The 72,089-nt window shown below is 41.8% G+C and overlaps 1 protein-coding gene across 1 annotated transcript; it reads left to right on the forward strand.

Annotated features, from left to right (window-relative positions):
- Positions 1-23,513: 23,513 nt before the first annotated feature.
- Positions 23,514-41,400, forward strand: SDR16C5 (short chain dehydrogenase/reductase family 16C member 5). Its single transcript, XM_072734701.1, has 7 exons — positions 23,514-23,744; positions 28,116-28,462; positions 33,264-33,395; positions 35,935-36,034; positions 37,773-37,917; positions 38,530-38,655; positions 41,080-41,400. The coding sequence occupies exons 2-7, from the start codon at positions 28,130-28,132 to the stop codon at positions 41,171-41,173; spliced, it is 930 nt and encodes a 309-aa protein (XP_072590802.1). The 5' UTR covers positions 23,514-23,744; positions 28,116-28,129; the 3' UTR covers positions 41,174-41,400.
- The last annotated feature ends 30,689 nt before the right edge of the window (positions 41,401-72,089 follow it).

Raw genomic sequence — 72,089 nt, forward strand, 5'->3', positions numbered from 1 at the left:
GTTAAGTCCTGCTCTTGCTGGATGATCATAACAAGGTCCATAGTGGGACTGAATCTGCTTATTCGATAAAATAAATTTATAATTCATCACTTTAGTTTGCATCTGGGTGTGCCAAACAATTCCTAAGTACTTTACTCCATAAGGAAAAAAATATATACTTGATGGCTATTATATACTACCAATTTGAAAAGGAAACTTATCTTCATAATTAAGTCAATAAGATAATCTCAACACTGATGTATTTGAATACACAATATAAACTCCCTTTTTAAAAAGTCTATACTGACTTGCATGTGCAGCACACATGCTTGCCATTTAGTGAATATTTTTAACATCTTCTGGGTGTGGAATGGTTCTTGATTCATAATCACTAAACATCAATCTAGCTTTGCCTATACCAGGTTCAAGAGCTGGGGAGTCATGTTCAAACCAAAACATGATATTTCAAATACATTAAAGTATATATTCTGGGGATCCCTGGGTGGTGCAGCGGTTTAGCTCCTGCCTTTGGCCCAGGGCGTGATCCTGGAGCCTCGGGATCGAATCCCATGTCGGGCTCCCGGTGCATGGGGCCTGCTTCTCCCTCTGCCTATGTCTCTGCCTCTCTCTCTCTCACTGTGTGCCTATCATAAATAAAAAAAATAAAAAATAAAAAATAAATTAAAAAAAAGTATATATTCTGTTAATCAAAGAGGGAGCATGCAATAGATAAGATTTATCCCATTATGTGAGAACTATAATTTCTACATTTATATAAAGGAAGCAGTTTAACATGGTATGAACAAACTAGAGAAAAATTCTGCCACTAACAAAGGAATAAAGAATTCCAAAATGCAATATTTTTAGAAAAACAAATTATCTTTTAACTATCTTTAACTTATAATTATCTCTTAGTTATCTTTTAAAATTTTGACACCTCTCTGCCTTCTCAAACCAAGTATTCAAAGGATTATTCAACCTTGCCTTAATGCCTCAGGAGCATTCACACATTTTTGTCTAGCTGGGTTGACATCTAGCAATGGCTTTTGAAGGGCCATTTATCTCCAAGTAAAGTGGTCCACACCTCCTCACTGTGATATCAGAAGACCTGTCCTGTCAGCTTTGACTTGATTGAGCCAAGAATATATCCTTCTGCTTCTAAGTTGGGCCTAAATAGAGTCTTTTATTTACTCACTTATGCATTCACTGAACTGAACACATATTTCCTGTGTAGCTACTATGTATGGCACTAGAAATAGTGAATAAGATAGTCACCAAATAAGGTACAAGACCTTGGTGACAGCTATTAGCCACACAGAGGCTTTGGTTTGGATTAGATTTTGCCTCCTTCCTGGTTAATATTGTTGGAAGTTCACTCTGCTCCTTATCTATGAGATTTATAATATTTAGGAACTGCATAGTCCGCTCCTCTGTTATCTTTCAGTTGTATTTAGGTATCATGGATAAAAGGTTAACAAAACCTTTTACTTTTCTGCAAGAGAATTTCTTCTTAGGTTAACTTCCTAGCTCTGTTCCCCTAGTAACTTGGTAAAAACTGAATGTTGGGCAACCTGGGTGGCTCAACGGTTTGGCGCTGCCTTCAGCCCAGGGCCTGATCTTGGGGTCCCGGGATCAAGTCCCACATCGGGCTCTCTGCATGGAGCCTGCTTCTCCCTCTGCCTGTGTCTCTCCCTCTCTCTCTCTTTCTCTCTCATGAATAAATAAATAAAATCTTTTAAAAAAAACAAACAAACAAAAACCAAATGTCAAATATGTTCCTAAACAACATTGCTTAGAATAAAAAGGATCACCAGTTGGTAACTTGCATCAGACCAAGAGAAATTGTAAATGGTTTATAGATACTTGACGGGGAGGGACACTATTCTTTGGGCTTCCTGGAGTTGGGGATCCTGATACCAGGGTTCACAGAGTCTATGCCCATGAAGTTGTGGGTCTTTGGAGCATGAGGCTATAATGCCTGGGCAAATCCTACACTTGCCCTATCTGATTCTCCTTGCATCATTTCTGGCATCTGAGGAGAAGTTTCCTGGGCATGTGTGTTGAATGCTGAAAGGCCTTACCCCTCATGCAAACAAGAGGAGTGCCTGCCACTGCCCATTGGCACCTGAAGCTTCTCTCATACTCCTGCCCATGGCTATCTTCTGAATCTGAATGTTGAGTTGAACCTACAAAGACTCCCTAGTGCACATTGCACTTTTCCTTCCTATTTCAGTAAGTTGGAACTTTTAAAATATATAATAGCTGTCCATGTGACTCTTTCATATCTTCACATATACTCATGAAATCTGCCCAATAAAAGCTACAGAACTAAACTGACTGTGTCTAAAATTTAGTCATGTCTATTCTTTTCTTCCACCAAGTTTTCAAAAAGCAGCCCAGTTGCTATAACACTTTCCATGTGAGGTCTCATCTTGTGTGATTACGGTACTTAAAGCACTTCATAGGCATGTCATTTTGGTGAAGTGGAGATTCATTGGGCCTGTCGGTCTTTAGAAATGAAGATTGATTTTTGCACCAGAATAATATTATAATGGATGGTTACTCTCCTCCTACAGGTTTTCATAATCTAATGCAATAAAAAATAGTCAAAATATTAATATGTGGAGATGGTATTTAATAATAAATTAACCATTTTTATCTTTTTAAGATTTTATTCATTTATTCATGAGAGACACACAGAGAGAGGCAGAGGGAGAATCAGGCTCCTCACAGGGAGCCTGATGCGGGACTTGATTCCAGGACCCCGGAATCATGCCCCTAGCCAAAGGCAGACGGCTCAACTGCTGAGCCACCCAGGCACCCTGAATTAGCCATTTTTAAACCAAATACTTGAAAAACATTTAAAGGCTGAGGAGATAGGAGAAGTTTTTGATGACTCTGAAATAGATGACTAGAATCTTCCACAGGCTTTAGGAAAAAAAGAGCACTTTCTCTTACAAAAGTCATTTTCTAAAGTAAGCCTTTCCTTTCCTTTCCTTGATACTGGAAAAGATGCAAATTTTGGCTTAACATAATAAAGAACTTTCTAATATTAACAGCTTCCTTAGACCAAGTGACTCTTGAGTTTGACTCTTGAAAATTGACTTTTCCATTTCTGAAAATCAAGGGTTATTGACTAAATTATTTGAATCCCTTCCTATGCTGAAAATCTCTATTGAGAGCTCATTCTTGCAATAAATCTTTATTGAAGACCTATGTAGGAAATGTATAAATATTTGTGAAATTACTGAATGTACTTGTGACTCACAAACAGAACTCAGGAAGAGAAAAAGGAAATAGGAGAGTCAGGTAACTGCAGAATTTGACAGAACAATAAAAAGTAAGTGGAAAATCCAAAAAGAAAAAAAAAAAAGAATATTCTTTTTTTTTGGAAGAATTATACCTTAGGATGGAACATGCTTTTTCTGGAAGGCATATTAGAAACTTTTTTTTTTTGGACACTTCTTAAAATGAGGAATGAGCCCCATCCACCCCCATGAACCAAGAGGCAGGAGAACAGCAGGTTCTTCAAGCAAGGCTCCCTACTCGCCGTTGAGTCACTTGGGTATGCAAGCTTTGGTTTAGGTCTGAATTGTCTAGGACATTTGGGTTCTTGAGAAATGATGAAGAGAAAGAAAATTGTGATATGCTAACTGGAGAGCAGTGGAACTTTCAGGGTGAGAACAAACTCCTGAAATGGACGATTTTATTGTGTTTCTTTTGTATGTTATGTGATAAGGATTATCTTTCCCATCCATTCACACCATGCTTCACTTAGTCCCCACAGAGCTGGATCTGTCTTAGCTAATGCTGTTAACATAAAATGCTAAGTATGGCCTTCAAGTGCATTCAGGATGGAAGCAGAGTTGGTTCAGGAAAGTCTGCCATACTTGGGTTACAAGGATGATAAGAAAAAGAATTGTATATATATAATGTATAAACGGTGAATCAAAGAAAAGTGAGGAAAATACACCATTCCCTCTTAAAATGAAAAGATTTCTCCAGCAATTATCCCAGACTCAAGAGCAGAAAGTTGGCTCCTGGATTGCTATGGTCCGAGTAGCTTCTTGGCGCTTCAGTGAAGAGGGTTCCAAGTGTGAAGAACGGCTGTGCAAGGCTGGAACAGAAGGTGCAAGGCCCAGTGCAAGATAAAAATGTGAGGCTTTCTGTTCAAAAAAACAGGAGGAAATGATAATTCTGATAAATGTACAATCTTACAAAAGTTTTGTAATAAATAATAAATATTATATTATTATGTTTATTATATAATATTTTATTAATAATATTACCTTGTTATGATAACTTAATTGATCATAAGATTTTCCCAACTCACTTTTTGTCTGATTCATTTCTTAAACCTTCACAATCCATACTGTTTGCAACTTAATTTTCAATCAGCATAATTGAAAGTGACATCTGTTTGTTACTCTAGGCAAGTAAAAGACTGCAGATAATAATATTTTTTAACTTTGAAAAGGAAATTTCTGCTGATGCAATTGTTCCTGGAGCTTATAAGAATATTTTAGAGACTATAACAAAACTACAATACATTTCTTTTTTTTTTTTCGTTAGGCTATATTTCTGATAAATTATTTTGAAACATACATTTTATTATATCTAGAGCTGATAAATCTCAAGGAACAATGTTTCTAAAAATATTAACTCCTGATATAATCCAGATGCGTGTAAGTCTATATTTAATTTTAAATGTAAATGTGTACAATGGCATTTTAATGTTTTCTCTGGCATCTTGTGGATGTTGTACAAGAAACTAAGATGTGCTTCATGATTTGTTCATAATTCAAAATGCCTGTTGATCCATTCTCTCAGTGTATCTTCAATTACAAGGGAAAAATTAATTTTTAAGTTGTTTTCCTTACTAATAATTGGTTCACGTGAAACTTCAACCGAAACGTGTTTTTTTCCATCCAATGCAACAATCCTTAAACTTTACATTTTTTTAATAAAGTTTAATCTTTAAACTTTAAATCTTTAATTTCTACTTCTAAGCCTGTGAATCTTTGCTTTGCAACATACAGCAGTTTTCACAACCAGAAATTCTAAATCTTTGAGGAATTCTAATACCTCTTTGATGCACTTTATTACAGTGTCACAGACTTTTATTTTCTAATGATATGCCCACTAAGCATACTGCCTGAGAACTGGCCATTTCTGTTCTGGTGCTCAGATGGGAGATTTAATATTCGTACAGAGGGGGATCCCTGGGTGGCGCAGTGGTTTAGCGCCTGCCTTTGGCCCAGGGCGCGATCCTGGAGACCCGGGATCGAATCCCACGTTGGGCTCCCGGTGCATGGAGCCTGCTTCTCCCTTTCCCTCTGCCTGTGTCTCTGCCTCTCTCTCTCTTTCTCTCTCTCTCTGTGTGACTATCATAAATAAATGAAAATTTAAAAAAAAATATTCGTACAGAGGTGTCAGGGCCAGGCTGTGGGGAAAATGAGCAAGTCAGCCTTCCACTCCTGGTCTTGACACTGCCCCCCATGTGGGACGTCCTGTCCCACCGCCTCTGCCAACTTCCACTTCTGCTGCTGCCGCTAATCTGGGCACAGTTTCAGGCCTAGCCACCTCCTGGGAACTTTGTGGTACCCCCCAAGCCCCAAGGCATGCACATGTATGCAGAGCCAACTGTTATATGTGCACTGTCCACTCTGTAGGTGGGCCCCTGCTGGACCACACATCCATGTTCACATGGCAATGCACTTTACTGTCTGGATTCTCTCACATGCTACATTGTGCTGTCCAACTCCATTTACAAAAGCCAAGTTCAAAGACAAATGGTGACAAATTCTAAGATAGCAAAGGCAGACACTACACTGAGTATAAGGCCCTCCTGAGCACAGGACCTTGAGCAGCCCCACTTATCGAAGGTCTTTAAAGTGGGCCCTGCCCTACGTGTCACTCACCATGCTGGATCTCCTGCAAGAGAGACCACATAATGGCCGGTTCAAATTCAGCTGCCAAAGTAAGAACTAGCTGACCTTCACCAAGGTTGCTCAGCCCTGGTTTTCTAACATGTAAAATGAGAGTAATAACATGCCACAACTCAGAGGAGTAAGGACATGATGGACATGGGGTGGGATTAGTGGCAAGGGGGGACTGCTTTACAATGAGTCATGTAAAGCTCTTAACATGGTGCCTGGCATAGAGTAAATGCTCAATAAATTAGCGTTCTCGCCATTTTATGGCCCATCATGAGAAGCAGGATGCACTGGGGCCCATCATGAGAAGCAGGATAGCACTGGGGTCGCCATTTTATGGCCCATCATGAGAAGCAGGATAGCACTGGGGTCCTGACTAGAATCCAGTCCTGGCGCCACCCATTGCCAACTGTGACTCTGGGCAAGTCCATAGGTCTGTGCTTCAGGTGTCTCATCTGTAATAAAACTCACCGATGAATGCAGGTAAAGAATTTAGGAAAATGCCTGGCACCTTGCAAGTACTTGGTACTGGCTATTCCTATTTGTCACTATCACAATTTATTCACACAACAACCAGAACACGTGTGTGTTGTGACACTCACTTTACATATAAGAAACCAGAGCTCTGAAAATTCAAGTGTCTGTCACACAGACAATAAGGGGTAGCACCAGCTCTCAAACACAGGCTACTCCACCACAGCCCTAGAGCCTAGATTCATAACCACTCGCTATTCCCCAAAATAGACATTCAAAGCAGAACCGGTGCAGTTGACTGGACAATGAGGATCTCACATTGCCCGAGTTACTTCTGCAAAACCTCAGAAAATATCTGGGTTGAAAATATCTGGGTTTAACAGATCTCCAAAACCCTTGCTGCTCTAACATCCTATAAACCCAAATCAGAATCAGATCACATCACCTTTTGACTTTTCTACATATGAATTTCACTCACCTGCAGCCTCCACAGTATACGCTGATAAACCTGAACTACCCTTGACAGATGGAGGAGGTCAACAGACAAACGATGACCACATACTGTTACCACCGGATTGTACGAACTCTGACTGCAAGCCAGCTGCTCAGTTACCTCCTGGGTTTCTGCTGAGCCAGGGTCCAGTGCAATTTTTATCACATTTCCCCATCCATCCCTGGAGCCCCTCTCTTTAGGCACAGTCCTGTTACACACAGGCCACCTTGGCTTCCCTCCTTATCCAGGAGGGGTCCTAGGCTGGGAGCCGAGAAAGGACAAGGGAAGGCCCTACAGAATAGGAGAGAAGTCTGCTACTGCAAAGGCTGATCCTCACAGGGGGACAGGCATGTGTCCCTCCCAGGGAAAGGCAAACCCAAAGAGCTGCTTATCCAGCAGGTTTTACTAGGGCCACTTTTCAAACCGTAAAGATAAAATCATGGCATAGAATGTGCAGAAACCCATCATTAGGAATTGGGCAATATGGAAGCTCTTTCTGAATTAATCTCTTAAAGAATATGAATCTACCATTAAACTTTTTTTAAGGTTTTATGTATTTATTTGAAAGAGAGAGAGAGGGAATCCCTGGGTGGCTCAGTGGTTTAGCACCTGCTTTCAGCCCAGGGTGTGATCCTGGAGACCCAGGATCGAGTCCCACGTCAGACTCCCTGCACGGAGCCTGCTTCTCCCTCTGCCTGTATCTCTGCCTCTGTGTGTGTGTGTCTCTCATGAATAAATGGATAAAATCTTCAAAAGAGAGAGAGAAAGAGCAGAAGCAGGGGGAACCACAGAAGAAAAGGGAGAAGGAGACTCCCCACTAAGCAGGGAGCCCCAGGCAGGGCTGGTTCCAGGACCCCGGGATCATGACCAGTGCCCCCCCCCCCCCCCCCCATGCATTCCTACTGTTAAACTTTTGAGGAATCCAAAAGAGACTGCCTGGCTTCAGGCAGGAGGCTCCTGCTGCATGTACAGGGTTCACCTGCAAGCACTGCAAGGGTGGGTGCGGTGGGTGGAAGGATGTGTGGGGGTAGGCAGTAGTACTGCACTGTATGAATAGGCCACAAATTATCTGGACATCTGGGCCGTTATAAATAATGCTAAAATAAGTATTTTGTATATGTCATTAGAATGAGATTAACCTAAATCACCAAAGGGCTCTTTCAATTCAAAACTAAATTCTACCCCTAGCAATTTATATTTGATAATTGGACATACTGCTTACTCTATTCCATTATTTCTGGCTACATGAAGCAAGTTTTAAAAGTTGTACAAATAACTAACTATTAATTACAAAATCTATTACTAACATGATAGTATTTTACTAAAATGGTCATTTTGTAAAGGCAATACAAAAATATTAAAGAAAGAAAACTTGGTATATGTCAATAGTCTTCAAACTTATTTGAAGAGCCCCTAAAACAACTTTTGAAATCATAAATCTCACACATTTTTAATTTGGCATCTGTAATTTTTTAATATTTTTAACACTTATAAATGTAAGTCATTGAAAAGATGGAATTTCTTAGGTACTGTATATTTTATGTACTTAGAGTATATTTTCCATGATAACCTTTTATATCTGCCATGTAAATGACAGAGCCAGTCCTCGGTGTGAAACTAATGCAAAGCAAAATGACACTTGCTTAACTATTGGGGAGGTATCTAACTTTGATTTGAAAAATTCTGGGTAAAAAATTGTTTTAATTGTTCAAAATCATCAGTTCAGAAAAGTAGCCAGGTAATAAAGTAAAATTCCTGAGGGTTAAGCCTATGTTGTGCTGGTGCTTGTCAAGAGATGGGGAAGAGGAATATATCTGTCTATGCTGGGGGACCCCTATAATGGGGAGAAGAGACAAAACCATGAAGTTTCTAAAAGGCAATACAATTGGCTGGGAACCATCCACATGTGCCCAGAATTCCAGAAAGGTTACACTGCCCAGGCTGTTGAACTGCGGAGGGAGGGGGGACGCCCTAGAGACAGTGTTTCGGGACCAGAACTTATACCATGTGTGTTACACCCACTCCCCAGTAAATCTAGCCAAATAGTGGGTTTAAAGTGCTCCTAACAGAATATATTGGGGTGACGGAACGCACCCTAATAATGAACAACTACGTAAATTTATTAAAACTAAACAGCACCTTGGAAATAAGTGAACTTTCTAATATGCCAATTACACCTCAATAAAACTTCATAGGGTGGGGATTACAGAGGGGGGCAGATTTCCTGTCTTGCTCCACCTGTCATCTATCCATCCACAAGCAACCTTTTCTAGAGCTAATAATGCTCTGGAAACTAATTATTTAATTAATTAATAGGCAATTAATGATTTTCATAGTAGTATTTCCACCGATGAAAGAGAATCAAAAGCGAAAAGAAGCTCAAGAAGACAAAAGCAAAATAAAAAGAGGAAAAGCCTTATCTGTGCCAGGAGACACTGGCTCTGTTTGAATTGCCCTCCAGCGTGATTACACATCCTAGGAAGAACAAACCAGGTCAAACCTGCCGAAATTCATTACCGTAAATTCATGGTTGCTCAGAAATTTTTTTTTTTAAAGCTTGTTAGTAGTGATAATGATCTTGGAAGAAATAAAGGAGCAAAAGTAAACTTATAACACCACTTCCTTTTGTACGTTTCCAGGACTGGGAGAATAATAGGGAATTTGGCTGCGGGTGGCCTGGGGAAGCCTAATGCCCTGGGAGTCCCAGTCACATGCCCCTCCCGGCACCACCTTCCCTGAACCTTAGCTTTCTGACTCTTCTTAGTTTCTTTGGAATATGGTTACTTTCCCAATAAGGTGGCAGTACAAGTGTCCCCTGCCTCTACTAATTCTTGGATTACTTATTCCTAGGTGTTGGTTTTCTAATCTTTGGCGTGAGTCAAATGTACCTGTGTCCTCCTTCCTGTCCAGTTTCCACTGCTTTCTTCTTGTCATAGAAAATACAGATCTACCTTTAAGCTAATTCTGTGCTTTCCTGAAAATTTTTAGAATCTCCTTCTACCAAAATCAAGACAGTATCCCCAAATAATACATTTTAGTAACACTACTATATTTTGAACATGTCATCTGGAGGCAAGATCTCTTCCGCTACTTTGCAAAGTAATCCCCAAAGACAGTATGTCCTTAACATAGAGCCCTGGGGCCCCTGGGCGGCTCAGTCGGTAACCGTGTGCCCTTCGGCTCAGGTCATGATGTCAGGGTCCTGGGATGGAGCCCTGCATCCCACACCCTGCTCAGCAGGGAGTCTGCTTCTCTCTCTCCCTCTGCCTGCTGCTCCCCTACTTGTAATCTCTCTTTCTCTCTCTCTGTCAAATAAATAAAATCTTTAAAAAAAAAAAAAAGAGTCCTTTTTAAACAGAAAGTATGTACATCTTAATCATTATTTTGATTTTTGATATTATAAAATAATGCGTGACATTTGTAAAAAATGTAATAATAAAGAAACTCACATCATAACAAAAGAAACCTCCCTTCATGCCTCTCAATTCTGTTTCTTGCTGGGGTAACCATTGGGAATGGCTCCATCTGTATTTATACATGTACGTGGTTCACATGGCCACACACCCACAATGTACCCATAAATTTAACTTCAACGGAGTAATTTTGTACTTTCTTGTTCACTTAACACACCGTGGAGATCTTTTCCTGCCAGTAAATATAGTTCTCAGTTCATTCTCTTTTTGTCTACTTCTGGGAATTATATTATGTGACTACCCATGATTAATGAAATAGATGGGCATTTGAGTAGTTTCTAATTTTTTGCTATTGTAAACAAGTTTCAGTGACTCTTACACTTGGAGGAGAAGCATCACAAGGCATGATGGTTACTGCCCAGTTGCCTTCCATAAAGGATGTGCCAGTTTATACCTCCACACACAATACCTTAGAATGCCTGTGTTCTCGTGTGCTCAGCATTCCCAGATTTTGATCTAACTTTTCAATGTCATGATATTGATGGATAAATCAAAGAATATTCCTCTTCAATTCGCATTTTCCTGAATATCAGGGAAATTTAGGATGTTTTCAGAAGTTTTCAGTCATTTGTATTTATCTGCCTATGCATTGCCTATATATTTCATTTTTAAGTTTTAATTTTAATTTCAGTAATTAACATATAGTGTAATGTTAGTTTCAGGTGTACAATATAGTAATTCAACAATTCCATATACCACTTGGTACGCATGACAAAAAGTGTCCTCTTTAATTCCCATCACCTACTTAGCCCATCCTCCCACTCATCTCCCCTCTGGTAACCATCTGTTTGCTCTCTACAGTTAAGAATCTGGGGTTCCTGGGTGGCTCAGTCAGTTGAGCTCCTAACTCTTTATTTTGTCTTAGGTTATGATCTCAGGGTCATGAGATCAAGCCCTGCATTGGGCTCCATGCTTGGAAAGGCGTCTGCTTGAGGTTTTCTCTCCCCACCTCCACCCCTCCCCCCAGCCATGCACATGCTCCGTAAATAAATGAATAAATAAAATCTTTTTTTTTTAAGAATCTGTTTCTTTATTTGTCTCTCCCTCTTTTTCCCCCCTCTGCTCATTTGTATTGTTTCTTAAATTCCACATATGAGTGAAATCACATGGTACTTGTCTTTTTTCGACTGACTTACTTCACTTAGCATTATACTCCCTAGATCCATCCAGGTCATTGCCAATGGCCAGATTTCATTCTTTTTTTATAGATGAATAATATTCCATTGTGTATATTGCCTCTGCATTTTTTTACTCCTTTCTGTTACTTCTTGACTCACATGGGTTTATAGAAATTCTATAAAGTCGGCCTCTTAATCAATTCTTTAGGTGAAAATATTTTCTCCTATAGTGTGTCATTTTACTTTGCTATACAATTTGCAGGGTTTTTTTTTAAATTTTTTAATTTAAATTCAATTTGCCAACATATAGTATAACGCCCAGTGCTCATCCCATTAAGTGCCCTCCTCAGTGTCCATCACCCAGTTACCCTATGCCCCCCCCATCCACCTCCCCTTCCACAACCCTTTGTTTCCTGGAGTTAGGAGTCTCTCATGGGTTGTCTCCCTCTCTAATATTTCCCACTCAGTTCCCTTCCTTTCCCTTATAATTCCTTTCACTATTTCTTATATTCCCCATATGAGTGAAACCATATGATGATTGTCCTTCTCTGATTGACTTACTTCACTCAGCATAATACCCTCCAGTTCCATCCACGTCGAAGCAAGTAGTGGGTATTCATCTCTTCTTATGGCTGAGTAATATTCCATTGTATATATAAACCACGTCTTCTTTACCCATTCATCTTTCAATGGACACCGAGGCTCCTTCCACATTTTTGCTATTGTGGACATTGCTGCTATAAACATTGGGGTGCAGGTATTCCACCGCTTCACTACATCATCTCTTTGGGGTAAATCCCCAGTAGTGCAATTGCTGGGATATAGGGTAGCTCTATTTTTAACTCTTTGAGGAACCTCCACACAGTTTTCCAGAGTGGTTGTACCAGTTCACATTCCCACCAACAGTGCAAGAGGGTTCCCCTTTCTCCACATTCTCTCCAACATTTGTCACTTCCTGTCTTGTTAATGTTCCCCATTCTCACTGGTGTGAGGTGGGATCTCATTGTGGTTTGGATTTGTATTTCCCTGATGGCAAGTGATGTGGACCATTTTCTCATGTGCTTGTTGGTCTTGCATAGGTCTTCTTCAAAGAAATGTCTGTTCATGTCTTCTGCCCACTTCGTGATTGGATTGTTTGTTTCTTGGGTGTTGAGTTTAAGAAGTTCTTTATAGATATTGGATACTAGGTCCTTTATCTGATATGTCATTTGCAAATATCTTCTCCCATTCTGTTGGTTGTCTTTTAGTTTTATTGACTGTTTCTTTTGCTGTGCAGAAGCTTTTTATCTTGATGAAGTCCCAATAATTCATTTTTGCTTTTGTTTCCCTTGCCTTCATAGATATATCTTGCAAGAAGTTGCTGTGGCCAAGTTCAACAAGGGTGTTGCCTGCGTTCTCCTCTAGGATTTTGATGTAATCTTGTCTCACATTTAGATCTTTCATCCATTTTGAGTTTATCTTTGTGTATGGTGAAAGAGAGTGGTCTAGTTTCATTCTTCTGCACGTGGCTGTCCAATTTTCCCAGCACCATTTATTGAAGAGACGGTCCTTTTCCCAGTGGATATCCTTTCCTGCTTTCTCGAATATCAGTTGACCACAGAGTTGAGGGCCCATTTGCGGATTCTCTATTCTGTTCCATTGACCTATGTGTCTGTTTTTGTGCCAGTACCACACTGTCTTGATGATCACAGCTTTGTAGTACGGTTTGAATTCAGGCATTGTGATTCCCCTGGCATTTTTTTTTTTCAATATTCCTCGAGCTATTCAGGGTCTTCTCTGATGCCACACAAATCTTGAGATTATTTGTCTCAACTCTGTAAAGAAAGTCCATGGTATTTTGATAGCAATAGTACTGAAAATGCAAATTGCCCTGGGTAGCATAGACATTTTCACAATATTTATTCTTCCAATCCATGAGCATGGAATGTTTTTCCATCTCTTTGTGTCTTCCTCAATTTCTTTCAGAAGTGATCTGTAGTTTTTAGGGTATAGATCCTTTACCTCTTTGGTTAGGTTTATTCCTAGATATCTTATCCTTTTGGGTGCAATTGTAAATGGGATTGATTCCTAAATTTCTCTTTCTTCAGTCTCATTGTTAGTGTATAGAAATGCCACTGATTTATGTGCATTGGTTTTCTATCCTGCCACATTGCTGAATTGCTGTATGAGCTCTAGCAATCTTGAGATGGAGTCTTTTGGGTTTTCTACATACAATATCATGTTGTCTGCAAAGAGAGAGAGTTTGACTTCTTCTTGGCCAATCTGAATGCCTTTTATTTCTTTAGGTTTTCTGATTGCTGAGGCAAGAACTTCCAGTACTATGCTGAATAATAGTGGTGAGAGTGGACATTCCTGTTGAGTTTTTCCCCATTGAGAATGAGATTCACTGTGGGCTTTTCATAAATGGCTTTTAAGATATTGAAGAATGTTCCCTCTATCCCTACCCTTTGAAGAGTTTTAATCAGGAATGGATGCTGTATTTTGTCAAATGCTTTCTCTGCATCTATTGAGAGAATCCTATGGTTCTTGTTTCTTCTTTTGTTGATGTGATCTATCACGTTGATTGTTTTACAAGTGTTGAACCACCCTTGCATTCCAGGGATAAATCCCACTTGGTCATGGTGCATAATCCTCTTAATGTACTGTTGGATCCTATTGGCTAGTATCTTAGTGAAAATTTTTGCATCCGTGTTCATCAGGGATATTGGTCTATAATTATTTTTGATGGGGTCTTTGTCTGGTTTTGGAATCAAGGGAATGCTGGCCTCATAAAACAAGTTTGGAAATATTCACTCCCTTTCTATCCTTCAAAACAGCTTTAGTAGAATAGGCATAATTTCTTCTTTAAATATTTGATAGAATTCCCCTGGGAAGCCATTTGGCCCTGGACTTCTGTGTCTTGAGAGGGTTTGAATGACTACTTCAATTTACTCACGGGTTATTAGCCTGTTCGGGTTTCCTATTTCTTCCTGTTCCAGTTTTGGTAATTTTAAGTTTTCCAGAAATGCATCCATTTCTTCTAGATTGCCTAATTTGTTGGCATATAGTTGCTCATAAGATGTTTTTAAGATCATTTTTATTTCCTTGGTATTGGTTGTGATCTCTCCTCTTTCATTTTTGATTTTACTAATTTGAGTCTTTTCTCTTTTCTTTTCAATAAGGCTGGCTAGGGGTTTATCTACCTTATTAGTTCTTTCAAAGAACCAGCTCCTGGTTTTGTTGATCTGTTCTACAGTTTGTCTGGTCTCTATTTCATCGAGTTCTGCTCTAATCTTTATTATCTCTCTTCTGCTTGGTTTAGGCTTTATTTGCTGTTCTTTCTCCAGTTCCTTTAGGTGCAAGGTTAGCTTGTGTGTTTAAGTTTTTTCCAATTTTTTGAGGGAGGCTTGTATTGTGACGTATTTCCCTCTTAGGACCACTTTTGCTCTATCCCAAAGACTTTGAATGGTTTTATTTCATTTTCATTAGTTTCCATGAATCTTTTTAATTATTCTCTAATTTCCTGGTTGACCCATTCATTTTTTAGTAGGATGCTCTTTAACTTCCATGTGTTTGAGTTTCTTTCAAATTTCTTCTTGGGATTGAGTTCTAGTTATAAAGCACTGTGGTCTGAAAATATGCAGGAGACAATTCCAATCTTTTGGTATCAGTTGAGACCTGATTTGTGACCCAGTATGCAGTCTATTCTGGAGAAAGTTCCATGTGCACTTGAGAAGAATGTGTATTCAGTTGTGTATATATCCATGAAATCTGTTTGGTCCAGTGTATATTCAAGGCCCCTGTTGTTTTGATTATGTTCTGCTTAGAAGATCTATCTGACATTTGCTGAGAGTGCTATGTTGAAGTCTCCTACTATTAGTGTATTATCTAAGTATCTCTTTACTTTGTTTATTAATTGAGTGATATACTTGGCAGCTCCCATATTAGAGGCATAAATATTCATGATTGTTAGGTCCTCTTGTTGGATAGACCCTTTGAGTATGATATAGTGTCCCTCTTCATCTCTTACTAGTCCTTGGTATAAACTCTAACTGATATGAGTATTGCTACCCTAGCTTTCTTTTGAGGACCATTTGATTGGTAAATGGTTCTCTGCCCCTTCATTTTCAGGCTGTAGATGTCCTTAGGTCTAAAATGAGTCTCTTGTAGACAGCACATAGATGGGTCTTGCTTTTTTATCCAGTCCAATACACTGTGTCTTTTGATGAGATCATTTAGCCCGTTCATGTTCAGAGTACCAGTTGAAAGATATGAATATGGTGTTATCAAATTACCTATACAGTTCCTGTTTTGTGAATTGCTCCCTCTTTCTTTTACAGGGTCTCCCTTAATATTTCTTGCAGAGTCAGTTTGGTGGTCACATATTCCTTCAGTTTCTGCCTATCTTAGAAGTTCTTTATCTCTCCTTCTATGCTGAATAACAACCTTGTTGGGTAAAGTATTCTTGGGTGCATGTTCTTCTCATTTAGGACCCTGAATATATCCTTCCAGCTCTTTCTGGCCTGCCAGGTCTCTGTGGAGAGGTCTGCTGTTAATCTGATATTTCTCCCCATATAAATTAGGGGTCTCTTGTCTCTTACTGCCTTAAGGATCTTCTCTTTATCTTTGGAATTTGCAAGTTTCACTATTATATGTCAGGATGTTGAATGTTTTTATTGATTTGGGGGGGGGGTGGTAAACCTCTCTACCTCTTGGATCTGAATGCCTGTTTCCTTCCTCACATTAGGGAAATTCTCAGCCATGATTTGTTCAAATATACTTTGTGGTCCTCTCTCTTTCTCAGCTTCTTCTGGAATCCCAATTAGATGTATATTCTTCCTTCTCAAGCTATCATTTATTTCTCTAAGCCTTTCCTTGTGGGTTCTTAATTGTTTTTCTTTTTTTTTTTTTTTTCTCAGCTTCCTTTCTTTCCATCAACTTGTATTCTATGTCACTCACTCTGTCTTCCACCTCATTAACCCTAGCATTTAGAGCATCCAGTTTGGATTTCAGCTCAAAAAATTTTTAATTTCGGCCTCATTAAATCTCAATTATGCAGTAACGAAGTCTCTAGAGTCCTTTACGTTTTTTCCAGAGCCACCAGTAATTTTACAATTTTCTTCTGAATTGAATTTCTGATATCATATTTAAATCTACATTCCATAACTCTGTGGCAGAGAGTATTGCTTCCGGTTCTTTCTTTTGTGGTGAATTCTTCCTTCTAGTCATTTTGACCAGTGCAAAGTGGCTATATGAGTGAGCTGAGTCAAAAATATCAACCATGACCTAAATAAAATACACCCTAGATGATTCTGAAGAGGTCAGAGACCAGAAAATAAAAGAAAAAGAACAGGGACGCCTTGGTGGCTCAGCAGATGGGCAGCTGCCTTCAGCTCAGGTCGTGATCCTGAGATCCGGGACCAAGTCCCACATCAGCCTCCTGCAAGGGGCCTGCTTCTTCCTCTGCCTATGTCTCTGCCTCTCTCTCTCTCTCTCTCTCATGAACAAATAAATAAATATTTTTAAAAAGAAAGAAAAAGAAGAAAAGAACAAAGTAAAACAAAAGGACCACTAAAGTGAAAAACAAATTTTAAAACAAAGTAGTAAAAATAAAAAGCCAAAAACCAAAAACAAAGAAGGAAAAAAAAAGAGAAGAAAAGAATAGTTGGGGGGAGAATGGTAGTGGTGAGGAAGTGGTAGTGGAGGAAGAATGTAGTCTCCATGAGGGGACCTAGAGGGTGATCTTGTTGGTTCTGAGTGTATTTTGTTCTGTATGTTAGAAGATGCTCAATTCCAAATTTATATAAACCAGCAATACTTATATATAAAGACCCAACATCGACCACAAAAACATAAACAAGATAAGGGGGGGGGGGCAGAATGGAAAGGAAGAGAGAATATAATCTCACAGAATGAATCAATACAGTGTTCCACCTGGTTCTGGGTGTATATTGATCGTATGTTAGAAGGTACTAACTTCCACCATTGCAAAACAAAATGAGACAGAGAAAACAAAAAGCAAAAATCCATATCTTGTATATCTACCAAAATTAAACTGAATACGTTGAAGGAAATCCAGAAGTGAAAAATATATCTAAGACACGTAGAGGATGTAGGGGCTGAGTGGCTCCCTGAGTGGCTCAGCAGTGTAGCGCCTGCCTTCGATCCAGGGCATGATCCTGGAGTCCTGGGATCGAGTCCTGCATCAGGCTCCCTGCATAGAGCCTGCTTCTCCCTCTGCCTGTGTTTCTGCCTCTCTCTCTCTCTCTCTCTCGCTCTGTGTGTGTGTGTCTCACAAATAAATAAATAAAATCTTTAAAAAAAAGACATGTAACTGTAGAAATATGAAAATCAAAAAGGAAAAAACTTAAAAATGAAGAGTTGGTAAAATATTGTAGTTTAGGTGGGAAAAGAGAAAAAAATATTGGAAATTTTTAACCTGATATAAAAATGAGTTATAATGAAAAGGGGAAAAAAGGGACCCTCTAGTTCTAAATACTATTTCCCCTCAGTCCTGGAGCTTTCCAGCACTGCTTGGTCAAGAACTTGCTCTTCCCTGTCCTTCCAGCTGGGCTTCTGGGGGAGGGGCCTGCTGTGCTGATTCTCAGGTGTGTGCACCTGGGGAAGCTGCCCGTCCCCTGCCAGGTGCACAGCTCAGTGGGAGCTGTTTACCCGGGGAGGCCTCTGTTCCCTGGCGGCCCTGCTCCTTCCAGGCACAGAGTGACACCAAGAGGGACAACACCACTGGTGGCGGCCAGTCTCCAGCCCTGGAGTCAGCTCCCAGTGCACACTGGCCTGGATGCTCCAGGGGCGGGGAGTGCTGATCTGCACAGCTTGGGGGTACCCGGCGGCAGGACTGTCCTCGCTGTCCTGTGCCCTCCCCACCTCCGCCTGTCCCGGGGGGAGCACAGGATCTGCAGCTGTGTCTGCCCTGTGCCCTGGGATCCGGGCCCTTTGGACCCGCGCTCCCGGGGACCACTGCTCGGTAAGAACCGAGGACAGCCGCCTCTGGCCCTTAGCAGCCTCTGGGGTAAAGGACAGACGCCTCTGGCCCATCCCCTTTCGCCTGCTAGTCATGGGGCTCCTCCCCCACTTTATTTCTTTTTCTTTTCCTTTTTTTCTTTTTCTGCCTTCCTACCTTGTTAGAAGTGAAAACCCTTCTCGCTGTAACTTCCAGCTGTTCTCTCTTTATTTTTTTTTTAATTTTTATTTATTTATGATAGTCACAGAGAGAGAGAGAAAAAGGCAGAGACACAGGCAGAGGGAGAAGCAGGCTCCATGCACCGGGAGCCCGATGTGGGATTCGATCCCGGGTCTCCAGGATCCCGCCCTGGGCCAAAGGCAGGCGCCAAACCGCTGCGCCACCCAGGGATCCCCTGTTCTCTCTTTAAATCTCAGGTTGGATTCGTAGGTGTTCAGGATGTTTTGAAAGTTATCCAGGTGAGTTGGTGGGGCCCGGTGAGCTGAGGACCCTACCCCTCCGCCACTTTGCCAGTCCTCTTTACAATTTACAGTTTTGATGTATGTAGTCAAATGAAGAATTGAAGGGGTTCCCTTGTCTAGCCCCAAACTACAAAATAGTTGTCCTATATTACCTTTCAATACTGTCATTGTTTTGTTTTTGTGTCAAGACTCTTTGTCCACCTGGATGCCCCATGTCCTATTTCCATGGTCTGTTTGTTTACTGACTTGGAGTTGCTCAGGGTTTCTGTTGGGAAGAAGGATTCTTTTCTGCAATGCCTTACCCAGGCGTGTTTTAGGTTAAGCTATCTTTTGCTCTGGCTTTTAAAAATCAGACCCATCTGCTTACTAACCTCTAGTTCATGCTCACTGGTAGTCCCTTTCTTTCTCTAAGCACTGCTATGTTTTTATTCACATTTCTATATCTTCCCTTTACTTTTTCAGTGGAATTTTGGAAGAAAATAGGATATAAATGCATATACTCAATCTACCGTCTTACATGGAAATCTTCTTGTGTCTGTATGCTCTAAGAAACATTTTTATTGGGAAATACAAACATGTATGTAATGGAAACTTTGGAAAATACAAAAAGACAGAAAGAAAAAAAAATTCCACTATTTGAAAATGGAAGAATGCTAAGATATTGGTGAACTCACTTCCAGCATTTCTAATGCATTATAATGAAAATTGCCAGAAAAATTGGATCACATACATTTAGTCTTACACTGTGCTTTCTAAACTAACATTATATAAAGAGTATTTTCCTATGCTCTTAAAACACATGGTTTTATAAAGAATGGTTGTAGAGCATGCCATCTGTGTATACTTGTCAGAAACTGACATTTTTTTTAATAACCTACTTATTTCCAGAAAGAGTAATACAGGATTCAATACAACCAAAAGTCTCCCTTCCAGCCCATGACTCCATTGGCCAATTTCCCTTCCTGGACTCAACAAATGAGACCTGATTATTTGGTAAAGATAAAATCCCATTGGTAGAACTTGGTGTGAGGTATAAACCTTTCTAGCTCTTGATACATACTTGCTCTCCAGCAATGTATAAATAACACCACCCCCTTAGGAAGACATGCTCTTTTTTTCTAATATTTGTCACTTTGGAAAGCAAGACACATTTTACTACTCATTTTGCTAAGAATGAAGTTAGAGCCTGTTTTCCTCTGTTCATTAGCCTAATCTACATCTTCCATCATTTCATGGCTTTTCCTAGCCTTTACCACAAAGGACCTTTTAAAAATACTTGATCATAGTCAATCCACTGAGTCCTCACTTTGAGTCAAATTGGGGTCTTCTCCAAACCCAAAGATTTCTATTTCCCTTAATCACATCATTTGTGAAACTGCCACTGATTTACATTCATATTTTGTTTTAATGGGATCTCTGATAATGCTCGAGATTTCTTTCCTGAGCTCTGCCCTGAACTTCTCACCAGAAAGAAGAGTGACAGCTCAGAATGTTGCTCAGAGAAAACATGAAGGGTTCAGAGGCTGGAGTTTTCCACTGGCTGCCCATGTGACCTCTTGCAGGCACATGGTGTGAGCAGGAGCCCATGATTGACTAGTCTGCGCCAGAGTTCTCGCCACACCTAGGTGGTGCCCACCTCCCCACTTTGGCCCATTCTGTCTCCGAAGTCTGGAAGGCCCTTCCAGTGACCTCTCCTTGTGAAAACTAGTTAGGTCCTAGGTGCAATTCTATACACCAGGAGCAAGCAGTGCATGTCTGTTGTTAAAAAACCAACAGGGAAGGGATCCCTGGGTGGCGCAGCAGTTTGGCGCCTGCCTTTGGCCCAGGGCGGGATCCTGGAGACCCGGGATCGAATCCCATATCAGGCTCCCGGTGCATGGAGCCTGCTTCTCCCTCTGCCTGTGTCTCTGCCTCTCTCTCTCTCTGTGACTATCATAAATAAATAAAAATTAAAAAAAAAAAAAACCAACAGAGAAAACAAACCAAACAAATAAACAATAGGGGCCAGCGTTGAAAACTCCCCAAGTAGACAAAACCAGTTTAGTCACAGGAGCAAAACTTAATTTAGCTTATTTTGTAAGGCTAACTTGACCTGGGTTGTTTCTCGCTTATACCTCGAAGCTTAAACTGCTTCTTAAGGTTGATATGTGGTATCCACTGGCCAATTTCCTATCATTTAAGAAAACTCTAATATTACAACCAGTCACAGTGAAAAATAACCGGTCACTGCTTTGTCACTATATAAGCCGCTTTACCTTGAGACTCATTCTATGTTTTGGGTTGAGTGCTCCCAGTCTGCAAACTTCCTGGTGTGTGTGCAATAAACTTTTACTAATTACTAGTTCAGTGATACCTTGGTTTGACGTCTATTATTTCTGAACTTTTGGCACTGACATTCACACATGTGCAGTTCATGAGTGAGTCTCCCCCTGGCTCCCAAAAGCTCTGCAGTTCTCCAGAGCCATACAGCCAGCGCCGCACAGCACATGCCTCTGGGCAATGATTGCTCACCTGCCCCTTTCGCCTTCAGATAGCACAGCTGTGCACTTTGCTCTACTCACCACAGCTTGTAGAACACCCGTAACATGCTGAAATGACACTCGAGGCTCTTCCCTCCACCCACTTTTCAAGGCCTATACAACCTACCTGTTCCTTCTCACAGCCAAGTAAAAAACAAATTCACATTCCTCACATACCAGTTGGCTAATCTGCTCTCCTTTGAGCTTTTACCACTTCTGTGTCCTTCCCAGCCTTTGGTGAATTCCAAACAGTCTTGTCCTGACTCCCTGGGTTTCCTTCAACACTCCATCATTTATTAATATGCCAGCTCCTTATGCCATCCAACACACCCCACCCTGTATTATAAGCATTTCAGCAGTGATTTACCCTACGTTAGAGGCTCAGCTAATAAACCGAACATCTTTTTTTTTTTTCTTTCTGGACAGATGCGGCATTGCTGTATCTTCTAGATCTTTGTACACAGGTGTTCAGTGAACACTCTGGTTGGACCAGAGTACAGTGTTGACTTTTTCTCAACCTCATCTCCTTGGAACAAGCTTCGCCCTCCCCTACTTCCAGGCCTCCTGCCAGTGCCGCACCCACTTGGAACCAGCACCCCGCCTGCCTTCCAAGCTGTGTTCCCACACCCACACTCCTTACAGCCAAGGGGCCAGGGAAGCTGTTGACCTTGATCCCAACTGCAGGAATCTGATTCTGCTGGGGAACTCCTCCTTTTTGCCCTGCTCTGCAAGCTGCAGAGAACTGACCTGGTTCCCAGAGTGCGCTCCCTGTCCCCCAGCCAAGGACTCCTGCACCTGCCTCCCTTCCTACCCTCTTCCTGGGCTGTGCTTTGGAAACTTTTTAAATGCTGATACCTGGGCCCCTTCCAACTCAGAAATTCTGATTGAATTGTGTGGGATGCAGCCTGGATACCAGAAATTTTCAAACTCCAGGGATGATTCTTCAAACTGAAATCCCAGCGCCTGTGTCCAGCCATAACGATAGGATATCCCCGGGCTAGTGGCCTGGAGGAAAAAGGAAGGAAAAGGAAGGAAGGAAGGAGGGAGGAAGGAGGGAGGGAGGGAAGGAGGGAAGGAAGGGAAGGAGGAAGGGAGGGAGGAGGGAAAAAGAAGGAAGGAGGGAGAGAGGGAACGGAGGGAGGGAGGGAAAGAGGGAAGGGAGGGAGGGAAGGAGGAAGGAAAGGAGGAGGGAGGAAAGGGAGGAGGGAAAGGAAGAGGGGAGGAAGGAGGGAAGGGAGGAGGGAAGGAGGAAAGAAAGGAGGAGGGAGGGGAGGAGGGAAAGGAGGAAGGGAGGGGAGGAGGGAAAGGAGGAGGGGAGGGAGGGAGGGAGAGAGGGAAGGGAGGGAGGGAGGGAAAGAGGGAAGAGAGGAAGGAAGGAAGGAGGGAAGGGAGGGAGGGGAGAAAGAGGGAAGGGAGGAAGGAAGGAAGGAGGGAAGGGAGGGAGGGGAGAAAGAGGGAAGGGAGGAAGGAAGGAAGGAGGGAAGGGAGGGAGGGGAGAAAGAGGGAAGGGAGGAGGGAGGGAGGGAGGGAAGGAAGGAGGGAACAGAGGAGGGAAGGAGGGAAAGAAGGAAGGGAGGAGGGAAGGGAGGAGGGAAGGGAGGAGGGAAGAGAGGAGGGAAGGGAGGGAAAGAGGGAAGGGAGGGAGGGAAGGAGGGAAGGGAGGGAGGGAAGGAGGAAGGAAAGGAGGAGGGAGGGGAGAGGGAAAGGAGGAGGGGAGGGAGGGAGGGAAGGGAGGGAGGAAGGAAGGAAGGAGGGAAAAAGAAGGAAGGAGGGAGAGAGGGAAGGGAGGGAGGGAGGGAGGGAGGGAGGGAGGGAAAGAGGGAAGAGAGGGAGGGAGGGAGGGGAGAAAGAGGGAAGGGAGGAGGGAGGGAGGGAGGGAAGGAAGGAGGGAACAGAGGAGGGAAGGAGGGAAAGAAGGAAGGGAGGAGGGAAGGGAGGAGGGAAGGGAGGAGGGAAGGGAGGGAAAGAGGGAAGGGAGGGAGGGAAGGAGGGAAGGGAGGGAGGGAAGGAGGAAGGAAAGGAGGAGGGGAGGGAGGGAGGGAAGGGAGGGAGGAAGGAAGGAAGGAGGGAGAGAGGGAAGGGAGGGAGGGAGGGAGGGAGGGAGGGAGGAAGGAAGGAGAAGGGAGAAAGAAAAGGAAGGGGAGCGAGCGGCGCGGGCCCACGTGGCTGCGCCCCGGGCGGCTCCACCCACGCGGGCGGAGCCGGCCGCCGTGGACTTGGCCTCGGGCCGCCTCCGAGATAAACCCCGGAACCTCGCCCAGCCGCGGGCCAGAGACGCGGCGCCCCCGGCAGACCCCGCTCCTGGGCCGGCCGCGACGGCTGCGCGCTCGGTGAGTGACCCTCGGTGGACCCGGTGGGCGGCCGGAGGGCCCGGAGCTCGGTGCCCCGCCCGGGGCGGCACTGCTGGGGCTGGGGCTGGGGCTGGGGCTGGGGGGGGGGGGCCGGGCGGGCGGATGGGGCGGGCGGGAGGGAGCGGCACCTGCTCTCCGCGGCCCCGCGCGCCTGCCCCCGCCGCCCCACTTCATCACTCCCCTAACTTGCTGCGTGCGCCCTGGCCTGGGCCTGGGAAGAAGGCACGTGTTTACACTGCACAGGGTAGTTTAGCTGCTTCTTCTTCTTCTTCTTCTTCTTCTTCTTCTTCTTCTTCTTCTTCTTCTTCTTCCAAAGTGAGCTCTGTGCCCAGCGTGGGGCTTGAACTCACGACTCTGCGATCAAGAGTCGCTGCCCTCTGGACCGAGCTGGCCAGGTGCCTCAGGTTAGTTCAGTTTTTGAACTAGTCAGGGAATGGGATGCAGGCCCCAGAGAGGTGTATAAACTGATTAAATTTAATATATTCTGTGACTTCCTAAGACAGAGTCTTTGCACTAAAATGAAACCTTACATTTATTTACAAGGTGTTTGTAAGTATGCTTACTAGAACCATCTTTCCTTCCTACGGGCAGGGATCATAGCTGCAGCCAATGCATAGTCAATGTGCCCGGCATGGTTCTAGCAAGGCCTCCACATTATGGGCATGAGGGGTGGAGATGGAGATGAGGTGTCACCTGGCAGGTGCTGAAATCCAGCCCAGGTCCTCCTGCCCCACCCCTGCCCCCACCCAGTACATCCTGGAGGGAGCTGTGTGCAGGGCAGTGAAGACCTTTTTCTTTGCCCAGTGTGCTCAGAAATTTCATAAGGGAACATAGGGACCATATTACATGCCTTAATACTTGACTGTATTAGATCTTTTTTTTTTAAGATTTTATTTATTTATTCATGAGACAGAGAGAGGGGCATATTAAATCTTTTCACTTCCACATTTCCTCCGTCAGTGCATAGTGTGGAATCCTCTTATTAGAAGAGGCACAAAAGAAAACTTTAACCAACGTTGCAGAGAAATCAGTGGCAGATCCAGAATTCCAGCGCAAACTTTAATCTCTACACCTGACTACCTGTGCAGATACCCAACAGACACCCTAAACCCCAAGTGAGGGCGATCTCAGGATGCCAAGCTCTTAAGAACCCAGTAAGCATTGGCCGAGACAGCAATAAGCGGTAAGACGTTGCTCTAGGTCTTACATCGTGCCAGCACTGAGACAGTGGACTGCTGGAGTTTAGGGCCTCTGGCATTAAGAACCTTCTCCCAGGTCAGTGGTGAGAGTCCTAGCCATCCACGTGGTGTTGGAACCCACTGAGGAGAGAAACAGACCTCTGTCCCTCTGGCGTGGACTTGCAGAGTGGTGTGCCTGAAGGGGGCATGGATGAGCTGGTGTAGGTTTTCTCGTGGAAGGACTGTTGGGAGTCACCCAGGCTACTGCCTGGAGAAGGTGCCCAGGGTGCCCCATTACTGTGGCAAGTCTGGCCGTCATCCTTGCCAGTCTAAAGACACAGTCCCCTCGACTGGGCTTAAAATGAAAGTCTGAAAACCACTGTTTGCCTTTTAAGGCACCTTCCTTCCAAATTCTGCAGAGCCTGAGAGGCTCTTTTCTAAAAGGGGAGGCCTTTTTTTACATTCAGCAAATCATTCAAATCAATCATCCAAAGCTACTGTATGAAAATAAATCCGAGCAAAAATGGCAGAGAGTTTGAGGGCCATTTCATCCAAAGTATGGTGAAACCCAGTGCTCCACAACAAGAACTCTCTTTAACCAAAACATCCATGCCTCCTACCACCAGGATTCTAATTCTCAGGCTTTAACTACCTCGAGCCTCAAACTCTTCCTTCCATCTGTTGGTCAGGCTACTCCCAGATCTCTCCCTGTGTGTACCTCTGACCATTCATCATTTGCTCAAATGTCACCTTCCACCAAATCTCTTTTGTTGCTTCTTCCCCAGCAACCAATCTAAACCAGATCTCCCATCTATTCTCTATAGCACCCTGTAGTTTTATTTGTGATATAACAGTTTGTAGTGATGTATTTATTTGCTCAGTGTCTGTTTCTTCAACTGGACCCTTGGTTCACAAAGACAGTGATCATGGGAGGCTGCTCACTCCCTCAGTCCCAAAGTCCAGCTTCAGACCTGCACAGCATCAGGGCTCAGTAAATATAATAAATGAACTCAGCTGGCCCTGCACTACCTAGCACCAGGACCTGGGGTAAACTATATACATAGTCTTACTGATCTTCAGTCCCATCTGTACAATGAGCCAAGAAACAGCAATTTAGGTCACAGTGACTTCTAAGGGTCTCACCATGCTCCAAGCCCTGCTGTTGATGAATCTATCCACCCATCATCATAAATAGTGACTAGTCTATCCTCAACCAAACTGCTAAGTAAGTGAATCTGCTGGTTCTTTAATGAAGGACATCTCCTGCCCTCATCTGTGCCTCTCAGTTGGACACCCCATTCAGAGAAGCCTCCCACCTCCAGCACAGGATGCTCCTGCTAAACATGTCTTCTCATCCTGTAGGAAATAAGACCTTCCCTTTCCCAGCTGGCTTTTAGTAAAGCATCTTATAAACTCATTGTCACTAAAGGGTGAGCAACTGATAGCAGGATGTAAACTATAGCCCTGTATGACTTTGTCAAAGGGAGGCCTTTTATTCATTCAGCAAACCTATTGGGTGATTTCTTGGTGAGCAGGACTCCAAATCTGAGAAACATGCTAACATTCATAAAGCACTTACTGTGAGCTAGCATTGTGGTCCTGCACATAACATTCATTCCTATTTCATCTGCAAAACCACCCTATGTCACAGGACCAGTAGATACGTGGAGATTGTGGCCCAGATAGGCAAGTAGCCTGCCCTAGGTTTCACAGGTAGGCAGGGGCAGAGCAGGACAGCGGTCTCATCTGTCTCTCACCTATATTCTGCAGTCCCAGGGCTGAAGGGTCAGTGATGTGGGATGGAGTTCCCAGAATTTGGGGAAGGGGTATCCCACGCTCACAGTGAAACTGTGAAAAGGTTTAGAATATCAATGACTCCTTTTTGAATATGTTCTACAAATAGGATTTTACATTTTTTTCTTGAATCTCAGATTTTTTTTTTAAAGTTTTTTACTTGAGTATAGTTGACATGCAATAATACATGAGTTTCAGGTGTATAATATAGTGATCTAACAAGTCTAGATGTCATGCTGTGCACACAAGTGTAGCTACCATCTGTCACCACACAGCACTGTTTCAGTGTCATTAACCATACTCCCTGTGCTGTGCCTTTTATTCTCATGACTTACACATTCTATAACTGGAAGGCAGCCTGTATCTCCCACTCCCCTTCAGTTATTTTCCCCATCCTCCCTCCATTTTTCTCTGTATTTATAGGTCTGATTCTTCTTTTTGTTTACTTGTGTATTTTTTTTTTTAGGTTCCATGTATGAGTGAAACCATATGGTACTTGTCTTTCACAGTTTGACTCCTTTTACTTAGCATTATACTCGCTAGTTCTATCCATGTTGTTGAAAATAGCAAGATCTCATTCTTTTTTAAGGCTGCATAACATTCCTTTGTGTGGTATCTGTGTGTGTGTGCGCATGTGTGCGTGCGTGTGTACCCTACATCTTCTTTATCTATTGAATGTCAGATTTTAAATAGTGACACAGAATTAAAGAAGAACCGTGCAAATTAAAAAACACAAACCCAGCAGCGCCTGGGTGACTCAGTTGGTTAAGAGTTGGACTCTTGGTTTTGGCTCAGGTCATAATCACAGGGTCATGGGATAGAGCCCTGCATAGGGCTCTGTTCTCAGCAGGGAGTCTGCTTCTCTCCCGCAACCTCTCCCTCTCCCCCCTTCCCCTGCTCATGCTCACTCTCTCTCTCTCTCTCTCTCAAATAAATAAATCTTTAAAACAACAACAATAACCACAAACCTAAAAGGAGACAAAAGTAAAACCAGAGAGGTAGCAGTTGTCATACAAACATTACAATATAATAAAAGCAGTCAACAGGACTTGAGCTTATTATGAAGAAAGGTTAACTATGAGAAATAATTAACTTCTCCTTTGTGTTAAACTTTGGCATGGTTACTTTGGCATTGTTCCTAGTTAGGGACCATTCCTGTCCTGTACAACACTCAGAAGGGAGCCCCGCTTGGTGCTGTGAACGAAAGCTGGCCAAGACACAGTCTCTGTGTCCAAGTTCAAAGTCTGCTACCAAGAGGGAAGTTTAAATTACACGTCCCAGTTTCTCCTACTATCTCAGAAAACATGAGCTCTGGGTCGTCTGCACACTCCGAGGGAATAGTCACCGAGGTCTTTATGCGGGTCTCTTTTTCTCATAGGTCTCAGCCACAACATGGCTTCTAACCTGAAGTCAGCCAAGGACTTGGTCGTTTTCTTAGGAAAATCAGTGATTGCGTTTCTGGAATCTATGGTTTTCACCATCATCCCCAAACCACGGAAGAACGTTGCTGGTGAAATCGTGCTCATCACTGGCGCCGGGAGCGGACTGGGAAGGCTCTTGGCCCTCAGATTTGCCCGCCTTGGATCGGTGCTGGTTCTCTGGGATATCAACAGGGAGGGGAACGAGGACACGTGCAGGATGGCCCGGGAAGCCGGAGCCACAAGAGTGTATGCCTACACCTGCGACTGCAGCCAAAGGGAAGACATATACAGAGTGGCCGAGCAGGTAGTTCTTGTGTCTCGCTCTCCCCCGTGGGTAGTAAACACTCTAAGATCCGCTCACACGCCTGCCTCCTCTGTCTCTTTGCCTTGCTCAGTGCAGATTTGCCTGTCTCCAGCACCCCTTTAACTTAAAAACTGTTAGGGAGGGCCGCCTGGGAGGCTCAGGTCATGATCCCAGGGTCCTGGGACAAAGCCTGCTTCTCCCTCTCCTCTCCACTCACACTCTCTCTCGCTATCTCTGTCTCTGTCTCTCTCTCTCTCTCAAAAAAAAAAAAAAAAAAAGAATTGGGGAGTGAAAATTAGGGTTTTTGAATTGTCACTGTATACAATATACCATACTAAGCACCCCATCTATATTATATCATAATCCTATAAAGTGAGGTCCATTATGAGGCCCATTTCACAAATAAGGAAACCAAGACTTGAGGAGGTAAGTAGCTCCCCTAAGAAACAGCTACTAAGGAGCAAAGATCCAGCTCAGCCTTGAGTCTGTTGAGTCCAGAGGACCTACTCTTCCCTGCCCAGTGGACGGTAGGGACTGTGCGGCCCCTGTTACAGTATAAGAGGTAGAGGGTAGCCCCCTTCTTGGAGGAGAAAGGAGACATAGAGATATGGAATAATCTATTCAGGGTCCCAGAGCTAGCACATAACTAAGTCAAGGCTTGAACCCATTTCAGTCTGAGTTTAAATCCAGCTGTTTCCACCATACCACACTGCCTTTCATTTGAATGTGTATTTCTTTTAAAATAGTCATAAGAAAATCAGAATATTTTATTCATCCTAAAGACTCTTAACTGCTGTGGCTTCTTTGGTGATGATACAGCTGCACGAGTAAAGAAGGCTTCCAGGAAGTCATAACCCCACTATGCAGTGGAAAGAGTTTTCTTAGTTCATTGAGGCACATACTTGTTGCTGCTTCTTTTCCCTCATAAGGATTTTCTCTATCCCCTCCCCCGCTCATTGTCATGAGTACTCCGCACATCACTATCCTGGGCCACTTTTTTTGGTGGCACCCAGAATCCCCCAATTCAGTAAGAAGGAAGGAACCAGACTGGCCTGCAAAGAGCAGGTCAGCCACATTGGAAAGCTCTTTCACAACTTGTAGACCCTACCTCAAATCTCCTTCCCACCTCACTTCCTAGTGGTAAGGTTGGCAGGTCATTGGTGGGTGATTGTGTAGCTTCTGTTTAAATTTGTCTTTAAATGCTATACACCTGTAACTACCATCTCCAATCACCGGCAGCCCAGTACAGTCTGGAGACCTAAACCTGACAAGCTAGCACCTCCCTCAAGGTGCAGGTGTGTCTTTGCCTTTGCCAACCTCACAGATTAATCCCTCTGCACTTGAAGCACTGATCACCTGATGTGTTCACTCATGATGACGGCAAACAACTTCTCTAGCCACTGTTAAGCAATAATTGGTTCATGTTCAAGTCCTCATGACCTTCCAATATTGAGCAAGCTAATATGAGACACTCTATAAATAAATAATTGCCTCTTCCCTATATCTGTGATTTAGTTCTGGCCAAGATGCTTAGCTCAGAAATGGTCAAACATTGAATATTACCAACTTATTATTCAGCTTTTCTTACTTATGGGTCTTGGAAAGAACTGATTACGTGCTCTTCTCAATTCAGGGGAAACAAACTCAACTCCGCTCATAAACCAGCCATTTGCTCTTCTTATTCTGGATAGAGAGAAGGTACCAGGGATTTTTTTTTTTTAAGTATTCCATAGAGCAGTGATCAAGGTGAAACTTTTCAGGGTGGTATGACAGTGTGCCATCTCCACAGACACCAAGAACTTTGAATGCTTGTGTCCCCAGATCATAGTTTGGCCCCAAGTTCAGAACTTGGCATCCTAGGTAAGCAATTATTTTGAACAATGAACACAAGACCAGACTAGGGCTATGTAGTGGCATACCTTTTACCATGGCATGTGGAAGTGTCTGAGTACATTTAATGACATCCCTTAGTCCAAATCAGAATCAATTTTACTTGGCATACCTCCAATTGACTGCATTGATTCAATAGAAAAAAAAAAAAGCCTTATTTGTGACATCTATGAGAACAACTTAAGGTTTATTTCTGCTTCCTGATGTGCAAGGTCAAATTTCAGGAATGTTTCATTTTTTTTAAACCATGAGTGACCACACTAGCAGACCTTTCTTTATTGCCCATCACCACTAATAAGTTGTGGTTAGGAAGTTCAAATTAGTATCTTGGACAGTTTATTTTTTTTAATTTATTTATTTATTCATGAGAGACACTGAGAGACAGAGAGACAGAGACAGAGACACAGAGGGAGAAGCAGGCTCCATGCAGGGAGTCTGATGTGGGACTCGATCCCAGGACTCCAAGATCACACCCTGATCCAAAGGCAGATGCTCAACCACTGGGCCACCCAGTCATCCCAGTATCTTGGAAGTTTAAAGTTAGACACTTTAACTTTTAACTGATTTGCTGTCTTCTTGCTCTTCTTACAGCGTGGATGTTTGTAGAGGAATCCCCACCATTAGGCAGGGACAGTTTCTGTGGGAATCTCACTAGACCTGTTATCCAGGGTTGAACAGACTGTTGCCACATTCTTACACTGAGGAGAATAATGGATGCAAAAAAAGAAAACTAGTTAAAAACTAGTCTGTATCATTTCCCTTAGATGGTACCCCGTGTCTCTTATAAAAAAGCATAATTGCAAACAATTATGAGCATAAGTTCATCTCATGGGTGAGCTTTATTGTGTTATCTGGTCAGTAATAGTTAAATATATAAGTAAAATACAGTTGAACTTGATCCCTTTTTTCCCCAACAGGGCAGAGGCTGAATACTCATGATGTCTTTCAGAGCTTTACATAAAAGGAAAAAGCAGACTTTGGAGCAAGATAATCCTTAAAAAAAAAAAAAGATAAACCTATGTACAAAACAGATAAAGCAATAGGAAGATTATTCACATGAAAAATCTTATCACAGATACTTAGCCCAGTACATTTAAAGTATGATTCATAAAGATAGAATTTTCACATACTGCAAAGATACAAGCCATGGATAATAAAACCAGATGCCATTTTGAAATTCTGATGTTTATTCTGTCAAGGACATAATAACATGCTTTGTTCATGAAGGAAGCACCAGTGGATACACACACCTATTTATTTCTCTGAGATGTAACTTCCAGCTTTGCCATCCATGACTGAGCTAGGACATCAGCCTCTGATGCTAGTACTGTCTTCCAGTCCACAGCCCTGTCCAGCTTTTCTTTTCTTTTCATTCTTTATTTTTTTTTTTTTTTGGAGTATAGTTTATAGACAATGTTATATTAGCTTTAGATGCACAACACAATGATTCAGCAGTTCCATGTGTTATGTTACGCTCACAACAGGTGCTGGTACCAACTGGCACCATACAACACTATTACAGTTCCCTGACTATATGCTTCATGCTGTGCCTTTTATTCCCTTGATTCGTTCATGACATACCTGGAATGACCTGGAAGCCTGGACTTGATTTTAACCCCAGGTAAGGCTAGTTGTTTCTAGCCTCGACTGCTGTTCAGCTTGAATTTGACTTCAATGTTTTAGCCCCTCTCCAAATAAAACTTGAAGTCAGAGTGTTTCCAGTGCTTTTATCTGAAAGCTCTATCATAAAATGTGGGGTTTCTGTAGAAAGCTCTGTCATAAAATGTGGGGTTTCCGTAGGCTCTATTTCATCCTGAATTTTCCCTAGGCTACGGATCTAGTTGGCTAATAAATACCTTACACATCACCCTCGTTGCTGGGACCCAGGCCTTCCACAACATAGATGAGAGAGGTGGCGGCTTCTACCCAGCTTCAGTAATACAGCCCGTTCTGTGCCAGCCTGTGCCATTCATATAGGGAGGTGCACGCACGCACACGTGCACACACATACACACACACACACAGAGAGAACTGGAGATGTTAGGGGTACTGCCGTGAGCTTCCTGTTGTTGAGCACAGGGCAAGTGCAACCAGTGGCTCTCACTGATCTGGGGACAGAGCCCCTGCCGTAGGATACAAATTACAGTAATGAAATTCAAAACACAGAAAGAGGCAAAGGGACACACCACCATCTCCTGTCACCAATCCTGGAAAATCCTGTGCTCACTTCTACCATAAGAGCCAAGATTATAAGCTAAAGATTTACCCAAACGAAACGCTCCAAGGTCACACCCAGAAATCTTGTTTCTTAACTACAAGTCATTGAGTGCCTGCTCTGGCCAGTGTTGCAGCAGCCCCTGATCCTCCCTTCACATATCTTAACACCTAGAAGCGTGTGGTAGGGAGAAGAAAACCTGCTAGCTGGTACAGCAGGACAGACAGGTTCTGAGCTGTGCCATGTCAAACCTGTTTAGGAACTTCGTGTTCTTTCTGTGTCTTCCTACTCCACCTCGTCTCAGTGTGTGCTGGGTCTTGATTTCTATGACTTGGCTATAAGGCCTATGTCCTATTACAATAACTGAAACGACCTACCACTTACACGGAGCCTGAAACAACGTGACTGATCACCGAGTCTAAGAAGAGCTCTAACTGCTCTAATTGTTAAGGAAGGTAGTAGCCCTGCAATGTTGGAATGGTCCTAAGACAGGGGGAAAAATAAGAAGAGCATCAGACGTGGATGTCGGACGCACTATAAACTCAGCAGAGAGAATGAAGGATACTTTATTTGCCGGGTGCGTCCGCTCCATCTGAGTTAACGAGGAAAAGAAACCTAGAAGGCTACGGGGAAACGACACTTAGATCATGTAAAGAATCACTCCATTGGTGCTGTTGCTCCTGTCATTCAATTCAGGTTAAAAAAGAAGTTGGCGATATCTCCATCCTAATCAACAATGCCGGAATCGTGACGGGCAAAAATTTCCTCGACTGCCCAGATGAGCTGATGGAAAAAGCTTTAGATGTGAATTTCAAAGCACACTTATGGGTAATTATTTCTTTCTTCTTGTAACCAATATAAAGTTACTCTGAATTTAGAAGAACCCTCCTCTCGTTCTCTTAAAATTAACTAAACTAAAGCACAGACGTCTTGATTTTAGATTCGTCTCAGTCTACCCAGTTGTGCCCCCATGATCCGATGTAACCTGCACCTGTCTGAGCCTCTGCTCAGGAATCCTGCAAAGACACAACTGTCCCAAGGCCTTACTGTCACTTATTGATCGCCAGTTTATGTCGGATACTTTCCTTGGCACCTCCTGTATAATCCTTGAAGTAGCTCAGTGAGGGTAGCCCCGGTGGCTTAGCGGTTTACGCCGCCTTCAGCCCGGGGTGTGATCCTGGAGACCCGGGATCGAGTCCCGCGTCGGGCTCCCTGCATGGAGCCTGCTTCTGCCTCTGCCTGTGTCTCTGCCTCTCTCTCTCTCTCTCATTCGCTGTGTCTCTAATAAATAAATAAAATCTTTAAAAAAAATAGCTCGGTGAAATAAGGGATCAGGGGAGTTAAAAGATTTGCTCAAGGCTACACAGAAATGACAGCACATAGACACATAGACGTGACCAGGGTGACCTTATAATTTGCCTGAGCCAGAACTCTTTTGAAAGTGGAATAGATAATATATATATATATATATATATATATATATATATATATATATATATATAAAATAAAGTGAAAGTGAGCATTATCAAATAATCATTAATCACGTCTCTTCTGGGCAAACCAAGACATGCAGTCACCTCCCTGAGTATCTAACCAGGGAAAGGAGAATTTGTACCAGTATGCTTGGTGACATCAAAAGGCACAGGACAGGAGCTGTGGGCATTAAAGGGCACAGCCCCTGACCTCCAAGGTGATCTGCCCCTTGCAGATGTTGGGTTTTCCTGGCTTTAGCTAAAACCAGTCTTGCCATGCCTCCTCACCCACGGGCATACCCTCCCTTGCCTTTCCCTGCTCCCACTGCCCTGGGTGGTTCTCTCTTGGAACGAAGGAGACATCTCTCCTTCGACTCTCCTGGACGTCTGAGCTTCCCCCCATGCTCCTTATGTCTCCTCACTTGGACTCCCTGCCCAACTCTCATTTGGCAACTGAAGTCCAATGTTATTTGGACTTTATAGGTTTCTGTCCCCTACTTGCACCAAAAGTGTCCTGGCATTGGTGGTATTATTGGTGTTCGTATTATTTCCAGGAGAAAGATGGAAAGATCCAGAACTAAGTGGCCACTACCTACCTTCAGGAGCTACTGCAAGTGATTTATGGTGTCTTGTCCCAAATATCCCTCTCCTTCATTAGGATGAAGTTAGAGTCCTCAGCCAGAATGAAGATAAAACCATAATCTCATTGAAAGTCTCCACTCCCACTGTGTTCTTTTTTCTCCTGGTTCTCCTCTCTCTCTCTCCTTTGTCTCCCTCTTCCTCTAGTTGTCCCCAAAATGCTGGTGTGTCCCCGGCCCCCATCATCCTCACTCTGGACACTCTTCCTGGTCAAATCCACATACGTTCTTTGAGCCCCTGCATAGAGTAGGCACTGGCTAGTGGGTCAGAGGGCTCCTGGTGACCGTGCTCCTAAGGGACGCATCCCCAGGGAGAAGTAAAGAGACTCATCTCAGGCCATCACAACTCAGGGAGCTCTTTATTATGCTGTGCTGTTGTGATTTTCCACCTCTCTCTAAGCGTTAGTTTCTCTCTGAAAGTCATTGTGATGCACACAAAGGTTGTTTGACTTTTATAAGAGATCCCTTTTCTCATATTTATTCATATGATTCAAATTTGAAAATAAGCATGAATACAAATTCACATAAATCAGCAAGTATTTCTTTTTTCTTTTTTTTTTAAAGTATTTCTATTTAAGACTTATTTCTGTGTTGTAGAATATATCTTCTATCAAAGCCCATTTCTCCCTCCTTTACCTTCTCTTTCCAGGCCCCACATCAAAGGTGAAGGTGCTCTAGAGTACTGAGACACAGCACACATCCTTTCTTTCTCTCTATCTTCTATCCTCTCTACTGGCGTGGAATAAAAATTAGAAACCATTATTCAAAGTAGAGGTGAATTTCAAAACAAAGTGATGTTTTTAAACTGAAGCCAACATCAGTGTGTCCTATGAACAATGTTCAGAAAAATCTGAAATCCAAATATGATCCAAGCAGGAGTGTGGGAAAGGCAATGTAAATCTAAATAATCATACGTCTCCAAGTACTCTTACTGGTTTGTGGATTGTGTCTGCCACAGTTAAGATTCTCCAATACTGCTTCGATTATTGTCTGAATATTGTTTTTCAAAGTCAAATATGAGCTAAATATAAGTCTTAATAAATACTTTTTTATAATACTGGAACTGCCACCAGGAAAATACTGATTTACGAGCTTGAACAAACTACGAGGCTTACTTTCCAGATGTTTACATTTTTATACCCCAGTGCCTTCAGGTATTTTTATGAACTTGAAAGATTCTCTTTTCATCAGAATGGTCATATAACCTTCTGGGAAAAAAAGTACAAAATGTTAACAGTTCTTCCTTGTTCTTCTTAGACTTATAAGTCCTTCCTACCTGCTATGATCGCTAATAACCATGGACATTTGGTTTGCATTTCAAGTTCAGCTGGATTAGTTGGAATAAATAAACTGGCAGGTAAGAGAAATTCCGCAGTTGCAAAAAGTTTTATAACTTTACCTTACTTAGCTCTGAATAATCAGCGTTGATTTGATGTACAAATGATAAAGGGTTATAAATTAAGAGCCATACTCAATAAGGTAAGTGGTTGAGAACATGGTACAGCAAAGCTGCCCATCAGATTTGCTTATACAAGGTTGAACTATGCACTTTGGAATCACTGGGTCACTGCAGTTCCCTGGGCTTTAAAAAAAGAAAGAAATAGGCCGTACTGATAAATTATTTTTATACAAGTGATGAGCATAGGCACCGTCCCCCAGAATTTCCCTGGTGCTTGTTATCAGGATGGTAAGGAGGAGCATTCTGGCTTCTGAAATTTCCATTAAATAGATTCTTTCTGGTGTGAGTTTGGAGAAAGTTTCTCAAGCCCAAGAAATCTAAAATTATCCTCGCTGCTTGTCCACTGGTTGAAGACTCGAAGCTCAAGGTTCATAGCAGTGGTCTTGGCACAGTTCACCTCAGTTACAGGAATAGGGTTTTCAGAACCACCAGTCACCCCAAATCTATATAGTTACCCATCTATACACATCTCCCCGTGCGTGGAACTTCCTTTCCTCCATCCTTCTTAGAATTTACCAGGTATTATTGTTACCTCATGGGTCTCTGAACTCCTACAGGTCTATTTGCGGCTCCTCTGAATCCTTTTCCTGGCACAATATCTCTGTCTTAGGATATAAGACTCTCCCATGCCCTGTTCACCCTAGAAACATGTGTAAGATTTGTGTAATTCCCTCGGTGTGGATCTTGGCTCCCCTGCATCAGAATCAGCGAGGGTGCTATTTAGAATGCAGATTGCTAGAGTCCTGGACCACATCTGCTCATGGGAATCTCAGAAATGCAGGGGCCCACTGACCTGCGTTCGTACCAAATGACTCAGCTGATCCTAGAAGCTGCTCAGATCCTGTCCTCTACTGTCTAACCCACCACAACCTAGGGACCTGACTCTTGCCAGTTGTAGTGGCTGCTTCTTGCCAGAGCAAGGACAGCCCCTTTGCCTCTTCGGATGGTGTGAGGAAAAGGAAAGTCAGAGGCCACCTAAATGCCTTTTCTTCCCCCAAATGTTCCCATTTTTTGAGCCCAATATGCAGCTGTTTAGTTGATGTGTGATTGTAGGCAGAAAGCTCAAAACTGACATCGACGCCGCTTCCCACTCCCCCTGCATTTTCAAGACGTGTAAGAGATAGAGCTTGGTGTTCCTCAGTCTGGTTTTCTCCAGCAAGCAGAAGAGAGTCAGAGTTAGAAGAACATTTGATCTGAGTATCACCGCCCATGTAGATCTCTCTTGCCTGGACTCCTACATGCTTTTATTAGTGGATTTCTTCTTCTGTGTATCTCTCTGCCCTGATACTTTGGAAAGTCTGCGGGACAAGGACTGGACGCCCACGTTGTGCCCCGTGTAACAGCTGGCACAGTGTCTGATCACTTGTCAGGGTGGAAGTGAGGTCTAGCAATGTGACCTGCAGGAGGCGCCCGGAAGCCTGGTGTCTCCTGGAGGGCACTTGGCCCTTTTTGTCAACCAACCTTTACGTGATACTGTTCCTCTCCACTTGTTCCTCTTGGCACAGAGACCAAGATCTACAAAATAACTCTGGAATCATTGTCTCATTCTCCATTTGTATTAGTGTCATGAGGAAACTTTGATGTAATGCCATTTAAAAGCTCTAGAATATACATTAGCGTTGTTTGCCTTTTTCAGATTACTGTGCAACTAAATTTGCAGCCCTTGGATTTGCTGAATCTATATTTGCAGAAACAGTAGTCCAGAAACTAAACGGCATCAAAACCACTATTGTATGCCCATTTTTTATTAACACTGGCATGTTTGAAGGTTGTTCAACTGCGTAAGTATGTCCTTTGATCTCAGAGAAACTGCATTCTTAGAAATGACTAACCACCTGTTTTATTTTGTTCTATTTTTTTTTAACGTTTCTTAGCCTGACTTATAAGAGATCTCAGAATTTTTTCCTTCTTCAGATGTGTTTGTGTTTAAGATACTGATTTTAATGTGGATGGGTTTATCAAGGCTGGGTCCAGCTCCTACCACCCCGAGGCCAGATGTGCTGACCACCTCCCCAGCATCCCTGGCTGTAGCCTTCTCTCTCTGCCACCAAACTACATTCTGCCCCCTTCCCTGGCCGACTCCATGGAAGGACTGAAAAATCCCTGAAAGGGCACGAATGCCCAAGTCTGCCTGTCACAGAGATAACAGGAAGTTGCTTGCTATGGTTTCACGTATACGCGTATTGTAACACCAGTGTATTAATTAGAATCATCAGGTGCCATTTCAGAGGAAAGTTGTTATTAGCATGTTGATGATAAAGGAGTATATATAGAAATAGGTCAAAGAAGCAAGTAAGTGATAATTTCTTAAGCTTCTTTTATCCCTAATTTGTAAGATTTTTTTTTTTAGTAATTTATTAACTTGGGTTTTTGTTTTTGTTTTTACTCCTTAGCCGTCCTTTTCTGTTACCAGTTCTGGAACCAGAATATGTGGTTGACAAGATAGTAGATGCCATCCTGCAAGAGAAAGTGTACTTATATGTACCAAGGTTTATATCGTTTGTGATGTTTTTGAAAAGGTAACAACATCAACTTCCTGTTACTTCTCCAATGAGCCAGTCAATAGCTTAGTCTTCTACCAGGAGGAAGCCCTTTAAAAATATCTGTCAAATGAATGAACTTTGAGCCCTTCCTATGGGAGTTTGCTGACACAATCTCAAATTTGCATAGTTGCAGTGCTTCCCATGAGTCTAGAAGATGGAATTGGATCCTTCCAGCCATCTTACTATTGCATTATTGTTGGAGACAAGTGGGTTTAGTGAATGATCTGTGGACAGATTGAAGTGATTTTTTTTTCCCCTGACAGATGGTCTTTCTTGTGGGCATCATAGAATAATCATGTTGGAACAGATACTGTGTCCACGCTTCCTCGAGTACAGATCCCCCAAGTCAAGGGCAGACAGTAAAGCCAAACATTTCAGGAAGCTCTGGTATGGGTAAAACTGGCAGTGGAGAATAAATTTGAAGCATAAGATGGCTTAAAAAGTTGGAGGCAGGAGACTAAAATAATAACCACCTCTTGAAAGTACCAGAGGGCATCTTTGCTTACCCTCTCTGCTCCCCATTGGATTTTAGTGCTGAGACCCATCAGCTGCAGTCTGTGAACATGGGATCTAGCTATAGGAACGGTAATGCCAAATTGCTGAGCAGCTGCATATATCCGCTATCTCAATTCATTTTCTGGACTGTAAGAGGTCATCTAATTATACCATACCTCCCTACCCTCCGCCCAATCAGGGCTTCTGCTTTGCAAGGAAGCACATTCCATTATCAACCCACTTCCCTCCATGGCTCTGAAATCTGTCTCCTTTAAATGTTCACCAGTTCTAGCTCTGCCCTCTAGCACTGTGTCTAATTCCATTCCTCTTGACAACAATTCTTCAGTTATTTGAGGGTAGATATTATGGCTGGTAGCCACTGTCCTTCTTGCATAAGGAAATGCCTTCTTCTCTTCAGTTAATTGTATCTACTTGGCACAAGTATTCTTTTTGTACTTGGTACAGAATTCTGCATGTGTCCTTTCATGGGTCAGGCTTCACCTAGCACGGGAGTGATACAGCCGGCAGGCTGTGGGAGGCAGGGTAAAGGATCTCTGACAAGCACTTTGAAATCTGGGGTTATGATCCAGCTGTTTCTTAAGTCTGAGCAAGCTGTTTATTCTCCTGGCCACTTATCTCATTTACAACCTCCAAGTCAGTGCTTGTAATAGCTTGTAGATTAGTGAGGGTCACACAGTTTATGGGACGGCGTGCATGTGCACAGGACAGTGGCCATCTATTATTGCCTAATAGATAGAAGTGTGTGATATAGTAATGCCAACAGTAAAGAACACGAGACTTAATTTTTCTAATGTTTTTGAATGATCATAGAGGTTATATTTACTTTTATAAGATATTAGTTCTGGACCCCGGTTAATGAGAGATCTACATAGTTCCTGAGAACCATTTAGAAACATGAAGTTTCAATAAAGGGGATGACATCACACATTCCTTCAAATACTCATTCAGTAAGCATGAGAGGGCACCCAGTGAGCACCACGAATTGCTAACCCAGTCCTAGGATCTGGGGTTACAACAAAGAACGAGAAAGACCAGAGTCCCTGCCCTCATGGAGATTTTCTTCTTGTGGGGTGGGTGACAGAACAAACAGACAAAAAAATTAAGTTAAAGAAAAGGTATGCCAGGTAGTCTTAAGTGCTAGGAAGAAACAAAGCAAGAAAGAGAAATCCCAGAGTGGGAGGCATGGGTGTGATGCGAGTTGAGCTCTGATGTTTCAGTGTGTTGCTCCGGGGAAGTACCATGGAAAAAGTAACATGTGACATCCTGTGGTGCCTGCAGATGGTTGTGAGCTCGGTGTCCTTTCCTTGATCCTACCCTGAGGACAAGTCTTAGGTTTACCATGCCTCCCTTTGCTCTGCAGTGTGAATGTCAGGATTAATGGGGTCTGCCCTCTGTTGGGAAGGGTGAGCAGGGATAGAGAAGATGAGTGGTCCTAGTTGGGTCTTGCCAAAGGTCTAGGGACCTATCTATTCCTTACAGGAGTCCCAGAAAATGAGATTTGATGGCTTCATTTTACAGCAGAAGAAGCAGACTCAAGAGAACTAAGTAATGTACCTGGGATGGCATTGTAAATGATGAAGCTAGGACTCAAGCCAGGCTCCTCCCACTCCACAAGACTTCACTGCTCCCCATCAATAATCACATAGTGCAGGGAGGCTCTGGAAACTGATGTGAGAAGTGAGTTGAGTAAACGTAAAGAAAGCAAGAAGACATATAGAGACCCCAGGCCAGTGCCCTCCCCCGATAGTGGACAAGCCCCCTACTACTGTGTGGGTATGCCAATGACTTCATCTGCAACAAGTCAGGGACACTGCATTTCCACCGAGTTGGTAAGATGCTTTCATGATAATAATAACCAAGAAAACTTCTCTTGTTTCTCTTTAGTATCCTGCCTGTCAAGGTATCACTGCTTGTGGCTGACTATATGGGTGCCTTGAATATAATGGATGGCTTTGTTGGCAAGAACAAGAAAGAGTAGAGACCAACTCAGTGGCTGATGTCATCTGATAGCCAGCATTCCATAATTCTTATTCCAATGAAGAAAAGCATTTTTGTCCAACAATATATCTGGGAACTACATGTACCATTCTTTTTCTGCTCTCTGGACTAGTATTTTCAACCAATGCCTTTGAAAATAATGTTCGTATCTGCTTTTTGGTTGGGTTTTGTTTGGTTTAATTAAAAAAAAATAGCCTGCTTTTGTCACTTCTGCTTGCAACAGATGTGTGAGAAAAAGAATCCTGTCTCTCATGAGCTGCCCTATACTTTGGCCATTGGGGTGGTGGCTCAAATGGAGCAGGTGGCTTTGCCTGGACTTGCAGCAGGGAACAGTGAGAGGTGAAGAGCATGGATGAGTATTTTGCTAGAATGCACTCCATAGCTCTGGGTTCCCCATCACTTTTCTTCTCAGCTTTGGCCTTTTTGAAACTGTGCCACCTGGCGTAGGATATGCCAGCGTCCCATGGCCTTCTTCCCAAAGCAGCCATACAAATGCTTAATTCTACATGCCTTGGGTACTCCCAGACTCAGTGCCAGTCCCACTCAGGGCACAACAGGTGCCACTGCGTCAGGGAGTCTTCCTGCACATTCACTGAATGAACTTAGTAGGAGGTGATTTTATGCCAAATTCTAAACAGGAGCATTTTTTTTTCCTAGAAGAGATCAAAGAATGGCTACTTCTTACTCTGAAGATGACATTCCACTGCGTTAGATGAACTGCTGCCTATTAGTCTGAAAACATATTCATGTGGTTAGTTTCAAATGTTTAATTTAGTATTTCAGGTTGGGATTCATGTTGTATTTTTCCACCGAATGGGACAGTTTTATGCATTGGCATTCATCTGTGCTGCCTTCATTTCAGACCTATTGTATTCCTACAGTTTAATGAACTGGCCAACTGCTTTCATGATTTGGAGATTAACTATAAAAGGAAGATTAAGAAAAATACGTTAATTGCCATATCCCTGGAACTCCTTCCCAGGCTGGGAGGGGTATCTGCCTTCGGAGAAAAACTGCAGCCTTTGTCTCTTACCTTCTTTTGTGTGGGAAGCAGGAAAGGATGGGAAGTACCTCAGGAGACTCAGTGAGAGTCAAAGAAACAAGTCATGAATATCGTGGGGGTAAGATGCTCTTAGAAAGGCAAAGGTCTCAGGGAATGTGGAAGCTGGAATCTACCGCAGACTGATTTATCTTGAGCTTGCCTGCATGATTCCGACAACTCTGCCCCTGTATTTCCTTTCCATACAGAAAACTTTTAAAAAGAGGGAGGGGGGAAAAAAACAACCTTGTTTTATAATGATAAAAGCAATAACTAAGGTTTTATTATGCCTGGCATGAAGCTCTGCCCTTTACACACATTATTTCACTAAACAAGAATATCACACCATTACTCAAAGAATAATAAAGGTATTTGGTGTATGCCAAAGAAGAAAAGGCATCTTATTTCACAAGAGTGACATCCTACTCAACTACAGATGTGTACTGAGCAGCTCAAAAGGCCCTCTTAGCCTAACCAGCTAATGTTCCAAATCCTTGGTTAACAAGGTTAATTAAGAGAGAGGCACAATATTGCTCCTCTATTACAATTCCAAAAGCGTAGAATCTAGGGGCCTGTCTATTTAGCTGAAGAATAAAGAAGAGACTCGAGGGATTTAGGAGAACAAAGGTCTGGGGTGCAGTGGGCAGCCACCACATCGTAACAACATTAACAGCAATTTTTTCTAATTGGAGTGCATCTTGGCTGTACTGCTACAAAGGCCTGAAGTTCAATTGTGGTTTTACAGTACCCATAAAATTGTCTAAACAAATTCGGATTTACTTGAAGAGCTCCTATGAGAAGACACCACAAGTAAACTCCAGGGTTCTAGAGGGTAATCTACAACAAGGTGACTTAATACAAGGGGGGCAAGTGCTCTCAGCATCTGTTTCGTACCGGTTTCCATTTGAAATTTAGTCCTAATAAAGCCATAATCAAGACCCTGACACCTAAGTGAGCCTTGAGGGCAAGAGCTATACCTCAGGACTGAGCCCTCTGCCATCCATTATGACATGATCCAGCATCCGGGTGTCACCATGCTGCTCAAGAACTGAGAAGAATTCATGGTATTAGGAGTTTGGCTGGGTACAAATGGGTGGCCTTACCCTTTTTCTTTTTCTGTTCGTTTGGTTTTTACATTGGGATGCAGTATTAGTCTGCTCAGGCTGCCATAAGAAAATACCACAGACCGGGCGGCTGAAACAACAGACATTTATTGTCTCACAGTTTTGGAGGCTGGGAAGTCCAAGATCAAGGTGCCAGCTCATTTGGTTTCTGGTGAGAGCTCTCATCCTGGCTCACCAACCACCTCATCTCCCTGTATCCTCATGCGGCCCTTCCTCTGGGTATGGGCATGGAGAGGGAGATCTGGCTCCTCCTCTTCCTGTAAGGCTGCTAATCCCGTCATGAGGGCCCTATCCCCAGGATTGGATCTTTGCCTAATTATCTCCCCAAGGCCCCATCTCCAAACACCACCACCATGTGGGCTTAGGGCTTCAATGTATAAATTTGGGGAGATCCAAAGAGCCTGAGATAGAAAAGGAAATCCAGGGCATGAATGATCTTTACACCCCCCCACTGCCCTAATGGTGAGGTGGTCATGATTTGTCCAATGAAATCATTTAGAATCTTGGAGGTACAGTGAATTAAGTGCTTGGGGGAAAAAAATAAACGAAAACCCTAATTCTGACCTTTGAGAATCAGCACTGGAGAGAAACATGACCAAGAATTTGGTCCAGCAAACAAGAGCTGATGTGAGCAAGATGTCCCATGCAGGCCTGTTCTGTGAAGAGCTCTTATGGCAGCATCTAGGCACCTCCATTTCCAGGATGGTGACCTCTCTGGGGTTTATCCAGGCATCTCCAGCTCACTTCCCTCCCAAGCTCCTCAATAATTTCCCTGTGCTGCCCGTGAGCAGGCCATGGCTGAGTCCCTGCGATTCCCATTCATTGCCTGGATTCCTTTTTTTTTTTTTTTTCCTCACAAGTTTGCTGTCAACTTGGAATCCAAACCAGTGACGGGTGCACCAGTCATTGGTGCTCAGCCCTTGAAGGCTGCTTGTAGGACGGTAACCGTGAGTGTGCTAGCACCTGGACCTCCCTTCTGTGGGCCAGCACTAACTACAGCAGTGATGGTAGAGGGAAGACCCCTCAGCTCGGTGTCCTCAGCTTCTGCTTCAAGGCCTGAGCTTCATCGGTTTGCCTCACATTGTCTTCACCCTTGCAATTTCCAGAGGCTAGCCTTGCTATCACACGGGGCCTCTACTCAAAGCCAGGTAGACTTGCCCCCCTTGGCTCCTTCTCTCCCCCATGGGGGTCTTTCTGTGCTCCTTTCTTCTAAAGTTCACCAGAATCCCATCACCTTTCCCAAGGGAAACCTCACCTCTCCTACCTCACCAAGAATATTGAAGCTGAGAAATACAAACTCTGCAGCAACCCAATCCAATTTCTTCAGAGGCATTTCTTTCTGCCTCCACCTCATCAGCCTCAGGAAGCAATGCACCTACTTGGTTAACCCTATGGCATGTGCCCTCCCAGGGCCTAACGGGGCCTTTGAGGCACCCTATCCTACACCTCAATCTCTCCACCTTGCATTGCTCCCTGCATCCTGTAAGTACACTAAACACCATGTGAAACTTAAAACTAATAAAAAATTAACTTTCCCAAAACCTCCATTCCACAGTGTAACACTCTCTCCTCTTTATTAGTAACATCATTTAAAATGTAGCCTAGAGGAATGTGTCCATCTCCTCTCCTCACATTGGTTCCTAAGCCATCCAGCCTCCACATCCAACAGGTGATGGCTGTTTCTATGAAAAGATCCCTGAGGATTTTGCTCATCTTATTTTACGTCTTATGACCGACGTTGTTAACCTGTCTGCCCTTGTTCGGCATTATCTACCTACTGGCCTCTTCCACTGCCCACTCCTCAAATTATCAGTGTTCTTCAAGCTTCTGTCCTTAGATTCCTCAATGTGTAGATGACTCCTCACCCCCTGCCCGGGACATCTAACCATGCCCATTGCTCCTCCTCCTAGGCTCTGTCCAAGCCGTCCAGACCAGAAACCCTGGGCACAATGTTCTCCTTTTCTTTATCTCTCACCTCTCCATGCAATTAGTAATCAAAACCAGGCTACTCTGCCTCTCCACCATCACCAGCAGGTTTTCCTCTTGGTCCTTAGTTCTCCCACCTTAGTTCAGGCTCTTACCACTACTCTTTACATCGAGGCTGGCTCAGCCTATTAGTAAGGATTGCCTACAGCTGGGGTAACTGAAAACCCGATGTGAGAAGGATGGAAAGTGGCAACGTATTTCTCTCTGTTGTTTCAGGTAGTTGTTCAGGTTAGTAGGGTGATCCATGTACCAGGGACCCAAGCTCCTGGGTGCATTTGCTATGCATGGCTTACAGCCCACGTCATTAATGAGCACAGTCTACAGTGACCACTAAACTTTGACCATTATGCCTAGATTCCAGCCCACAAGAATCCAGGGGGCAGAAGCCACCTCTACACCTTTTAAAAACAATCCACGGACATCGCACACCTCGCAAACCCCACATCCTCTTAGCCAGAATTAGTCAAATGACTAGGCCAACCTGCAAAGGAGCCTGAACATGGTCTCTATTTTGCGCTGCCATGAGCCAGCCAAAGATCAGGGGTTCTATTATCATAAAGAAGAACAGATGGCAGGTGTCAACTTATGGTTTCTGCCAGAGTCTACTTTCCCAAGTATGTATGTATACTCTTCTTATCAGACAGGACCCACGGATCAGGTCCACCTCAACTGCCCTGCCTTGTCGCTGAATGCCTCGCAAAGTCCAGAATTTCTAGTGCCAAGCAGTCCTCTCCATCAAATCCAGATATGCCTCTTCTTGGTTTGATGACCAACACAATAAAAGGCCAGCCACTTACCCCCATCACACTCAATATACAGGTGCCTGAGAAGCAGGATAGCCAGGATTAGAAAGAGAGCAAGAGAAAAGAAAGAAAACAAAAAAGAGAAAAGAAGAATCTTCCATTTAAAAGTGGAGGGGGGATCCCTGGGTGGCGCAGAGGTTTAGCGCCTGCCTTTGGCCCAGGGCGCGATCCTGGAGACCCGGGATCGAATCCCACGTCGGGCTCCCGGTGCATGGAGCCTGTTTCTCCCTCTGCCTATGTCTCTGCCTCTCTCTCTCTCTCTCTGTGTGACTATCATAAATAAATAAAAATTTAGAAAAAAAATAAAAGTGGAGGGAAGGGTGGACAGAGGAAACACCATGGTGGTCCCTAATGGTGGAATCCTGCTGAGCAGGAATCAGCAGGGCTCCTTTTATCAAGTGGTGCTGCCTGATTCTGCTCTATGAAGTGCTTCCCTGTCCCTGTCCCGGCCCTTGCCCTGCAAGGCCTGAGAGGGCTCTTTGTTGTTTAATTTTTTCCAAGGCCACATCCATGGTAAACTTTGCAGACTATACCCTTTTCTCAAGCCTGTACAGCTGATATAGCCTCAAACTGGAGATGTGAAGAATTATAGACTATTTCAAGCCCAGCCTTTGTTTGCTTTGATAATACAATTCGTTCAATAACCCGTGGGCTTCTGGTACATCGTTTGACATTTGTTGTTGTGCTGGATCCCATGCATGGTTGGCAGACAACCCTTGCCAGAAAGGGCTAGCAACAGGCTTGGGACCACAGTTTTACCTCTGCTAAAGCCATTGCCTTTTACCCACACTGTCGAGGGCTTCCTATCACAAAGGGTGTTGGCCGTTCCAACCATCCAAGGCTCCAGATTGCCACCCTCTCAGCCAAGATTGCAGATGGAGAGTGTCTCCCAACATCTCTGCTTGCACACGGGCGCTCTCCAACCTGAGTTCAAATCCATGAGATTATTCTTAAACAGCAGATATGTCCAAGCCAAGCAAAATTCTGAATCTATCTTTTCCCCTCATGCCACAATCTTCTTCAGTAGATGAGTTTTTAGGGTGAAATAAGGTCATTTGAACCAAATGTCTCCACTGCCAAATAGCTATTAGCAGATTTCTAGTCTGTATTACAGATTAGATTTAAGAACAGTGATTTAAGAACTATAAATGAATGGATAAAGAAGATGTGGTTTATGTATACAATGGAATATTCCTCAGCCATTAGAAACGACAAATACCCACCATTTGCTTTGACGTGGATGGAACTGGAGGGTATTATGCTGAGTGAAGTAAGTCAATCGGAGAAGGACAAACATTATATGGTCTCATTCATTTGGGGAATATAAAAAATAGTGAAAAGGAATAAAGGGGAAAGGAGAAAAAATAAGTGGGAAATATCAGAAAGGGACAGAACAAGAAAGACTCCTAACTCTGGGAAACGAACTAGGGGTGGTGGAAGGGGAGGTGGGGGGGTGGAGGTGAATGGGTGGCAGGCACTGAGGTGGGCACTTGATGGGATGAGCACTGGGTGTTATTCTGTATGTTGACAAATTGAACAACAATAAAAAAATAAATTTATTTAAAAAAAAGAACTGTAAATGTGTACTCTCTGTTGTGTGGAAGTCCAGAACTATGTTAACCACATCTGCTATGTTGGTTCTGCTCTGTAAAGTTCCAGGGGCCTGGACTACCGACAGCCCTCACTCAGCAGGCCCCGGGAACGTGGCCACCATGATTATCAGTAAGGTGGCCACTTCTGTAGCCACTCTTCAGGCTGCAGATATAAGAAGGGACAAAGACAAAAGAAACAAAAGCACCAATTTGCCTTTTAAGAATATTTCTAGAAGCAGCCACACCACATTGCCTTCAAACATTATGAGTCAGATGCAAATGAGACCGACGACTGTAGTTTTTCCTACAGCAGCCATGACTCCATCTAATAACCAACCGTTAAGAGTGGGAAAATGGGCATTCATCACCTTGGTCACAGGCTCTCCCAAGTCACGGCTGGGGATTCAAAGAAGTTTAGCTATGCAACTCAGGCTGTGATTTGAACTTTCTGAAGCCCTTTTCCAATTCTGCAAATGACTGTAATTCCTCATACGACTGTTGTAGGGATTGAGGTGGCAATTCTAAAATGCCTAATGTAGGGTTTGTTATACACTCAATAAACACCTCTCTCTACTATGTCCCCTAACTAAATTCTAACCTCAAACTTCCAGTTTGTGGCAATATGTGTGGTACCACTGGAAATCTCGAAATACCGAAAAAAACGGTATTTTTAAACCTGTATGTGAAAAGTATTTTAGTATTTCACTTGAGAAGTGGATTTATTACCTCTGGACTAACATTTGTGAAGCTTACAGTGTTGAGAAACAAGTCCACTAGAAGGCTGAGGTCTAATCAGAAGTTCATAGAATGCTACCCTTCTCCTCACTCCATACCACACACCAACAGAGCTCCAGCATAACAGCAGATTACAGTGCTGCAAGATACAGGCAGCACTCTGAAAAGAAATACTTAGGGAGACCCCAAAGATTACAGGGGAGACAGAGACAAGGACCCTAGAGGGATTTGAAGACTTTGGCACTTACGGCCACAGAGAACGTTGAACACAGCCCAGCTCCCAGCCAGATGGACATCAACCCTCACACCAAAAGCCTATTTACCCCAGTCCTATGACCCAATAAAATATGCTCAGCTTTCAACAGAAACTTACAGAGCACGCCAAAAATCAAGAGTAAAACACAGTCTGAAGAGACAAAGTACCATTAGACCCACACTCAGGTAGGACAGAGATGTCCAAATTATCAGTCAGAGAATTTTTAGAAACTGTGATTCCTATATTAAGGGCTCTGATGGGATAAGTAGATGATGTGCTTGTTATCCACCTAACAGGCCTTTTTTCTCTTCCACCAGACCTGAGTTATGTTAATAAAAAGACTTTTGGAAAGCCCATAGGAATGGGGCCTGGTTTCCAGGGGTACTAACCATGACTAGGGGGTTAGAACTTTCACACCCCCACCCCAACCTCCAGGGAATAAAGAGGGGCTGGAGGTTTATTCACTTGCTAATGGCCAATGATGTAATCAATCATGCCTAGTAATGAAGCCTCCTTTAAAACAGAAGACGACAGGCCTCAGAGATTTTCCATGTTGGTGAATGCTTCTATGTTGCCTAAAGGATGGTGCACTCCAATTCCATGGGCACAGAAGCTCCTGTACTTGGGACTCTTCTGGGTTTTATGTACCTCTTCATCTAGCTATTCATCTATAACCTTTATAATATCTTTTATAATAAACTGGTAAACGTGAGTAAATGATTCTCTGAGTTCTTCAAGCCATTCTAGCATATTAATCAAACTAAAGGAAAGGGTCTTGGGAACATCCAATTTATAGCCAGCGGCACAGAAGCATAGGTAACAACCTAGACTTAAAATTGCCTTGTACAGTGGGGAAGTCTTATGGGATTAAGGCCTGTTGAACCTGAAAGTAAAACAGCCAGTTATTTTACCAGCAAAATGGGTTTATTCAGGCATAGCAGAGAAATTGCAATTTAGGACATGCTATAGCAAACTATAAAGTCCAGAGATCCAAGGAGAAGAAGGTTATTTTCTAGAAAAAAAAGGAGGAAGTTGGAAGGGGCTGCTTTGAATGAAAGCAGGAGGTAAATGAGAGGTCTAGGCTCTGATGGTTTCTCATTGGCTGAGTTGTAGTATCTTCTTATTGGCCGAACCTCTTGCTGGGTCTGGAGTCCTCCCGCTGGAGTAGTAAAGTGGGCTTCTTCCTGCTGGTAATGCAAGGTACATCTTTTCCCACTGAGGTTTGTGATTGGCAAATGGTAGGGCATGAGAGCTCCCCTTTCTGGCCTCCTGACTCCATTTTAAATGAGATTTCCTTTGTTCAGTTTCACGTTTCCTCCTTTTGATCAAGACTGTTCTCTAAAAGCACTCTTCTTTTAAAATATATATATATTTTTTTTTATTCATGAGAAACACAGAGGGAGAGGCAGAGACATAGGCAGAGGGAGAAGCAGGCTCCCTGCAGGGGAGTCTGATGCGGGACTCGATCTCAGGACCCCGGGATCACGACCTGAGCCAAAGGCAGACGCTCAACCACAGAGCCACCCAGGTGCCTCTCTGAAGGCATTCTTGTTAGGAGTCAGACTTTCCATATTTAGTGGTTTTGCCCCTCTGTGCCAGGAAAGTCATTTCCTTGTCATGTCCCATGTTGGAGGGAAAGTACACAGCAGTTGGAAAACACTTAAGATCACATTTGAGTAACAAGGAAGGTTAGGAAAGAGAATTTTCAGGTGTTTCCTATTAAAGTCTATTTCTATTGAGGTTGTGAATGTTAGAGATCATCTGGAAACAGTGGGCTAGCATCACACTATTGGGTATGTCATTTCTACAAAGATTAGATAGGGAGCAAGTACAAGATTTTAAAATAAGTATGTAAAGCAGAATCAAAAGTACTATGACAAATGCACCTTGTCTGATGGTTCTAGCCAGGAGCCCAAACCTGACAGTAACTAACTAAATAGGTTATAAGAACAGGGGTCATTAGGGGAAATTTGTTGTAACCAATGGCCTTGTTCCCTGATCTTATGTAATTGAATTTCTACCTCTCCAGAGTCATTTATCTAGGTGCAACAGGTACTATTTGCTCTTACATAAACACCTTCTTTAGCAAGTAGGTAATCAAGGACTATACCGTTATCTAAGACTACTTTAGCCAATGAGTCGAGTGAGTGATCACTTTTCGGCTGCTACTGCTTTGGCTGTGGAATCGACTAGCATTCATTGTTAGGGAGAGATTTCTGATCATCCTTCATTGGCACTTACTCCAAGCTAGGGGAGAATGGCTCTCCCTGTAGAGGAAAACCTGCAGTCATGCATACTTCCCAGAAGCTCCTGTTAAAGACAGCTATGAAGGTTTAGTGAGGGAAATCAACTGGAGACGTCTGATTTATTATGGATGTCAACAAGGACAGTTAGTTAAACATCCCAATAGGTATTGACCTTCAACTCACCAGCTATATTGACCTTCAACTCACCAGCCATCTAAATTAAACATTCATATGCCCACAGGTAATGCTGTCCACCACAGACAAAAACTGAAACCAGGTGGAGTGCAGGGGACTCCAGCTAAGGTCTGGTTATTGATCCATTAGCTGGGATTTCCTGATCGGCCTTTTCAAGCTATGGATTAGAGGAATTTGGATGATATTCTGTGAGGTACCATTCCACCCTAAAGGGGTCTTTTTGAAAAACCTTGTGATGAGAAGTTAGCCCTTTTGTATTTCCCTTGAGTGCAGGGGAACAAATCGTAAGAGAAATTGGTTACAGGTAAGGCCCAGGGATCTTTGGTATCATGAACACATCAGAGTTGCTGGTGACAAATCCAACAGTCAGAAGAGTTACCCCGCTTAACAATGGCCTGGGAGATACGGATATTGGTGTTCTCTTCCCAGGCCAGTGCCAGAGCAAAGGACAGAAAGAAAAGAATAAAGGATTTTATGTTTAGTTAAAGTAGGAAATGCTGATCCTTTGAATCGGGAGGAAGCAGTCTACCTTGAGGCAGATTATTGCCTTCCTCATCAGTTTGATTAGGAGGCTTCCAGCATTTGTGCAGGACTGGATGTCAGGCAGAGCCTTCTTCAGGTGTGAGATCTGTAGTCAAGTCTCAAGTCCCCAAAGCTTAGCCACCATCTCAATAATGAGAAAGAAAGACCCAGTATAGTCCCTTCCAAGGAGATTTAGGAGCCATCTTTGTTCTTAATGATTCCAAATCAGAAGAGTGGGACAAAACTGGAAACTTCAGTTTGGAGAGTCACAGTCAGATACCTGAGGAAACTAGAATTTAGGATCCAGTCCAGTTTATAGGTGTGGAACAAAATCTCAAAGGCAATTAACATGAGTAGAATCAAACAGAGACAAAGATGCAAACATAATTTTTCTCTCTGTAAGTTTCCCCATTTTTTTAACCAAAGATAATCACAGTAAAACTAATTCATCTGGGTTAAACTTGGCCTGGTTATTCACATATGTATAGCAAAAATAATGACTGCCTGTGTGTTTTTCAGACTGCTTTACTAGAACTTTTCATAAGGAGTCTCAGACTGAAATATCTTAGCCCCTGAGGTCAAGAAGCCAAGCCAAGGACTGCCCATCAGATTTACCTACAACACCAAAGCCTTGGCAATATAGCCAGTGTCCCCACCTGTGTCCGGTTTGCAAGGATAACAGATTTTTCCTGAACTTATGCAAATAACAATAATGTCATGAAAAGAATACTCAAGAGTTTCCAAATTCTGAAGGGATCAGATAGGGAGAAACAAAATTAATGTTTTCATATTTGCTTACAAAGGTATACTTTATCAAATTGCTGTATGTCATAGATAGCTTAGGAAAAAATTCCTTTGAAAAAAACAAAGCATCATGGAACCAGCAGTATTATGACCAGCAGTCATAATAGTTATAGTCACCCTCCTTAGTTCATAGAATTAGTACTTGTCCTGCTTGAATCTAGTTTGTCCACTAGTTCTGGAAATTCTTACCTAGTCCAATTTTATGTTCTTAAAAGTTATCAGGAGAGTGCCTGGGTGGCTTAGTCGATTGGGCAGCTGATTACATCTTAGGTCATGATCTCACTGTCCTGGGATGGAGCCCTGTGTCAGGCTCCCTGCTCAACGAGGAGTCTGCTTCTTTTCCCCTTGTTTCTCCCTCATTCTCTCTCTCTCTCAAATAAATAAATAAATAAATAAAATTTTAAATAAAAATAATGAAGTTATCAGAAATCGTCATTTGTAGGTGCCTGGATGGCTCAGTTAAGCTGCTGCCTTTGGTTCAGTTCATGATCCCAGGGTCCTGAGATGGAGTCTTGTGTCAGGCTTCCTGCTCCACAGGGAATCTACTTCTCCTTCTGCCCCTTCTCCAATTCATTCTCTCCCTCTCTGTCTTAAATAAATAAATAAATAAAAATCTTTTAAAAAAATAAAAACTACATTTGTCAAAATTGCTCTCCGTGAATCTCCTCAAAAATCAGTAATTCATAGGAACACGTATAAAACCTTCAGAGTAAAACAGTAACTACCCATGAAAAGACTTAAAGATGCTTATTTTTAAACATCTGATGAGAGTTTGTTATAATGGAATTGACAAGGAAATTTGGTTATCTCTGTAACATGCAACATTTGAAGATAATAATTAGAATTATGACTGATAACATTATACTAGGACATATCAGATTTCCAAAAATTTCACAATTTTTGAAATGCTTATAATATATACCTATGCAAATAAAACATATAGAAGGCTTATTATTATGCCTTATTTGACAATGCTTCCCATATAATTTAACATAGTAAATTAGCCTAATTAGCTTAATATCTCCCTTTTTACAAGAAAAGAGAACAAATCTTTTGAGATACTCTAGGGACTCTCTGGAAAACCCAAACATCGATTTCACTAGAAAAGACTGTATTTAGAATTTAATTTGGAGGAATTTTGTCAAAAATATCAAAGTCTTAAAACATTTGGTCAAAAGCATCATAGGTCACCGTGAAACAATACTTACTTATCCATTTAACCATAGTGACAATTAAAGACTTCTTGGGCAAATATAGATTACATAGCTCTGAGCAAACTTAGCTTGACTTTCAACATTGTGAGTTCTACTAGATTTAAGGCAACCATAGACCCGATTCAGACAAAAAAAAACAGAACTATTTTGATAAAAAGATCACTTAAAAGGTAAGGAAAACCCTTTGTTTACAATTTCTTATTAAAAGGTGACCAACAATTCAAGAAAACTTGTCCTCTCAGTAGATGAAAGAAAATTAAGGTTTAGTTTTAATAAATTCACTATTGATATCAAAGGTGTTTTTTTTTTTTTTTTTATCTCGACTGTGTTCTTTAGCTTGGCCACACATGAAATTCCTTTCCCAAGATTCCTTTCCACAAATCTTCTACAAGCTTTTTTGTTTTGGGGGGTTTTTTGTTTGTTTGTTTGTTTGTTTGTTTTTTATTCAGATTTTGTCCTATGTTTTTCCTCTCTCAACAGTCTCGCTTTAGGACAAAATCACTCTCTTTTCTCTCAACAAGAATGCATCTCTAGTCTTCATATCATCTCCTACTGATAATACACCTCCTGCTTTCCTTGCATAAGATCTTTCCCCAGTGGGACGCCTGGGTGGCTCAGTGGTTGAGCGTCTGCTGTCAGCTCAGGGCATGATCCTGGATCTGGGGATCCAGTCTCGCATCCGGCTCCCCATGAGGAGCCTGCTTCTCCCTCTGTCTATGTCTCTGCCTCTCTCTGTGTGTCTCTTAGGAATAAATAAATAAAATATTTTTTTAAAAAAGATGTCCCCTATTATTCACAGTGCCCTTAATTACATTTATTAGAATTTTTTTTTTTTTGCACCTCACAGGTACATCTATTCATGCCAGAAAGAAAGCAACACAACTACAAGTGTACAGCGATGCTCCATGTTGCCATCCAACAGAGCTTGCTGAGATTTACAGCCAGAGTGATGGTCCATCTGACGTGTACTCCAAGTAAAGCTGGTTAATGATGACCTCCAGCCAGTGCAAAACACCAAGGTTTCAAAGCTTTACTTCTTTTATCAGCACTTCTGATTTTATAAAAGATGAAGCCCATCAACCCCATTCTTACCCAAATTTCCTGGTAAATTTGAGTATAGTAAGGCACCATCTTTAACAAGGCTTTGAAGCATCTTGATGCAGGACCCCAGTTCAGACTGCCCCAATATGCACAGCCAATGACTCAGAAAGGTCACCAAGTATGCTTCATTTATGAGAATTCTTAACCCTTTGAAACCTTAATTTCTAGTGAAAACTAACAGGTAAGCAATGATAAACTTTCTGTTTCATCATTCTTCTTTAGATTGGCAAATTTGTTAAACACATTTTATAATTTCTTAAAGTACATGCCTTCTTCAATTTTCAATGTAGCACTAACATTTCCAACTATCTTTTAGTTTCTGTGCTATGAGAAGCCAAAAGTAGATAAAACTCTGTATTTATGTTACATTATTTTATTTTATTTGGAAATGATCTAGATATTTAATGACTATCATCTAATTTAACTTAGCAAAATTCTAAGTTTTTAAGTTACTGAAAAGATTTGGATAAACTAAGTAAACATAAGTATTGCTGAAAACTTCCTTTGTAAACTTTTATCTCACATCTATTTAATAATAAATGTTCTTAATAATTATGTTTAGATTAGTTGTGAAAATTTCATGAGATATTAAATAGCTAACCGTCATCTTACATTATCCTTTTTACTGACAAATTTCTGAGAGATAACAGGAACTCATCTGACCTTCAGTAAGCCTGAGTAGAATAAAAGTATTATATTAACTGCTGGAAACTCTAAAAACATGCCTGTTTTAATTAAACCAACGAGCTTAAAGTAGCTTTAATACTTAACTTTTTTCCTAAATCATGTGAACCTAAAATTCATTTGGATTAAGTTTCTACTCTATTTCTAAGAATTCAATTTATTTAAGTGCTTACTCTTCTTTAAGCCAATTACATAGATCTCTTTTAAAAATTAATTTTGGTAATACCATCTGGAGGAAAAATACCACATATCTACACACCCACATATATAAAGACACACATGAACACACAGACAAATGCAAACAGAGACCTTAAAGCTCCCATGTAAAATTACTGCCATGAATTAGGTATAATAATACAAAACTCACTAGTTATAAGAGAAATTGGATCTACTCAAATAACCTTTCCTCTTTCCTTCCCCTTCCGATAAAAATTGCCTCCTTTAAGTTTTCATATCAAAGAGATGGTCCAAATATGAGTTCTGGAGAAGACTCTGAGTAGAAACTTGGCATCTCAATGGCACATGGGGAAAAATGCAAGATTTTGGTTCCCTCAGGACAATATGTACAAGCCTTCTGGGATGAATGGTAGAGGTTTGAGGATTGGTAAATAGGATTTGTAGACTTCAAATTGTTTCTGGAGCCACACCTCTGGTCTTGCAAAGACTAAATATGTGCAAATACAGCCATTTTCAATCCATAGAAAAATTCAGTTGCCACCTAAATGATATCCAAGGACTGGCACACCCATCTCCACTCACCTGCTAGAATGTTTGTCTTTCCCTCTGACTACATTTAGCTTAGGGAGAAGGCCTAAAAAAAATTCTATCAGGCCCTGAATACCAGCTTCCAATTTGACCAAATTTCTGATCACAGAGTTATTTAATCCTTCGAAATGTCTTGCCAGGTTGTACCTGGGACAAACAGTACATATTTCAGGCAGCATTAAACAACTTCATGGATCTAAGAAACATACTCAAGGAGAGTATAAAAGATATTATCTTCACAAGATCTAGAGTCACCCCCATAGATAGCTAAAAGGACAGACAACCTGCATGTCCCAAGCAGGCAGAAAACCAAGTTTGTAAAATGAGGCTGCTTGCAAGAAGGCAGAAGTTATCTGTGGGAGGGAGAATATCAATAATAAATTGTTCTGGATTTGGAAAGGAAGGAAAAATATGAAAGTTTATTTTCCTCTCTGGACTAGACCCAGATGGTAATCTGTTTACAAAAACTTTCAAGGATCCTTCCTGGTTTAAGGAATTCTTTAACTATGGCTCCTACTTTGGCTTTTGACCAAGGATTGAAAAATATCTGAAGAGGATCACTCATAGAGTTGGGTGGTCTTATTTCATTTTGGGGGGTGGTGGTCTTATTTCAAAAGGTAACCATTTAATAGTCTCTTTAGAGTGGAAAAGCAGTTCTAGACAATACTCAGTACTAGACCAAGCACTCAAATAAAGAAAGTAAAGGGGAATTATATCAATCTTATAGGTCAGTCTTATAGTCTTGTGTGAGATACCCTTTATCTCTTTGATTTTTCATAGGCCTTTTGCCGTGAATCTTTCAATGAAACTATTTTGAAATCTTTTGGAGGCTTCTGCATGCCTATTAAAATAGGTATCCCATTATCTTTGGCTTTCAATTTTGGAGATGTAGCTTTCTCATATAGTTTTTAAAAAACAAGTTTGGCAAGATAGAAGTTCCCTGGGGTATATGGGTGGCTTAGTTGGTTAAGCGTCTGCCTTTGGCTCAGGCCATGATCCCAGAGTCCTGGGATTGAGCCCCACATCAGGCTCCCTACTCAACAGGGAGCCTACTTCTCTCTTGTGTTCCTCTCTCATGCTCTCACTCTGCTTTCTCTCGCATGCTCTCTCTCTCTCAAATAAATAAAATCTTGAAAAAAAATAGAAAGCTCCCCATAATGGCCACTGAGAATTTAAATTATCTTTAGTTAAGTTGGACCATTTAGTTAAAAATACACATGAGGAAGGACCATAGTTTTCAAACATAAAACCAACTGGGCCCCCTGCAGAAAGTGGGGGCTCTCCACAAAGTATTTAGAGGATTGGGCTCCCATTACTCAAAACCAGAGGTTCACAAAAACAAAAAGTACTCACCAGAAAGGACAAAGGCTTAATGAAAACAAAAAGGACAAAGCCTTTGAACAGATCCCTAAATACAGCCATGAGAACTCAAAACACAAAGAGAATAGAACTTGAATACTGGAGAAAACATACCCTCAAACTCCAGGGTTAACGACAAAGCAGTGAGCTCAATGGCCTCAGTAGGTACTGGCAAATATTTGATCACCAGCCTTGGAGCTATTGAGGTCTTTACTGGATCCTATTTCTCTGACACCTAGTAATGTCAACCTTAAAAGCAGAACAGCTTGTTATTTTACCAACCAAATGGATACACTTGGGAATAGCAAAGGAATTGCAATCCAGGACATGCAAGCTATGGCAAACGAGAGGCAAATATGGAGATCAAAGGAGAGTTGAGAAAGGAAGAGAGTTGGGAGGGGCTGCATGCCACATGAAACTGTGTAGTATTATTTAAGAGTAATCAAAACTATATATTAATCAATTAATCGAAACTATGTATTGTGAACTCTAGAACAAACAACCATTAAAATTTTTTAAGAAGTATAATTGACACACTAAGAGGAGACAAATAGAATTATATAAAATGTTGAACTAAACGAGGCAAGGCAGAAAAAAGATGGAAGAAATAGAAAACAAATGACAAATGCAACAAGTAGAAAATGCTTTATTCATCTACATAAATAATCACTTTAAATATGTGTGGCTAAATGCACCAATTAAAAGACAGAGATTATCAGATGGATAAAAAAACACCACAGGGTTCTACAATATATCCCAAGGAATTCACTTCAAGTATAAAGACTCAGGATAAAAGCAAAGCAATAGAGAAAGATACACCATATTAACACTAATCAAAAGAAAGCTGGAGTAGCTTTATTAATTTCAGATAAAGCAGACTTCAGAGCAAGGAGGTTTATCAGGGATAAAAAGAAGCACTACCTAATGATAAAGAGGTCAATTCTCTCTGAAGATGTAACAGTCTTAAATATGTATGCATCTAACAACAGAGAATCAAAATACATAAGGCAAAAACTGATAGAACTGAAAGATAAATAGAGAAATCTACTATTATAGTTAGGGCTTCAATATACCTTCATCAATAAGTACATAGACAAAGCAAATAGAAAAATAGTAGGATACCTATCATCTGGATAGTTCTATCAACCAATCTAATTGGCATTTACAAAATACACCAACCAACAACAGCAGAATATATTTTCTTCCCAAGCCCATCTCTATCTTGGAACATCCACCAAGATAGACCACATACTGGGCTATCAAACACATCATAAAAAATTTACAGGGATGGAAAACGTATAAAGTATATACTCTGACCAAAATGGAACTAAACTAGAAATCAATAACAGAAAAATATCTTCAAAGTCTCCCGAAATATTTGAAAATTAAACAACACACTTCTAAATAAGCCATGGGTCATGGCAGTCTCAAGAGAAACTTAAAAATATTGTTAACTAAATGAAAATGAAAATAAACTTACCAAAATGTATGGAATGTAGCAAAAGCAATGCTTAAAGGGAAATTTACATCATTAAATGTATCCATTAGAAAAAGAAGAAAGCTGAGCTTCTACCTCAAGAAACCAGAAAAGAGAGGCACGTGGGTGGCTCAGTAGTTGAGCATCTGCCTTTGGCTCAGTTCGTGATCCCAGGGTCCTGGGATCAAGTCCCACATAGGGATCCCGGTGGGGAGCCTGCTTGTCCCTCTGCCCATGTCTCTGTTCTCTCTCTGTTCTCGTGAATAAATAAATAAAATCTTTTTAAAAAAGAAAGAAAGAAGCCAGAAAAGAGAAAAGCATTTTAAATCTAAAGCTTAAAGAAGATAAAACAAAACACAAAATACTTGCAATCAGAAAAGGAAGAAAAAGAAATCAGCAAAGTTGCTCAGTCTCTAGTTGTCCTCATATCTGGTTGGAAAGTCCTTGATAAATTCTTTTTAAGGTTGACTTAGATTCTCATGGAACTTAAACCTTAATTCCTTCATAAAATTTTTAGAGCCAATGTATCAAAGCTCATTTAAAAATATAACTGGGGGGATCCCTGGGTGGCGCAGCGGTTTGGCACCTGCCTTTGGCCCGGGGCGCGATCCTGGAGACCCGGGATCGAGTCCCACGTCAGGCTCCCGGTGCATGGAGCCTGCTTCTCCCTCTGCCTGTGTCTCTGCCTCTCTCTCTCTGTAACTATCATAAATAAATAAAAATTAAAAATAAATAAAAATAAATAAAAATAAAAATATAACTGGGACACCCGGGTATCTCAATGGTTGAGCATATGCCTTTGGCTCAGGTCGTGATCCTGGGGTCCTGGGATTGAGTCCTGCATCAAGCTCTCTGCAGGGAACCTGCTTCTCCCTCTGCCTGTGTCTCTGCCTCTCTCTCTGGGACTCTCACGAATAAATAAATAAAGTATTTTTTAAAGAAATCTAACTGGATTTTATTTTGATATTGACCAACTCATTTATTGAGAAATGTGAAGACTAGTAGTTTTAAGTGCTTCAGAATAAGAAATGGCTCTCCAGCAGAGTGGTGGAAAGATGGGCTTCTTAATGAATTTCATTGGAGCAGGAGGAAAACAAATAGGATATCTTACACTAAATTCCAAATAAATAAAAGAATTATATGTACTAGAAGAAAAATATGAGAAAATTCAATTCACAAATTCAATTCATTAAGAAAAACATGAGAAAATTTCATTAAAAACACATCAAAGTACTAGAAAAAAATGAGAAAATTCAAATAGAGCCTTATACTAAGAAAAGCCATTCTAATTAAGACTAAAAATCTAATTAAGACTAAAAGGCTAATAAGTCCAACCAAGTAGATAAATATAAAAACCTTCCTTATAGCAAAAAAAAAAAAAAAAAACTTTCTATGCCTTTAAAAGGAATGTGTAAAAAAAATAAAAGGAATGTGTATAAAGCTTTTTTGATAAATATAAAGTTTATATACTTACAGTTCAGTGTGAAGTCTTTTGGTACATAAAATTTATCAAATGAAGAAAGTTTCCTTGCATTCCTAATTTTCCATCATTTCTTTTACTAAGATCATAAATAACTGTTTTTTCAATTTTCTAATATAAACTTGCATAAAACCAGAATTAGCTCTTCCTTGAAAATTCTATAAACTATACCCTTAAAACTGGATGGGCTAGCAGGTTTTGAGATGGAGGATCTTTAACCATCATTTCCATATATTTAATTCCTATTGGTTGATCCAAGTTCCCTATTTCATCTTGTATCAGTTTTGCCCTTGTATTTCTTTCTAGGAATGCAGCTATTTTATTCAAGTTTTCCATTCTCATAAAGCATATACTTCAGTAATACTCTTTTATTAATTCTAAATCTCTTCATTTCTGTAATTGCTTTTCCTTCTTCTGTATTTTAAATGATACTGAATCCAACTCTTTTTTCCACACCCATATTACCTTTATTAGAAGTTGAGGCTTTTTTATCTAACGTCTACCTAATTTTTTTAGAAAAAAAAATCTATGAAGCTTGGAATTGGCCAAAGAGTCTGCCTTTCTTTAATAAAGATGTTCCTTATTGAGGCTCCCAAGACAAGTAGCATGGCCAGGCCATGAGGCTTATTTGAAGCTGGGATGAAGGTAGAAACAGGAGTGAGAAAGATTTGAAATTCAGAAAGGAGGAGTGAGATTAAGAGATCAGGCAGCTAGAGGTTGTCATTGTATTACTAATGTGTCAGAGGTAATGTGTCCGCTGAGACCTCTGAGTGTGAGAACCGCATTCTGTTGTCTGACTATTCCCAAGTAGCACAAAACTTAGCACAAACATTACAAAGAGAAATCATGACTTATTGCTGATTTTGACCTAAATTCTGACTGGAGAAAATGGGACCATCTTTAAAACTCTCTCTCTCTCTCTCTCTCTCTCACACACACACACACACACACACACACACACACACACACACACAATTCTGGATTTTAACTAAATTAATCAGAACCTGTTGTGTGGCAATGCGCTTGGGCAGTATTCCCCCCTTGGGCATGTGCCTTTTCTTTTGGCCCACTGCTCATCTATTTGTGTTATCTGCCATTCTAGGTAAACATTTGAGGTTTTGGATCCTGGTATAATAGGTCTGTGAATATCATCATCCTTTTACAGTCATTACAGACTTCATTGCCCGAGAATATAAGGTTCTCTGTGCACAGACCCACCATGTCCTGCCATTTATGTACCTGCTAACACAGGATCCATGTTCTCTGTCCACACCTGGCCAGTGACAGTTCTCAACTCATAACCAGCCCTATCCAGACCCTTAGTTTTGCAAATATCATATAAAATCAGAGCTTGCTTCTTGGCCTTAAACTTAACTTTTCATTGTGATGAGAAATGTCTAAATGTATTGATTAAAAATTATGTTTGTAAAACTCTTAGGATGATAAGTGAGAAATGCTTCTAACAACTGATACGAGGCTTTAAAAAATAGGATAACAAATGGTGTATAATCCGAACATATAAAATAAAATTTGAAACAATTTAGAATCATTTGGAGAAGACCTTATGGATGGACGTGTACCAAACATATCTTAGATGTGGCCTCAATGGGTAATGTGACAGGGTGACTTTTTTGTTGTTTTTTACTTCTCTTTCCTGTGTCTTTCAAATTGTAATGAGAATGTCCTAGATGTTTTGATGCCCACTCAGATCTCCCTTCCCCCTGCCACCCCTCCACCCCCACGCCATCCCAGCTGCTACAAGTGATTACCAACAGCTCGAACCTATCATCTTCTCCCCGGACTCCTCCCTCCCTGACTGGGCAAAGCCAATCACTCACCTCAGGGCCTGTGTTTGTTTGATTCAGAATACACGGGAGACAATGCAGTGTTAAGGTTTAAGCTCCACAGTGCCCCCTCCATCACCGTGGATCCAGGCAAGGTACAGCTTTATTTACCCACAAACTCACCTAGCTCTTTCTCCTTCTCTATGAAGCTTCCCTCACTGCCTCGCAGGTTTTTAGCAACCAGCCCATTTACTGAGTGCAATGGAAGGCTGGGAGTTTTAAGTGGCCCAGAATAAAGGAAGGGCTCTGCAGCAGAGCTGTACTGGCTGTGGCATTAGCAGCCCTACTACTCAGGTCTTTTGGACATAGTGTGAGTCCTTCCAAAATTCATACTTTGAAATCCTAATCCCCAATGTCATAGTATTCAGAGGTGGAGCCTTTGGGAGGTGAGCTGACCTAGAGGGCAGAGCCCCCATGATAGGATTGGTGTCCTTATTTTTTTTTAAGATTTTTTTTAAGTTATTTATTCATGAGAGATACACAGAGAGAAGCAGAGATAGAGGGAGAAGCAGGCTTCCCAGACTGGGGATCATGCTCTTGATCTGACGGCAGATGCTCAACTGCTGAGCCACCTGGGTGTCCCAGGATTGGTGTCCTTATAAGAGGAGTAAGAGACTTCCTCCTGCTCTCCTCTTTTCTGTCCCTTTCCAGTCCCTGTTTCCCCCCTCCCCCTCCCTCTCGCCCTGATAGTAGTTACTGAATTTCCCAATAGTCAGATCTACTAAGTGTTCAAGGTGTCAACAGAGGGACATCAGAAAAAAAAAATGGAAAGAATTCAATATTTAAAACTGCACAAAACAAAAAACCTTACTGTAGGAAAAATTTAAAAGAAGAACTTTGCTGAATTTTCTTGTGTACATTATATGGTTCACCATGTATTTTTTAAAAATATGTACAGTGAGGCAACATAACCATTTTTAATACTTAGAGCTCCTAAAGATCTTAATCTAGCCTTATCCTTCTCTTTAGCCACTACTAATCTCCACGTCCTGGCAGTTTAGCATTCTGAGTATCTCTGGCATCCCTGCTGTCTCCCACACTGCCCACACAGTTGTCCTTAACTGCCACCACCCAAGGTCAGGCTTCCATCCACTCACCTGAAGTTTTACAAGAGTATTCTTAATTATCTCCCTGCCTGGGTCATACCACCCTTCCCACAGGACCGCTGGACTGGCTCCTCTCAAAAGCAATTCCAAAACCATCTCAGTCCCTTGCAACAAATTAACAAGATAGAACAAAACAAAACAAAACTTCATTAGTAGGTGTGACATGGACAACAGGACAAGGTTTCCCAGGTGTGTTCTGGTGTTTCTCAAATGTGACTTTCTGACTAGTTGTATCAGATGCATTTGGAAAGTGTTGAATTTCCTGGAAGGGGGCCCAGGATCTACATATTTATCAAGCCTCCCAAGTGTAAAATGTGAAGACCTGTCTACCACCCCAAGCTCGATTCTCATTACTCACTCACTCACCAACAAAAAGTTTCCCAATCCCAGACACCTGGTAAACTCATCTACAACAATTTTTTTTTTTAGCAGCAGTACTCAGGTATCTCTAGATGAATTAGAGAAGGCTATCTAGGAATGAAGACCAGAAATTGGTATTTTGAAAGCCCAGAGTGCATTTAATATGCAGCCAGAATGGTGACCTGCTGGCTGTATTTAAGGTTGAGCTGCTCTGAAAAGTAGCTACACAGGTATGACGCACCTTACCCCCATTCTGTAACACTGCCTACCTGGAACATAGCTCTACCCTGATATTTGCTAAACTAATGCCCCTTAGGACTTGGCTTAGCTAACCTTGGTAATCCCTGGGAGCTCTCCCACACTCCCTCCTGCAGACTGGGTTTGGTCCCCTTTCTCTGGGATCTTTCTCTTAACATTACGATAAGTACCATTGTGTACACAATATAATTGTTTCTATATCCTTCAAAGAAGTTCGGGCTCTTTAAAGGCAAAGACCTTTGTTCATGTATCTTTGCCTCCTTTGAGCTTTGTGGTGTCTGGCATATAGTGGGTACTGAATAAATAATTGTTGACTGAAGAACTGAGTTAATGATAAAAGGAATGGCTTGCTCTTCTTGATAAAACGGTAGCTGGGTGGCCTATCTGGAGTAAGAGTCCTAGCGTGAGGTTAGAAATATTGGGAAGAAGACAATATGTGAGAATGTAGTTGTGAATTACCAGTAGATGAGTGAAAGAATTGAATCTTGCAAATATATTAAAGTACGGAAATAAATTTTACTGTATTTGAAATATTGGCTTAACTATGCAATCCTTTCCCTGTGGAAGGTATTGCAGGTGCCATAGGGCTGTCTGTATGTAATTAGGAAAGACCCAAAGAGGATTTGATTACTGTTGTAATGGATTGTCAGCCTTTTACACCTTAGTGTAAATAAAAGTTTTGAAGGTGGAAGGGCGCCATCTACTGAGAAAATGGAGCATAACAGAGACCTGAAAGCTTCAGAGATTTCTCATTTATAAATTGTTTCCAGAAATTGTCTTACCTAATTCCTTGCTCTGTCCATCACATATTTTATAGTATTTTTCAAGACCATTTTAAACATATCCAAATTTAGGAAAACTTTACATCTCCTCAATAAATATTCCATGCCCATTTTTTAATTTTTTTTTTTTTATTTCTTTGTTTGAGAGAGAAAAAGCATGAGTGGGAGAGAGGGGCAGGGAAAGAAGGAGAAGTAGACACACCAATGAGCAGGGAACCTGATGTAGAGCTCAATCCCTGGACCCTGGGATCGTGACCTGATCCAAAGGCAGCTCCTTAACCAGCTGAGCCACCCAGGCACCCCTTCATACCCATTTTTAAATACACCACATTTTGTTCATATTTTCCTTAAAACTTGCATTATTTTCTCCTAAATATCTTTAGTTAAGATTTTAAAGAATAAAAATCAGTGGATAGCACAGCTCCAAGGTCCAGGCTGTTATTCGTTAACAAACAAAAACACTGCCATTTGTTCTGTGAATAAATTCAAGAGAGGGGAAGAATTTTTGACACAAGGCAAGGACCAGGTATGGTCACATTATTTCATACAAAAGGTAAATGATGCTCAACGAAATGCATCATTGGAGGCTTTGCAAGAGGGCATCTCTGACCTTGTAGTGTGCATAGTACAGCAGAGGAAACCACCTGGATCTCACTTGAAGGAAGAGCCACCTGAAACCTGCTTTTTAGTTCCTATTGGCATAGTATGGCTAATGCTCTGTTAGTTGCATAAGATTTTCTCAGGGCCCCTCCTTGTACCCAGGACACTTAGTTCTTACTCAGATGGGAGGCTAAACCAGAGTGGCTTCTGAGGCGTTCCTGCTGTGCTCCCCTGGCAGGTCAAGCTTAAGTAGCAACAAGAGACTCAGGGAAACTGAAGAAACTTACCCAAACTCACACATCTGGTGAGTGGCTGAAATTCCAAGGCGAATCTCTTTGACCTCAGACCTAACTTTCCCCCAGATGCTGAGCCTGTATCACCAGGGAAAAGGAGACAATCTCCCCAAGGGAAAACAGTTGTGGGCAGCATCCAAGAGACATTAATTCTTAGACTGGGGCTATAGAGTTGAGCAAACCCCCATTAATTTTAATTCTTTGTTGTATCTGTGGGGGAAGCGCTTCTCAAAAGGCTTGATAGGAAAACTAATCATTCTCTAGTTCCCAGGAAAAAAGGATGCTGTACATTCAGTTGGATTTGGAAATTGCTGCAACCTGTATCCCTTCTTGAAGAGTCAAAATTCATTTTATACTAAGAGCTCTGAGAGGTAAAGGACTCCGTTTATTGATTCATCTAATGCTTCCTACAGAATTTTTTCTGGTAGCACATCTAACACCTAGTGAACAGGAGTTAGAAAGTGTTGTCCTGGCCAGTCACTGTGAGGGGTCATTAATGGGTTTTAAGCAGGACATTCACATGGTCAGATTTGCATTTTGACACAGGATTCTGGCAGAGGGGGTTTGAGACTGGAGTCGTGGCGGGGGGGCGCGGATTCTGAATATGAGAAGCAGACAGAACCTGAAATAAAATATCTGGGGGGAAAAGGAGAGAGAGAGAGAGAGAGAGAATGAAAACTGGAAGAATATTTAGGAAGTCAAATCAATAGGACTTGGAGATAGATTTGACACAGGAAAGTAAAAAATAATGAAATAATCTGCAGATTTCTAGCTTGGGTGACTGAGTAGATGTAGCATATGAGAGAGAGAAACTGCTTCAACTTTTAAATTCAGTGCTTTCCAAATGTATTTAAATCTAACGTTTCTATTTATTTTTGGATTTGGGGTATCCAATGGAACTGATCTCCTGCAGAAGACACTTTCAGAAACACGGCTATCGGCGTCTTTTGCATCAGAAAGGCAACTGGCCCAGAAAATCTGCTCGACATTACCCAACTTTCAGAGGGGGAATCTTGAGAAAAAATCTATTGAAACAAATGAATTTTGTAATATAAATTAATAGTGCAAAAATAATTTAGAGTGACATATAAATCTAACTTTAGAGAATACCCTTTATCTTTTCTGCCACTCTGAGATCTAAAGCAAAGGATTGGCAAACTATAGCTCTCAGGTCAAATCCAGCACACTGCCTATTTGTGTAAATAAAGTTTTATTGGAACATAGCTGTACTCTTCCATTTATATATTGTCAGTGGCCACTTTCATGCAACAATGGGGACATTGAGTAGGTGTCACAGAGGCTGAGTGGCCTGCAGAGTTTAAAATATTTACCATATGCCCCTGAACAGAAAAGTTTGTGAAACCTTGAGCCGGTGAATTGTGAAGCACACTGGAGACACTTGTAATAAATCAGCAAATTGGTACATTGAAATCCAAGAATATGAACACCAATACATTTGCAACCCACCTCCTCAGGCTACACCAGCTGATGAGTACAAAGAAATCACAATGAAGCAATCCAAAGTGTGGTTCTCTGGACCAGCCTCCCACCCTGCTTGCAGAAATTCAGGATCTCCAGCCCAGCACATACTCACCAAGGCTTGCATACACTTGGCATTTGCCAGCTCTCCCACCACCATTCCTGCCACTACCCCCCTCCCTGGCTCCCAGTCGCCCTAGCAGGCTGGTCCAGATAGCTACTAACAAATACCACCTTGGTGCTTCCTGGAGGCTCTATCAGTTAGGAATGTATTTGGTAGCAAATAAGAAAGTCCTTCTACACATAGCTGGCCAAAAAAAAAAAAAAAGCTTATACATTAAAAAAAAAAAAAAAAAAATCTAGTCCTACACACCCAGGGCTAGTTCCAACCAGGACAGATAAAGTAGGAAGAATGGCAAAGGGCTGAGGGAGCATTCCAACCCAAATTGTCTTTTCCCAAGATTTTCTGGTATCCCAACCTAATGGCTTGCACTAACACCTTGTTACTCAGAACTAGCTCATATGGGAACCTCTCCCTGCAAGGGAATCTGGGAAGATGAGTGTGTAAGCTTTCCAACCCATAGAGTAGAGGAAGGGAGAGGAAACTGGGAATGGCCCTGAGAGTACCCAGACTTTACAGTATCTGGCTCAATTCTTTGCTTTGTTCCGTCCTCCAACACGTTCTCACCATTGCTGTCCAAGGGAAGACAATGCCTCGCACTCTTGTTGGCTGCCCCACAACGGTGTGGGCCCCACACAGTCCTGTTGGGGGTGCTCAGCAGCTTCCAGAGGCATGAAGGCTGAGGCCTTGTGTGTGTGTCACAGCCTCCGTTCCTCATAGCGTTAGGCACGGAAGGTAGTTCACTATGGGAGATCCTGGGCAATACCTTACTGAGAGATTCCTCACTAGATTGACGTTGCCATTATCTCCCCTCCTTTCTCATTCTACAGCTTGAAAGAATCTTGTATGTGTACCAGGTCTCTTCAAGAAAACTCTTTAATATCCTGCCTAGAATCTCATGTTAGTTAATCTCTGGAAGGCCTTCCAGATATCTCCAAGCAAGGCTGATCTACAGGTTCTATATAGCTCAGGTTCCCACTCCGTGATCCTCACAAATCCTCACAAATCAAAAGTGGCTTGGAAGGGGCCATGGAAGCAAGTATTTACAAAATAGCTACTGTTTGCACAAGTTTACGGTCTACATTTTAATCATGAACTGTTGAATATTTAATATAATGGCAAATATTAAACTCGATATTTTAATCATAGATATTTTGCCTTTTTTTATTTTATTTTTTTAAAGATTTTATTTACTCATGAGAGACACACAGAGAGAGAGGAGGCAGAGACACAGGCAAAGGGAGAAGCAGGCTCCATGCAGGGAGCCTGATGTGGGATTCGATCCCAGGACCGGGATCATGCCCTGAGCCGAAGGCAGACGCTCAACCGCTGAGCCACCCAGGCATCCCTATTTTGCCTTTTTAAAAACCAGATCAGACAGAAAATTTTAGCAACATGGTGACTAGTACAATATCATGTTCTTAAATTTGATAAGAATCTGTACTGAGAGAGTGGATGAATGGCTGGTTCGTTGACGAAAATGTTCGGTTAAAGTCTATACTAAAAAAAAAAATACAAAACATGTAATATATATTGTATATTCTAAAAAAATTAATCTGCTTTAAAATCAATCAGATAGAGTTTTATTCTCTAAGTTAAAGAAGCTGTACTCAACTCAGATGCATCACAAAATAAATATTTACACCTTTATTAAATATATTCATTTGGTCACGTGTGACACTAAGAATCTGTCCAACATTATAACATAATAATAAATGTTGGCGTAGAGTATTCAAATTCAATCCATATACATTATCTCATTTGACTTTCACAGTTATTAAATCACTCCATTTTCTCCAGACTGGATCAGCCACCTCAGAAACATGAATCCAAATGTAAGGGGCACTAGTTAACAGCTCCCTACCCCCACCAAATATTTTTGCAACCTGTTCACTAATGCTTGACATATTTTCATAAGAGATGAGTCTTTCATTCCACAATTAGAAATAAGACCAAGCAAAATGTCCGTGGGACAGGTAACATTCTATTCAGTTTCATACACAGGTGTGAAGGCTATGCACAGATGGGTTCAGGCTCTAGGCAGATAAGCCAATGATTCAACACGAGCTAGGCCATTATTATGTTTCCCCATCTGTAAAATGGAATGATAATTCTCTCTACTTCCTGTAGCTTTTTTTCCTATGATTAAATAAAATAATATTTACAAAGCACTTAGTGAGCCTGGTAGCTAGAAAGGATTCCACAAGTGTTAGCTGTTCTTGCTCTTGTTCTTGGACTCAGGGGGAAAGGAGAGACAGGGCAAAGGGCACCAAGGTTTCTAAGGGGGAGAAGAAATCTACTCCACAAAGGAGAAAAGAACACCAGAAGAATAGAGACGTTACTGTGGCACATAATGGACCAACAGGCCAAACTTCCCGATTTTTACACTTGGGGGGGTGGGGGGGCCAGCCAGGGGCTCAAGGGCAGCGGAGCCTAGGACTCACTGGGGGAGGCAGTGCAGCGATCTACCACCAGATGGCAGCATAGAGCTACTACCATTGTCACCCTCCAGCAGCATTGCAGCTTCGTCCTGCTGAGCTGTGTATGACGTTCCAGAGAATTGGGTTCACAGCAGTGGAAATCAGAATTATCCCAGCCAGACTCTCTAATGCACCATCTGAGCCCTGAGCGCTAGTGTCCCTGAAATCCTCTCCCCATCCACTTTCCCTCCTCTCTTTTTCTTCTTGCCTTTCTTGGGAATACGGAATGACTAGTAAGTCATTTACTCAAAAAAGAATCAATCTACACTCAAAATAAAGAATTGCAAGTTCTGCTCTGCAGTTAGCATTTTAGCTGTTCTTTCTAAATCCATAGTATTTCATCTATGGCTAAAACTTTTATTAAAACAAATCACCCGTTGCCATGTCTAACAGCACCACCAGTGACCGGCAAACCACATTCTGACAAAAGCAGTTCAAAAACAAAGATGCCACAGAAACCCAATTGCTTTTTTGTAGAAAAGTCAACCATTATTCCATCAACATCTCTTAAGACCAATTTTCTGATACTGAATAGTTTCTCAGTGGATTCCTACAAATAAAGCCTATTTCATCCACAAACCCAAAATCTTTATGAATTTTCATCGTTGATCTAGAGAAATAGGTCCTTTTCCTTAACAGCCACAATTAGGAATAACAATGAGTGATCTGCCTCCACCACAGATCAAAATATTGTAGGACCATTATTCTAAGTCTGTTCATTTTTAATTGGGACCAAGGAAGTCATCCAAGGAGAAGTTCGCAGGTATATATAATGTCCATATATAATGTCCCCCGAATGCTATGATTTATATTTGGTGCTTAGATGTAGTCAACAGATCTGAAAAATGTATGTATCCAAATGATTCCCTAGAAACTATACACATGCAGAAGCTAAGAACATTATTCCTGCTTAGGTCAACATTTCCTTATGCATGAAACTTTCCCTTATCTAAATTTTCACTGTGATAGGACTTAGCCTGACAACGGCAGTATGTTCACATCCCGTTTCTGTAGGTATGCCCAACTTTAATATGGATAAAATGTGAGCCCATGTTGATTTAAAAAATATTTCCAGAATTGTTTTTCAATAATGACACTACACTGAGCTGAAGACAAAAAAAAAAAAAATACACTGTTTGAAATACGTGTTCTTTCTCTAAAGTTAAGATCACCAGTAATTAATTTTTTCAGCAATAGTAACAAAACACAAAATGTATCTCCTAATATGATGCCTTGAGAAGACTGCAATTGTTCTCAGGTGGGACCCCTTGCAAAAAACATGACCTGAGTCCAGTCAGGAGGAAATCATGGGTAAGCCCCAACTGAGAAACATTCTACACATAATTGGGCTGTACCCTTTAAAAATGTTACTCACAGAAGGCAAAAGAAGAAGGAAAAACTGATTCAGATCAAAGAAAACCAAAGACACATGAAAACTAAATGCAACAGGTGATCCTGGGTTGGATCTCAGACCAGAAGAAAAAAATCACGATCTGGAACAGTCCTGGGATGGGACGATCATGTGAAATTCACACAAGGTCTATAGATGGGATATTAATCATGTATCCATGTAAATTTCCTGATTTTGAGACTCATACATGGTTGCATAAGTGGATGTCCTGTTCTTAGGAAATATACAATTAAAGCATTTAGGAGTAAAAGAGCTATGAACTCTTGAATGACACAGAAAGAATATATAATTTTTATGTGTATAAAATACACATAAGAGAGAAAGGGAAAGCATAGCAAATGTTAACAGTTGGTGAATCTGAGTGAAGAGTATATCAAGGTTCTTTGCACTATTTCTGTAACTTTTCTATAAATTTGAAATTGTTTTTTTTTTAAGATTTATTTATTTATTTATGATAGACACAGAGAGAGAGAGAAAGACGCAGAGACACAGGAGGAGGGAGAAGCAGGCTCCATGCAGGGAGCCCGACGCAGAACTCAATCCCGGGACTCCAGGATCGCGCTCCGGGCCAAAGGCAGGTGCCAAACCACTGAGCCACCCAGGGATCCCCGAAATTGTTCTTTAAAAAAAAAAAAGGTGATCCACGAAAAAATAGTAGGCAGAAAGTCATTCCAGACCCAGATCCAGTAAAGCAATTTTGACTATATTCTTTTCTTAATAAAACATGTACCAAGAAAAAAAAAAAAGGAAAATCTAAAAAGAAAATTAAGATAACTCACA

This window comes from Vulpes vulpes, chromosome 13, assembly GCF_048418805.1.
Source record: "Vulpes vulpes isolate BD-2025 chromosome 13, VulVul3, whole genome shotgun sequence".
Lineage (NCBI taxonomy): Eukaryota > Metazoa > Chordata > Mammalia > Carnivora > Canidae > Vulpes > Vulpes vulpes.

Bases quoted from the DNA above. Each gene is read 5' to 3' on its own strand.
- SDR16C5 (XM_072734701.1), top strand. From the start codon at position 28,130: ATGGCTTCTAACCTGAAGTCAGCCAAGGACTTGGTCGTTTTCTTAGGA. The intron at 28,463-33,263 runs GTAGTTCTTGTG...CATTCAATTCAG, and splicing joins TATACAGAGTGGCCGAGCAG to GTTAAAAAAGAAGTTGGCGA. The intron at 36,035-37,772 runs GTAAGAGAAATT...TGCCTTTTTCAG, and splicing joins TGGAATAAATAAACTGGCAG to ATTACTGTGCAACTAAATTT.